Source organism: Marmota marmota, unplaced genomic scaffold, assembly GCF_001458135.2.
Source record: "Marmota marmota marmota unplaced genomic scaffold, marMar, whole genome shotgun sequence".
NCBI lineage: Eukaryota > Metazoa > Chordata > Mammalia > Rodentia > Sciuridae > Marmota > Marmota marmota.
This window is the reverse complement of record NW_026000108.1, coordinates 18,797,267-18,865,329: the sequence shown is the minus strand read 5'-3', so window position 1 is coordinate 18,865,329 and position 68,063 is coordinate 18,797,267. Positions and strand designations below refer to the sequence as shown.

The 68,063-nt window shown below is 41.5% G+C and overlaps 1 protein-coding gene, 1 long non-coding RNA gene and 1 pseudogene across 2 annotated transcripts in view; all 3 read left to right on the top strand.

Annotated features, from left to right (window-relative positions):
• Positions 1–15,736: 15,736 nt before the first annotated feature.
• Positions 15,737–62,436, top strand: LOC125610944. The gene is made up of 4 exons (XR_007341048.1): positions 15,737–22,307; positions 23,857–23,953; positions 60,735–60,794; positions 61,487–62,436. It is a non-coding gene; the product is annotated as an uncharacterized LOC125610944 (long non-coding RNA).
• LOC125611020 lies at positions 46,842–46,993 on the top strand (annotated as a pseudogene).
• A 5,428-nt stretch (positions 62,437–67,864) lies between the features above and the next one.
• The window catches only part of Sepsecs (Sep (O-phosphoserine) tRNA:Sec (selenocysteine) tRNA synthase), a 38,873-nt gene continuing 38,674 nt past the window's right edge, over positions 67,865–68,063 (top strand). Inside the window, exon 1 of the mRNA XM_015482002.2 lies at positions 67,865–68,063. This exon is cut by the window's right edge and continues 2 nt beyond it. Coding sequence (XP_015337488.1) covers positions 67,993–68,063 — 71 coding nt within the window. The 5' untranslated portion in view covers positions 67,865–67,992.

Here is a 68,063-nt window from a genome sequence, read left to right as displayed (position 1 = left end):
GCCGGTGGGGCAGCCACCTGCCAGCCAAGGCCAGGAAAGCGCTGGTGGAGGATGCTGTTCCCCTTACACAGTGCGGACAGCAGTTATTTCCGTGGAGGTCCGCCTCACTTCAAACTGAATAGGCTTCTCCTCCTACTACAGAATTTTCACTTAAAGTTTACCACAGCTTTTGTGATATATGAATTTATCTGAATGGCTGATATTTGTTTCCTCTATTAAAAGCCCATTAAGGGGGCTGTGGCTATATATTTATCTGTACTGGGACAATCCTGATAGCAGAGTTTGTATTTTCCTGTTTTCCGAGTAATCTAGCTAGAAGTTTATCAATGTTTAAATTCTTTTCAAAAAGCCATCTTTCAATTCCATTCATTTTCCGTTTTTGAGTTCATCGACTTATACTCTTCTGCAGTAGGGGTTTGATTTTCTAGTTGTTTAGAGAAGATTATAGTATTGGTTGAAGACCTTTCTGCTTTTTAAATATGCATTTAAAGCTATGAGTTGTCCTCTAAGCATTGCTTTAGTTGCATTCTGCTGTTTTTGATGTGTTGTGCTTTCATTTTCATTCTGATGAAATTTTTAATTTCTCCTTATGATTTCTTCTTTGACCTATTTCTTTTGAGTATGTTGTTTAATTTCCAAGTGTTTAAAGGTTTTCCTAATTAGTGTTATTTCTAATTTAAATTTGTTGTAGACAAAGATTCTTTGGCATTTCATTCTTGTGAAATGTGTTAAGACTTATTTAGCCTGATATAGTATATACCCAGGTGAACATTACATGGTCATTTTTAAAAGAAGATGAATTCTGCATTTGAATAGTTTTGAATTGAACTACTAATTGAATCTATAAATATAAATTTAGTTAAGTCACCTATATCCTAAAAGTTTTTCTTTAGCTAGTTCTATTTCTTACTAAGAAGATTATTATGATTGCTATTTATTATTATTATGGATTTGACTATTTTTTCTTTTAGTTTCATGAGTTTTGCTTCCTGTATTTTGAAGATGTATTACTAGGTGTGTGCATAAGAGTTTCATGTCTTCCTAATGACTTTTTTGAAAGTTTTAAAAATTAAACTTTAAACAATTTAGTATTATGGACTGTTCTTCTTATCTCTATTAATGTTCTTGGCTTGAAGTTCATTTTGAGGGATAATATTATAACTATTCTAGACTTTTTAGGCTGTTTACCTTAGGTAAATCTTTTTCTACTCTTTTTAATCTATTTGTGTCTTTATACTTAAAGTGTGTTGATATCCCTGTAGATAGTTTACCACTGGTTCTTGATTTTTTAAAAAAATCAAGTCTGATAATCTCTATTCTTTAATTGGGATTTTTAATCCTTTTACATTTATTGTAATAATGATGTGGTTGGATTTAGATCTCTCACTTTTCAATTCCTGTACTGTTTGTTTCATCCTTTTACCCCCTGTTTCTCCTTTTCTGCTTTCTTTAGGATTAATTCAGTATGTCTAGTTAGTGCATATTAATTTCATTGGCTTTCTGCTGTATCATTTTAATTTTTAGTGGTTATGCTAGGACTTACAGTATGCATCTTTAAATTATTTCGATGTATTGAGAACTTTTATTATACTATTTGACATAAAATGCAAGCATCTTGCAAAAATGTAGTTCCATTTATCCTCCACCCTTTATATTATTGTTGCCATGTATATTAAACCTACATGTTTTAATACAGTGAATGATTTTTAGCTTAAGCAATCATATCTTTTAAAGAAATTAAGAAAATAATTTATGGTATTTTATATCCACCCACATTTTTAGTATTTCTTATGTTCTTTGCTCCTTCCTGTAGATCTGAGTTTCTATCTAGTATCATTCCACTTCCTTATGAAGAATTGTTTTAAAAATTCTTTATAATGCAGAATCTGCTGGTGATAAGTTCTAAGTTCTTTTTTTTTAAATATGGTTTTTAGTTGTCGATGGACACAATATCTTTATTTATTTTATGTGGTGCTGAGGATCGAACCCAGTGCCTCATACGTGTGAGGCGGGAGCTCTACCAGTGAACTACAGCCCCAGCCCTCCAAGTTCTTATTTATTTGAATTTATCATTATTTTACCATCATTTAAAAAATATTTTCTCCAGACTCCCCTTACTCAACCATGTTCAATTCTAAAAATGTCATTTCGTTGTTCTGTGTCCTTCATTGTCTCTGAATCAAGTCCAGCTACCTAACTGTCTAATCTGCATCATGTCCATTTCTCTAGCTGCCTTGAAGATTTCCTCTGTATCTTTGGTTTCCAGTGGCTTGAACATGATGTCTTTGGAATTATTTTCTTTATGTCTATCCTATGTGGATTTTGTTGAGTTTCTTTAATCTGTAGACTTATGTTTTCTATGAAATTTGGAAGGATCTCAGTTATTTCTTTGAATTTTTTTATCTGTCCCATTATCTCTTTCCTTTCCTTCTGAGATTCCTGTTACATGTATGTTTTACTCTTACATATTGTCCCGAAGATCAGTATGGCTCTACTACCTATTTATTTTTCAATAGTTTTTATCTCTGTTCTTCATATTTGATAACTTCTCTTAATCAGTTTTAAATTCAGTGAGACTTTGACTATTTACAAACAGGTATGAAACCCACCAGTGAAGAGTTTTAAAATTTCAAGTTCCATCGCTTTTAGCTCTAAAGTTTCTGTTAATTTATTATGACCATATATTTTATTAAGTGTGTGTGTGTGTGTGTGTGTGTGTGTGTGTATTGACTGGAGTCAACATCTACCTGATATTTTTCTTTCAACAGTCCAACTGTTGCTTTCTTCTGGGCTCCTTGAAGTCTCCCCCATGCAACACAGTTCAGATGTTAGGCAAGGATCTGAGCAGAATGTATGTGCAGATTTAGGGGCCCTCTACCCCCCTGACTTATTCCATTTCAGGATTTCTCTCTTCCATTTCCAGCTGCTCTGGGAGCCCCAGATTTCATCCTCTACTCCTTAAGCCACGGAGGTGTGACTTTTTATTGAGTCCCAGCTGTCTTGCACAGTGCCTACTAGGACCCCAAGGTAAAACGTATGGACATAAATCTCACTCATTATATGTCCATCCTTTGAAGAGTAGCCGTCTTTTCAGTTTCTGCCCACCAGCTTTTGATTACTTTCCAGTGTCTTCAAATCACTGTTCTTATATTTTTTCCCAAAGTGTATAATTTTTATCTTTAGATGGTTAGTTTGATATAATCTCCTGTGACATATTTTATTGCAAATGCATCTTTTAGTGAAATGAATAGTGCTATATTTTCTCAGTTTATGGGTTGATGGAGGAATATTTCTTGTATCTAGATGAGAGAATATTTAGCATAAATTCTATTTATAGTTTTTAGTTTTTATAGATTTAAATACTGAGAAAATTTGTCCAAATAAATAGATGCATATGGGAACCATTTTGCAACGGCAAAAAAAAAAAAATATCACTCAAATGGTTCATTTCCTTCCAAGGTATATGCTAAAGATTGAATAATGCTTTACAATCAAAAATTAATTTTTACAATTTATCCTGAGACATCATTTAGGTCCTCCTTTGTTTTGAGTTATTCAATTTCTGGAATATATACCAAAATGACTTTTATAAGCCATCAAAAATACCAATAATAGGGATTGTTAAAGTATTAATAATTATACCTTAGTTCTTTCACCTCAAGGCATCATTTTTTCTTTCTTTTTTCTTTTGATTAAAAAGGAAAAAGAAGGCTTATTCCTTTTTTAACAAAGGAGAAAAACTGGGGACTCCTGTCCCAGAAGCTGTGATTCTGCTTATCAGTAGGAACAGGGGACTTTTAAAGAAGTGACTCAGAGGCTGTTGAAACTGTAATTCATTTGTTAATCTGGGAGACAGTCATTTCTGAGATCTTTTGGTACCATCCCCAAAGTCTGGATTAGTTCATTCCTACGGTGGGTGTACTCAGGGACAGATATATCTTCCTAAAATGAGGAAGAAAGGTAATCCTGTTTCCCTGAGATTAGGATGGGGGAGTGAGTAGAGGGGAGTGGGGAGACAGGAAGAGAAAGAAACATGTCCATTTTAAAAATTAAGTTGCAGGGGCAGAGCAGCACAGGCTATGTTCAAAGCATAAAGGGACCACTGTTCTATTTCCCAATTTCTATGGAAAATGGGTGATGACATCTTCAAGTTGCTTTCTGCTGAAAGAGGGCAAAGTTGGGGGAAGTAACCCAAAGTTCTTGTTCTCTATCAGGTGGGGTGTGGACATTTAGGGTATTCAGCATCAGAATAGTCCAGTGGTCCACGGTGGCAGATGGCAGGTCACTAGACAAGGCATACATAGGGCAGGGATCATACTAAACCAACAATAAACAAGACAGCAAAACATACTTTTTTGTAAACAATTATACAAAAGTAATACGTATTTTTTATGGGTAGGGGGACTGGGGATTGAACTTACTGAGCCACATCCCCAGACCTATTTTGTATTTTATTTAGAGACAGGGTCTCATTGAGTTGCTTAGTGCCTCACTTTTTGCTGAGGCTGGCTATGAACTCGTGATCCTCCTGCCTTAGCCTCTGGAGCCCCTGGGATTACAGGCATGCACCTCCACGCCCAGAAAACGCAAAAACTATTTCAGTCAGTCTCTGAAAACCACAAAGACAGTAACTCATATCAGTGAAAAACAGGTTGAGATTAGCAATGCAGGAAGTTAGGAAGATTTGTAGGTCTATGAGATCAGGTTCAAATTAACTCAAGACAAATTTGTGATCATTGTTATTGGGCATTCCCACACAAGAACCCCTCCTTTATAGCCTCCAGCTGTACTTAACTTTTGGTAGGGCTGACACAAGTGTACATCTTAAGTTATATTAAAAGAAACATTTTTTTTTAAATGTCCAGGTAAGACTTTGTTTAGGCTTTACTCTCCTGCCAGTTGTTAAGACCAAGTTGGTCAAAACTGACCTTGTTCCTATCTACTCTTTTAAGAGTCACCTGAGATTCCTGTTGGGGACATGTGTGAAGTCTCTTGGCTTGTTTAGCTTTCCTCTACCAGTGGTGCCATTTTCCAGGGCGGGTCAAGGTCTTATTGACCATAGTGGCTTCTCTTGGAAATATCAGGGACATTTCCATCTCCATCGCCCCTCCTCTTTGCAGAATGTGCACTTGTTGGCTTCCTGTTCTCTAGGGTCCTCTCGATATCCCTCATGGACAGATTGGGACTCACCAGAGTTGCAGGGCCCAGAGAGGGATCCCAACATTTGCTGCGTCCTGGCTGAACATAGAGGGCAAAGGCCAAAACATTGGCTGCTTTTTTCTTTTACTTACTTGGCTTTGTTCTCCAAGTTTTGGGTTTTAAACATCCAGCAAGTCAGTTTCACCAGTCGAGTAACAGGTTATAACTTCAATATCTATAATATTACAGATTTGTGGGTTAGTATTAGTACTGGAAGTCGGCACTATATACCGTCTGTCCTGTAAGTGATGGCTTCTTATCTCAAATTAACTCAAGTTGTTTTATTAGAAGCAGTACCTCTGCAAAACACTAATAGGCAACAGTCATAAAGTTTACAAGGAAAATACAAAATGAAGTTAACAAAGCAAAAATATATCCAATTTGTATAGTAACTATGAATCAAGAAAAATGATTTTTATAATCTCACACCTTTACTTAGTTATATATTATATCCCCTGTTTATTTTGGGATCACAATAGTCTTTACAACAAAAATTGATCTTTTGAACACAACTTTAAATGAGCTGAAGTCTAGCCTATTTTGGAGTCATTCTAACATGGAGTAAGGTGAAAGCCAGAGCCTTATCTCAGGTAGGGCGGGACTCTTGACAAATAAAGGCACCTTATTTTTAACTCAGTGCTGAGAAAATAGAAATATCAATGTTTCTACAGGTCTCTTGTTGATAACATTTTTTTTTCTAAAATGCTTTTATCTCCTTATGAGCTTTAAGTATATTTTTTGTCAGAACCTTGGAAGTCTGATAAGTGGATGCTGATCCATAATGAGGAGTGGGGAGGCATGGGAAAAATGGAGGAACTATGATAGGGCAAAGGGTAGGGAGGGTGGGGAGGGTGCATGGGGGCAGGAAGGATGGTAGAATGAGATGGACATCATTACCCTAATTACATGTATGACTGCATGTATGGTGTGACGCTACATTGTGTACAACCACTGAAAAAGTTGTGCTGCAATTGTGTACAATGAATCAAAATGCATTCTGCTATCATATGTACCTAATTAAAATAAATAAATTAAAAAAGAATACAGATAATAATAAATGCTGGAGACAACGTGGAGGGAAAGACACATTTATATACTGTTGGTACGACTGTATATTAGTATAAATACAATGGAAATAAGCATGGGGTTTCCTCAGAAGACTAGGAGTGAAATTGCCATGCGACCGAAGTATACCAATTCTTGGTATTTGTCAAAAAGAATCAAAGTCATCATACTATGAGGATAAATGCATAGCCATATTTACAGCAGCATCATTTACAGTAGTTGAGTTATGGAACCAGCTTGTGTCTGTCAATAGATGAGTGGATAAAGAAAATGCCATATATGTCTGTAATTGAGTTTTATTCAATCATAAATAAATCATGTCATTTGCATGAAAATGGATGAAACTAGAGAACATTGTGTTAAGTCCCAGTCAGACAACCACAGGCTGTATGTTTTTTCTCACATGTGGCAACTAGAGAGAAAAAGGGGAGGAAAGAGGCCTCATGAAAACAGAAGGAAACCAGTGAAGTACAGGAAGGCGGTTAAGGGGAGGGAGTAGGGGAGGTGCTGGAGAATGAAATAGACCCAATTATGTTACGTGCAGGTGTGAATATATCACAATGAAGCCCACTGTTGTGTTTAATTATAATGCACCAATAACAATTTTTAAAAAACCTTGGAACTTCAGTTTTTCTCATTCAGTGAACGAAAAACATCTAACTTATAAGTTAATCAGCAATGCTGGTTTTGTCAGTTTTCATTTTTGGGCCAACCAGCCAAAACAAGATTTTTTTTTCAATTTACATGAACAGGTTAAAATATATCCCTATGTTGGTCTAGAAATGTACGCCAGAGGCAAAGCACTTGCTTAGCAGGAGTGAGGCCCTAGGTTGGATCTCCAGCACACATCCCTCCCCAAAACACCCAAAACATGCACATAAACGTGGTGTGTGTGTGTATCAGGTAGGCACCCTCTCCCTGGCATGAACCAAAATTCCAGACCCTAAGAAACAAAGCAAGTGTTCAGCATAAATGATATGGTTTGCACAAACAGTTTTGACCCAGTGAGCCATCCTTATCAGGACTCTGGGAACATCCTGATATCCAACCACAATAAACTATATATATATGCACATACACACACAAACACCCACACACCCCTCAGTTTGGAACTCAAACATTTTGCTCCCTCCAATAGTTCTAATACTTTGTATATTTTGTTCCCTTGGGGATGCATTCTTTGATATGAAACTTGTCATTATTCCCCAACCCCCACACTATAATACATAGGAATTCTGAACATTTCAATCTAGGCCTAAATGCACCACATCCAATGCCACCATCATCCTTTAACAAGAAAAGGCAAGAAATGCTGCTGCTATTTCATGGTGCCGTTGTCAAAGAAGACTTTGCTGACACCTGTATTTCAAATTCATCCTTTGTTGGGAGCCTCAGGATTGCTTAGGCTTTGGAACAGAATCTTGGGAAGATTCAGGATAGGTCTTCTTGTGTGCCACCATTCAGCTCTGGCACTGACCATCGAGAGTGAGGGCAGACCCCACCAGTTAAGGGCTCAGCCTTCCACAGGACTGCTGTCACTTCAGATGCCAGCCACACTTCAGAGGTCCCTCACAACTGACTGGGGGATTGAAGTATGTGCCTGCCAGAGTCTTAGTGAGTCCACTAGTAAAGGCATGTTTGAAAGAGTTCTATAAGAAGTGTTATAGTGAAAGCCACCAACCTTCCACTTTTCTTTGCCCATATTGATATTTTCTCCTTTAATATCAATAAGACAATCTGGTTAGAGGTCCCCAAGATCACCCCCTGTTTTGATGAGTCACCAGGAGGACTCACATTCATATTCGTATCTGTGACTTGTTATAGTGAAAGGCTACAAAGAAAATCAGCAAAGGGAAAGGCACTGAGCTAAGTCCGGAGGGAACCAGGAGCCTGCTTCTAGGAGTCCTGTGGAGTCACACAGGACACTCTTCTTTCACCAATCTGTATGTTGTGACAACACATGTGAAATGCCTGTGTACCAGGGAAGGCCATTAGAGACTCAGTGCGCGGAGATGTTTTAAGGCTGATTAGGTAAACAGTCTCTCCCTGGCATGAACCAAAATTCCAAACCCCAAGAAACAAAGCAAGTGTTCAGCATAAATGATATGTTTTGCACAAGCAGTTTTAACCCAGTGAGCCATCCCTATCAGGACTCTGGGAACACTCCTGATATCCAACTGCCCACATATCAGCCATGAACCCACCTTACAAGTAGGACTTTCTACGGATAGCCGTCTCAGGCTGCCATATTAACTCTTTTTGCATACAACCTATCAACAAGACAAAGCTGAGTTTATTGCCTACTGTGATAAGGAAGACCAGTGTCTCAAATGTGGCTACATCCTCAAGGGTAAGGGCAAGTTTAGAACATTTTGAGATTGAAAGTTTGGTTTAAGGATTTGCAGGGCCCAGATTAGGATTGAATTAGGATTAGTAGAAAAAGCAGAGCAAGAATTTTTGAAACAAGAGATTCAAAGAACTCTGTGACCCAAACTGCCTTCTGATGCTTGATTAACTTCTCAGGCAGTCCCTGTAATGAACATCCAGTTATTTGTATGGATAGGAGTCAGATAGATTATGCTAATGAAGATGTTGGACAGTAAAATCAGTACTGACAGATGTGGGTAGACAAGGGGTTTCCTCTCAGTAAATATGAACTTTTAAAAAATGTGGAATATTTTAATTAGAAAGTAGTTTGAAAGTGAAAGTCAAAGTTCACTCATGCCTGAAGTTTCTAAGGAAAATGACTAGCAATAATTCAGTGTACTCCCTAATTGGGGGGAAATTGCACTGATTTTTTCCCCCCAGAGATTTGACCTCTAATGCATCATCACAATCTGAGACTGACCTCCAAAAACAAAGCAAACATGCTTGATGTGAAGGGTGGTTTGAGGGAAGGGAAGAAATGATGGGCAACCACACACACCAAGCATCCACAGAGCACCTGCTACGAAACAGTCACGTGCCCTGCTCGTATCACCTCTGTCTTCACGTCACCCCTGAGAGGTTTTACCGACTGTTTCATAGATGAGCAACCTGAGATTCAGAGAAGCTAATGTAACTTATCCATGTTCCCACAGCTAGTCAGTAAAATTGTGACTTGAACACAAGTTTCTTGTCCTCAGAGCCCAAGTTATAGGTTACATCTTATCAAATGACTTTAATAATTTTAATTTTCATTGATACTTATTTCGGGGGGCAATGTTTAAAAATCTGTGACTTTTCTCCACCCTCAGATTGTTCTCTGCACCCAAAAAAATCCATCTGCCCTCTGTTCAACAAATTAATCTATTGTACTATATGAAAGGCTACCAAGATGCTAAAAGGAAGATTTTCATTCCAGTTAATTAATATGTTTTGGTCATGCACTCTACATCAGGGACTTTGCCAAGGAAGACCCTGGTCTGGCATGGGAATGGGTTCAAGTTCAAGGTTGTGGCAATGGTTAAAAAATATATATGTATTTAGGCCAGGCTTGGTGGTGCATGCTGGTGATACCAAAAGTTCAGTCCTTGTCCCCATTCTGAGCCAAGATTTAAAAAAGAAAAGAAAAAAGTTTATTGATTTGCTATCAAAGGAGAAAGGCAAGGGACTCAGTCACAGAGGCTGTCATTCTAACTGCCATGGGAAAGACACAGTTTTATAAAGGGGATCAAGGGGCTGGGGTTGTAGCTCAGTAGCGCTTGTCTAGCAAGTGTGAGGCACTGGGTTTGATTCTCAGCACCACATATAAATAAATAAGTAATATAAAGGTCCATTGACAACTAAAAAATATTTTTTTAAAAATGAGGAGGGGCATCAAGGGCTGTTTTCCAAGTATATCAGTACATGTAATTAATGCCCAACTCGTATCCTTGGGAGAGTGTATCTCCTGTTCCCAGGTCTGGAGTTTCTTTATTCTCATGGGCAGTGAGTGCAAGGACAGATCATTCAGCTGACGACAAGAAGACTATTCATCTTATTCCCCCTGTTGTTAGGGAAGAGAAGAGAGAGAAAAGGGCAAGGGGAAAAAATAAGTTTTAGAATAAGCTGCCCAGTGGTCAAGCAGCAAGGTTTATATGCAAAGCATGAAATGGACTCCATCACAGGAAAGGGACCCTTCTGTCACACTTGTAGTTGTAGCTACTCAGGAGGCTGAGGTGGGAGGCCAGGAATTGAGCCCAGGAATTTAAGACCAGCCTGGGCAACATAGTGAGACGCTATCTCTAATTAATTAATTAGTTAACATATATACTTCATTAAAATGCACTGATACTTCTAATTTGTGCTGATTGCCTTATTTTTAAGAAAAAAGTTTAGTGCTGTAAGCAGACCATTCAATTTTTCCTTTTCTTTCCTTCTTTTTTGAACCCAGGACACAACCGCTGAGCCATATCTCTAGCCCTTTTTTATTTTTTTTAAGTTTGAGGCAGGGTCTCATTAAGTTGCTTAGGGCCTTGCTAAGTTGGTCTCAAACTTGTGATCCTCCTGCCTCAGCCTCCTGAGTCACTGGGATTACAGGTGTACACTACCACTCCTGGCCTCTTCCTTTTTTAAAGACAGGTTCTTCTAATATTCCCTAGGCTGGTCTGGAACACCCGGGCTCACGGGATCCTCCTGCCTCAAACTCCTGAGTGCTGGGACTATAAGTGTGCACCAACGTGCCCAACTCGTTTTTCATTTTAATGAAAGAAAACTAAATATCTAAGTGCAAATACAATTCCAGTTGCTAGATAAACCCAGCAACTAGAGTGCAGGGACTGAGGTTTCACAAGTTTTATACACTTTGAAATTTCCCCAGATTCTTCTTTATGTGGTGCTGATCTGTAATAATTAGTTTAAAGGGGGGGGAAAAAAGCAATTAAACAAAGAAAAGGCCATCAGCTTGTCAGCAGGAACACGGGGAGCTGGAAAAACCATGTGCCACTCCTGCTGGTGTCGGGGAAGAGGAGGTAAGTGTTGGCAGGTGCTGAAAGAAGTGGAAAATAGGCCAAATGCCTAGGCCCCAGGCAAAGAGAGAAACAGGGCGAACAGGTCAGGCCCTACAGAGGCCTGGGGCTTAGTCCTGAATTGTTTCCTGGGGCTGTCATAACAAACTGGGTGGCTTTAAACAACAGAGATTTATTCTCTCACAGTCCTGGGGTCTGGAACTAGCTCAGAATCTAGGTATTGGCAGAACAATGCTCCCTCTGAAAGTCCTGGAGGAGAGCTGCTCCTTGGCTCCTCCCAGCCTCTGGGGGCTCCTCCATGTTTCTCGGCTGGTAGACATGACGTTGCAATCTCTGCTCCATTGTCACATGGCCTTCCCCTCTCTGTGTATCTCCTCTTCTTATAAGGACAATTGCCCCTGAAGTTAGGGTCCTCCCCAATCCAGTATGAACGCACCTTAACTAATTATATCTGCAAAGACCCTATTTTCAAGTAAGGTCACAGGCTGAGGTTTTCTGTGGACATGAATTTTTTTGTGTGTGTGGTGGGGAGGGTGGCTATTCAACCTATTCCAAAACCTATCACAGTAATTTAGAAGGACACCCCCAGAGCCTCTGTGGTCTAATAGTATAGCTTTCCTAGCCAGAACCTGCAACTAGGAAAAGGAACCCGCTGAGAAACCTAAGCATGGTCCCAGTGAAAAGGGAGCCCTCGAGGACACCCCTTCCTGTGTGTGACCAGATTCATGCTGTTCCGTGGATGAAAAGTCCATGATTCCAAGTTTCTGACAACAAAGGTCCGTGTTGAAAACCTGCCCAAAGCACCTGCCCAAACATGCCTTTACTCGTGGACTTACTTGTTCACTTATGTCTAAGACTCCAGCAAGCACACCCTTCCCTCCCCCAGTCAGTCGTGAGGGACCTCTGAAGTGTGGCTGGCATCTGAAGTGACAGCAGTCCTGTGGAAGACTGAGTCCTTAACTGGTGGGGTCTGCCCTCACTCTCGATGGTCAGTACCAGAGCTGAATGGCGGCACACAAGAAGACCTATCCCGTGCTGAACGTGTTCCATTAACTGCTCAGGACGTCTGGAGTGTCCCCCGAGCTTCACCAGTAGAGTCTCCCTACCTCACTGGGTATGATAGGCCCAGCTAGAGAAGACTAGGAGAGGATAAGATGTGCCAACTTAGGGAAAGACAGGACGTACCAGCTGTCCAGACCTGTCTTCACTAAAGGGATCTCGTACCAACTTAGACACACGTCCAGACCCATCTATGCTGAAGTGATCTTGGACAACTTCCTTCTGGAAGGTGCTTTTCTGGGCTTTGTCATCAAGCTGGCTTCAAGGTAAAGGAAACTGACTTATCCAAGGAAGCTCTGGCCATTGGTTGTCACTCTTGGCACCGAGGAAGCACTCAGGAGTAGCTGCCCAGGAGTTTCAAGTTCCTGAATTAGACTCTTGACTTCTGCATATAATAATAAAAAGTAAACAACCTCACATGCCTGTACTGTTTTTAACTTCTGATCTCGGAGTCATCACTCTGGGTAATACATTAGATGTAAAAGAAAATCAAAGACATAGTCCCAATCATTCCTGCTTGATAAGAAAATTTTCAAATGGCATGTTAAGCTATTAAGTCATTGTCCACGTGTACAGAACTCTCCTAATGATTTCATCTGGGCCTCCTCCCATCCCTCCATCCTTCCCTGTTCATTCTTTACTGAAAGGTCTCCTGAATCCCCTACCTTCCTTCTTTCTCCTACTACTACCATAGCCCAAACTGTCCCTTTCCCTAAACATCATTTACTCCCCCTGTGAAAGCACCTGCAGCCCCCTACCATGAAGAAGACATTGAAATCTTACACATCTGGTCTTTCATTCAAGTTTCATATCTTGCATGGCTCTCAAGTACATGAGCACATTAAAAAATGTGCATACCCTTTCCCTTTTCCCTGGTCATTGTTGATTTGGTTCAGCAGACTCCACTTCCAAACCTTCAGAGGGAAAGTTTGAATTTCCTTATACTTCCTTGGGATTACGAGACCCTGTGAGCTCTGAACCCTGACCACCTCAATAATTGTAAGCCAGTCCTGGCTTCCTCTTTATTCTAGGACTTGACTATATGCCTGCACCCAGACCATATCAGTTAAGCTTCTACAAAGAAGCAGAACCAATGAGATACACAAAATTTATTTTTAAGGAATGACTCACATGATTGTGGGGCCTGGCAAGTTCAAAGTTTGCAGGCATTAGCCCTGTGGTTGCAAGGAGGATTTCCTCCCTCAGTTCTGTGCTGACCTGTTTACCTGTCTGTATTGCCAATGAGAACACGTGAACCAAAAACCCATGCTCAGTTCACTTGATGCCCAACATAGAACTTGCCACATACTTGGCACTCGGTAAATAATCACCAAATGAACGCTTCTCCTCCGACTCCATTGCTATGGTTGAAGAAGTGAGGTTAGAGACCCTGAATCTGTGATGTCACCACAAACAGGACTGGAGCTGGACTACAGCTCCTGGCTCCTGCCTGTAAATTTGGGCTCCTCGACACTTGGCTGCTCCTGTTTGTGCTGAAAAGCCCCAGATGTGTGAGGGTTAGCTTTAGCTTTTAGAGGTTCGTGTGTGTGTGTGTGTGTGTGTGTGTGTGTGTGTGTGTAGTTCTTCTGTATTAAAAAAGGCACACGCAGGCTCCCTAAGTGATCGGTCTTGTTCTTGTTATTCCTTAAGTAGGACCAGGGTGGTAAGGATAATAAGAAGCTCATGTGGCAGAAACTGCCATCTAGCTGGGCTGCGGGAAACCTGCCCAGGAACTGAGCCCAAAGCAGCATGAAGTTGCCAGTCCCCTGTCACCGTGTGGCCCAGCTCTTGGCTACTGTTCTGTCCTTCCTGCCGGAGCCCTGCGATGACCTGCCCGCAGTCCTGCCTTCCTGAGCCTGTGGCTGCTGCTTCATTGCAGGGGGGCTCCTCGGGTCTTCCCTTTGCAAGTTCTGAGCGTCTCTGCTACGCAGGGCTCTCCTCGGCTTCTTTCATCACTCTTTCTTGTTTGGGTTGAGCTTTTCACACCCGGCGTGTCACAGGTTAGCCAGAAACTGGCTGTTTTTATAGTCAAGTGGCTATGATGGGGGAGGGCAGGAGGCCAGGAGGCCAGGAGATCACCTGGAAGAGAACATCTTTTCTTTTTTTAAAAATACTTTTTATTTATTTATTTATTTATTTATTTATTTATTTAATGCAGTGCTGAGGATCGAACCCAGTGCCTCACACATGTTAGGCAGATGCTCTACCACTGAGCCACATCCCCAGCCCTAGAATATATTTTCTCTACAAAGACTGTAGGGAAGAATTTTTATTTATTTTTTCTCATTACTAAAAGTGAGGCAGGCAAAGTCATTGACCTGTCTGGTACAGCATAAAACAGTAGCCACAGTCTTAGTCTGTTTTCTGTTGCTATAACAGATTGTCCCAGACTGGACAATTTGTAAAGAATAGGGGTTTATTTATGTTTTGGTCATCTTTTTTTGCTGCTGTAATGAAAGGACTGACCAGAACAACTATAGAGCAGGAAAAGTTTATTTGAGGACTCAGGATTTTTACAGGTCCCAATCCACAGACAGCAGGTTCCCTTGAGGTGAGGCAGAACATCACGGCAGAAGATTGTGGTGGAGAAAAGCAGCTCACATGATGGGCACGAAGCAGAGAGAATCTACTTGCCAGATACAAATACACACCCCAAAGCCGCAGCCCCAATGCCCCACCTCCTCTAGCCACACTCCACCTGCCTCAATTACCACTCAATTAACCCCCCCCAGGGACTAATTCACTGATTAGGTTAAGGCTCTCACAAAGTAATCATTCCCCCTCTGAACCCTCTCGCATTGTCTCATCCATGAGCTTCTGGGGGACACCTCACATACAAGCCATAACAATTTAGCTCATGGTTCTGGATACTAGAAAGTCTAAGATCCTGGTGTGGGCAGCCAGTGAGGGCCTTATGGCCGAATTATAACATGGTGGAGGGTGTCATGGCCAGACAGAGCAAGTCGGCCAGCTCAGGTCTCTTTTTCTATTGTTGTAAAAGTCTCTGATGCCATCATGGGGCTCCATTTGCATGACTTTGTTTAATCCCAATTACTTTCCAAAGGTCCCATCTCCAAGTAACATTCAGATGTGAATTTCACATGAACTTTCCAGCACGTGAACTTTGGAAGGACATATTTGAACCACAGCACAGTCCAAAGTATTATTGTATAGCAAGATATAGTAATATTTTTAAAAGGCTCCAGCTCCCTCCTTTCTACCTTATATATGGTGGCTCTCACTTTTCCTTTTCATGTTAAAGATCTGGGCAGGGGGCAAGCTGTGCTGGGAGCGCTAAGACAACAGGAAACACGGAAAGTGGTGGGAAGTCAAATAACCTGGGATTGCAGCATGATCTGACAGGGACAGTGATACATGTATTTAAATGAGCCTAGTTCTGAAAAGCGATGTCCATGAAAACAGACAACCAAGTTTTATTCTGCTTTCTTTCTTTTTAAAAAGAAGATTTTAATCTAATCTGGTAGAGTAGAAGAAAATAACTCAATGTTCTGAAAATAAATTTCCCAGAGGAGGCCATTAAGGCGGCCCTTTTGTTTCCTGTCATACTCTGAATCAGTTACAAGGACAAACTCTATTTGTTTGGGTACATTAATTTTGCTCAATGGCCTTTCTATAAAATGAGCATCAAATTGATGGGACTGGACCTCAGTAAAGAAGAAGTTCCAATTTTCTCTGGATGGATTGTTCTGGACGTGCAGTGGAAAATTATTATTAATAGCAATTCATGTTTACTATCCAGTGAGCACGAGAGAGAGAGAGGGAGAGAGAGATGGAGTTTAGAATTGCAGCTGTATCCAGCTAAGCACTGAGCACCACAGGACAAGCTATGGAGTAATGACCTGATCTGAGTCTCTGTGGCTCGTCTGCGGGGCCATACTTGATGTATTGGAGCACACAGGTTTTTTTCTGTGTCTTAGTTTAGAAATTTCAGTGGGAGTAAGACAGGTTTTGAATACGATCTGAGTTATCTTCTTGTAAGTACCGTGGGATGTGGATGAACTAGAGGCATCCTTGTGTTTATTTCAATCATTCACTGAACCACGGGGAGGGGCCAAACAAGCACGTTTCCTTCCCTCATGGAGTTCAGATTCTAGAGATGAAACCTGGCCCCCACATCTTCCTGATTCTGATTGGGCCTTCAAGGTTCAAACCAAAATAGAGGTATATGGTGGCTCTAGGTTTTGCTTCTCAGGTAAAGGGATTGAGAGCCCAGTGCTCTGGAAGAGGCTATGAAGAAGGAAATGGAAAGAGGTAAATAAAAACTTCATCTTCCTAGGGCTCAGTCAGAACCCAGCTAGTCCCCAGGGACAGTGGGGTACAGAGTTGCTGTGACCCTCATTTCTCAACAATGTGTATGAGTCTGTTGTTTGTGTTCTGTGCGTTAAGACTCATTCCTGATTCCATTTCTCCTTCCCTCCTGTGGACATGAACAAAGACCAACCAAATGAGAACAGGCAAAAGCCCTCGGCTCAGAGCTGCCCAGTGAGGGAGTCCGTCACCATCACATGGTGGAGGAGGTGCCTCATGGTGGAGGAGGGTGAGAACCAGCAGGAAGCTGCAGGCGGCTGGGCAGAAGCAGGTGACCTGTGTGGTCTGTTCAGGGAACATCAGTGGCTGTCTAGTCAGTCCTGAGGCGGAAGCAGGAACAAAGGTCGGGGAAGCTGTCAGTCATTAATCAAGACCTGACTGTGCTGCGGTCAGGTTGTTATTTGGCTTCCTAGGCTGTTTGCTCCAGATAATGGGTGATTGCTAGAGACTGTGGGTCAGAGTTTTATTTTTTATATGGTCTGGGCCATAGTTGATTTGCATATTTAGTCTCTTGCTTCTTATTTTACCTGGGTTGCTTCATCAATTCTAACTTTAAAATTTTCCATGTTGCGATATATGGCGAGGCACACCTATAATCCCAGAGATTTGGGAGGCTGAGGCCGAAAGATCTCAAGTTCAAGGCCAACCTGGGCAACTTAACAAGATCCCGTCTCAAAAAATACAAAAAGGGCTGAGGATGTACCTCAGAGGTAGAGTGCCCTGTGTTCCCCAGTACTGGGGAGAAAAATCCTCTGTTTTATACATATTTCTGCAGCCTTTATGGCACATCTACAAAAACCCTTTAATTACAAAAATAATGAATGTTTTAAAAAGAGACAAGCAAAAGGAATAAAATTTTATAAATTCCCACCAACCATGTCCCTGCTAACAAATTTCTCTACATTGTCTGTGCATCTATGCTAATACAATCCCATAGTATTTTGTACATTCATAATTCCTTATAAATAGTTGCTGGTGTGTTTTCCATTGAGAGTTTGCAGAGTTGGGGAAGATTTTTTTTATTCAACCCTTACCCTCCAAGCCTCACATGGTGCAGGGAACATGGTAGCCTGTTCCATCTTTATTAACTGAATATTTTATATTGAATTACACAAAGTTGCCTTTTTTGTAAGTCCAAAGTGATCAAATAATGGGCAATTTCTCATGGTTGGATAGATGGGTGGATGGATGGATGGACAGATGAATTGAATGCCCTTAACCATTATCTGTTCTATTCTATGTAACTAATGATTTAAGCATCATAGTTCTGAATAAACGGGCTGTGGCCTTTTGACAGGAGGGAGACATCTCTGTTTTCTACTTTCCATTTCTTGTTATTTGTTGTTATTTCTTCTATTTGTCTATCCCTGTTATTTAGCCAATTACCAAATGGTTGTGTTGATCCTTTTCATCCGCCTGTGCATTCAACTTCTTTATAAAACCACAATCTCCCTGTCATGAGTAGATGGATCATTTTCATTTTTCAATTATTTGAGCCTCCAGCTTAGGACTTTGGTTAATGGTTTGGTTTTGCAAGACATTGATTAGAAATGTCTTTCTTCTTCTTTTTTTCTTGATTACAGCATGCATATCTTTTCCCTAGCTATCTTTTATTTGTATCTGGTAATTTAGATCTAAATATATGACTATGGTCATCTGCCATGTACTATATTATGTAAATTTTTTAGGAAGCAAATTTTTTTTTCTTTAAATCATTTCAAAGCTTGTCATTAATCAGAGTAAGGATTTTGGAAGAAAATCTTGGCAAAATAAATTGTTTTGAATAAAATACTATAATAATAGCAAAATCATTGTTGCTAACTCCTGTTCGATACTCTTCCTATGATCCTGTCCATGTGTAGTATCTAGAGAGGAGTCACCACATAAATTATCTCTGAGACTGTGGACCGCACAGCTTGGTATTTAAAAAGCTGCAGTTAGTAGTCAAGTTTGGAGGAGAGGAATGGAGTCGGCCGTTCTGAGTCCCCTTTTCTTCTAGCTGTCTCTTGCAAATTCTGTGATCTTGGCTGTGTTCACTTTCCAGTTGGAGTCTGAGTTCTCTGCTCTGTAAAGTAGAGATAATTTTGTCTTGTAGAAAATATTCATTGTTTCATTGAACACACCCTGACTTGAGCCTCCAGGCCCTCCTCTTGGCCATCCTGTTGGGTGACACACCTCCATTCAGGACCTTCCTGTTGCTCTCGAGGCTCTGGGGTTGCAGCGGGGAGAGAGGCAGGCAGGGCTTCCTAGACTCTTCTGTGGTCAGGACATCACTGGCCACTCCAAGGGGTTGGTGACTCACCTCCTGATGCTGGCATGCTGTGGTTGGAGGTAAGAGTATTTAAGTTCAAGTCTGCAGTAATTTGATTTGGGAAAACTCTGAATTTTTCCTTCTCAATTCCTTCTGCAGGAAAATGTCAATTAAGATTGGGGACATGTTCTGCAAAATGCATCACTAGGTGATTTTGTCATTGTGCCAATGTCATTGAGTGTTCTACACTAACCTAGATGGCACCTAGGCTATCAGGTACGTGTATGGCACAGCCTATTGCTATAAGCCACGATGACCAAACACACGAGGGGAATTCCACGACAAGATAAAATGTGGTCGAGAGACACAGCAGATGTGGGGTGAACGAGGCCACTGAAGAGGGACATGGCTTGCTATTTTACTTTTTTGTTATTAAGTAGGAGAACCCTCTAAAATGATGATAAAAAGTATAGGATAGTAAATACTAAACCAGTTACATAGCTGTTAACTATTATTAGCAACTTTGCTGTTATGTTAATTATCATTAACAAGTATTAAGTATACTGCGTAGGCAGGTGTGTTAGACTTCTTTGGGACTAGCAGCCCGTAGTTCTGCTTACACATCATCACCATAAGCCGGCAAGTTGTGCATTGTGCATAATGTGCCAACCACGCTGTCACTTTGTGGTAGTGGTTTTTCAGCTCCATTATGAGCTATGGGACCACTGCCAGACACGTGGCCTCATTCACCTAAACGTTGCTATGCAGGTATGACTGTTGTGTTTTCTGCTTCCATAATGGTCTGGGCTGTTACACCTGCTCACGGTTTATGGGCTTTATCTTCATTAAATGAGATCACCAAGCCTGGTGCTGCAGTGCACGCCTGTAATCCCAGCAACTCAGGAGGCTGAGGCAGGAGGATGGCAAGCTCGAGGCCAGCCTCAGCCACTTCTCAAGACCCTCTCTCAAAATAAAAATTTTAAAATGGCTGGTGGTAGAGCACCCCTGGGTTCAATTTGCAGTAACACATGCACCTGTGCACACACAAGGAAGAGCATCGAAACACAATATCTCCTGAGCACCCTTTGTAAACTGTAAATATATAATAATTGGTGATTAAAAATCTTACTTTTTAATTTTTTATATTTAGGTTGGTTTGAGGAAAGCAATGTGACAGTATGTTTCTTGATTAGAGTTAATTGTTTCCAGAGAAGTTTCTGAGCTCTTCCTGCCGCTGGCCCACAGAGTTTATCAACAGGCTCACCCGAAGGCCTCACCCTTCACTCAGTGTTAACTGGGAAACATTTAAAAATACCCACCCACGGGGCCTCCTGTGAAGCAACTTGGCTCGTAACCTCCAGAGGTTGGGCAATAAAACAACTCGCCCGGAAACTGAGGTGCAGCCGAGGGTGGAGCCAGGGCCCCTCTAGCCTTGACTCCTGAAGTCTTTCCAGGAAACCTTCCGCATCCACCCGGCCTTCCTCCCACTTTCTGGAAGGTAAAACTGAGGGCCTGGGCAGCTGCGTACAGAATCTGCCCTCTGCCACTGCAAAATGGCACGGCAGCATTTCATGTGTTTTATAGTCATCACAAAATTGCTTTTTATAATTGAGTGCTTCACAGATCACAGAGCACTTTCAAAAGCACCATCTCCTTGAAATACGTTTAGTTTTTAAATTTAGATACAAAGAAACATGTGCTCATTATAGGAATCTTAGGAAGTGTAGAGAAGCCGAAAGAAGACTTAAAGATCTCCCAGGCTAGTTGTGGTGCTGTGCACCTGTCCCAGCTACTCCAGAGGCTGATGTGGGAGGACAGGTTGAGTCCAGCAGTTTGAACTTCTTTTCTTTTTATATTTTATTTAAACACGCGGTCTTGCTAAGTTGCTTAGGGCTTCACTAAGTTGATGAAGCAGGCTTGGAACTCTCCATCCTCCTGTCTCAGCCTTCCAAGCCACTGGGATTACAGGAGTGTGCCACCATGGCCAACTGAGCCCAATAGTTTGAGACTAGCCAGGGTGACATAGCAAGACCCATCTCTTTAAACAAAACAAAACAAAACAAAACAAAACAAAAAACTCCTAAATCTTATTGTCCAAAGGCAGCCATTGTTAATATTTTATAAATTTCCTTCCAATTGTTTCTAATCAATTAGTTAAAATTTTTATCATAACATTATGTATTCATGGCAAATCAAATACAAAGCTTATAAAGCAAAACATAAGAGACCCTCTCCTCCTCCTGTCTCCTCCCCTACCCTCACCTCTCTCTTCTTTGCCAAATTTCATTATCCAGAAACAGACATTGTTAACAGTCTTTGCATTCGGACCCTTTCAGATTTTTATTTTCTATGTGCACAATTTTAAAAAGTATTGCTTTTTATGTTGTATTCTTAAAGTAGGTGCAATTTCTATCATTGTATCATATTTCTTGAGTACTGTTTTTAATGGCTGCACAATATTCTATCATGTTTATAATTTTTCTTAATAATTTATATAATTGGCTTAATTATATGATGTTGAATAATTGGGTTGTTTCTAGTGTTTTGCTATTATAAATTCTTCAGCAAGTCTCTTTGCTCACACAGCCCTTTCTGTTCTCCTGAAGCAATTTTTGTTCATAAATTCACACTCCAGGAGAGCATTCCCGGGTCATATCAATAGCCCTTTGGCTATGCAGGTACCCACTTCACCTGTTTTATGGTGACACAGAGAAAGGAGCATGGGTTTTGGGGGTCGGATAAACTTGTATTCAGATCCCGGCTTTGCTGCTAACTGGCTGCGTGACTTTGGATGGTCACTGACCCTCTTGGTCATACTTTGCATTTGTTGTATAGAACTAATAATGGCTACTTAAGAATATTTTTAATGAACATTATTTTGCAAGGCTCTCAAGGTTACTCCCTCCCTGAATAGGCACTGGGTCAAAGATGTGTCCCATACCTTGAAATAACAATTTCTTTTGGCCTTTTAAAAGTTTGAGGTGTGTCTTATACTCAGTAAAGTGCACACATTTTAAGTGTCTGGCTCAATTTTTTTTACATATATAAACAATTCAGATCAAGACATGTAACAGTCCCATCACCCCAGAAGATTCCCTGGTGTCCTTTCCCAGTCAATAGCCAGCCCTTCCCCAGAGGTAAGTGCTGACTTCTATCAACATGGATTAGTTTTTGTTTTTCCTGTTTTAAATTTTATTTTAAGAAATCAAACCACCTGTGTTTTTGTATTTATGGGGTCTTCTCTCAATAATCGTGTCCGTATGATCTACATGATGTCGTATTAACAGTTTGTCCGTTTATATTGAGTCCTTTTCCAGGTTGTGACTGTCCCAGCGTTCATCTCCCCTCCTGCTGGTGGCTCCTGAGTTGCCCCTAGCTCGCAGCCCTTACGAGCCCTTTCCACACGTCTCTAGTGGACACCCCACACTGATATCTCTGCACAGACCTAGGAACGAAACCGCAGGCTCGCGGGGCAGGTGCGTGGTTAGCTTCAGGAGGCATTTCCTTGATCTTTGAGGAAGTCAGGTTTTGGAAAGATCAAGTCCCCGCTGTGATCTGCAGGTGATGTGCTCCCCAGGGGCTCTGTGCTGGAAGCCTGGTCCTCACGGTGGCAGTGTGGGCCAGTGGTGGATCCTTGGGAAGGTGGGCTCAGGGGGAGATTAATCTCTCAAGAGATTGAAGTTCTGCTCTCTCAGAACCCTGGTTAGTTCCCAAGAGAGGGGATTATTCCAAAGAGAGCAACTGGCCCTGAATCCCCATGTGATCTCACCCTCTCACATACGCTCCTGCCTTGGTGCCACCTGCCCTGTTGTGACGAAGCCAAGGGGGACCTCGCCAATGGGCAAACAGTTGTGCTGCCCAGTGTTGAACTTTCAGCCTCCAAAACTGTGAGTTAAATAGACCTCTTTCCTTTATAAATGACCTGGCTTCAGATATTTTGATGTAGCAATAGAAAATACATTTATACTCTCATTTATTTATTAATTCAGTAAATGTGAAGTATTGCAGGCATTGTCCTAAGTCCTGAGTTGGAAGGACTCCAGAGTTAGTTAAATGAGAGAATCAATTCAAGAAGGATCACTTTTCCTTTTTATCATGCTGAATGTAACTCGGAGCACTGAGCTTTGTCTTCGAATCTGTACCCTCATGGTCCCAAGATGGCTGCTGCCTCCAAGTATTGTATGATTACAAGACATCATCCAAAAACAAAAAGAAGGGAGAGTGGGAAAGGGTTCTCCTGTGTGTGCCTGTGTTCTGTTTGTTTTTTAATCTGGGAGAAATTCGTAAATCTTCCTTCAGGCTTTCTCTCTGGTCCATTCTCTAGGTTGGGTGATGTGCTCAAGCCCTAGTAATAAAGAGATCGGAGATAAAAAGTGGCCAGCATTTCAAACTTCCTCAATGAGAAGCATGTTCAGCCAGTAAGGAAGGAGGAAGTAGTTATAGACAAGCAACGAACAGTATCACTATTTTAGAGCAGTTTAAACTTGGGTAAACAGCTTACTCTCATTGAGGCTAAAGGAAAAATGGCAATTAAAGCAGTAACACTTACTTTAAAGATTGAGGTCAGAATTAAATGAAATAAAATAATGTGATGTAGTGGACACATAATAGGTGTCCTTTATTTTACTCCCATGACACTCGGCACTGGTGGAGATTTCAAGGAGTGTTTAGATGGAAGACCAGGTGAGCAAAGCAAAGAATAAAAATAGAATGCATTTCACGTTGTGATAGAAGTCCACATACTTTGCAAATGGCGTGGCTAGAGAAATCGTAGCTTATTACTTCAAAGATGCAGAAGAGAATGTGGAGATCTGAACCAGTTGTGGGAGATGTACTGTGGTCGACCAGATTGTGTTGCTTCCCAAATATGTGAAAAAATATGCACATGCAAAGGTTATTGGGTACCGAGTGGGCTTTATTTTTCACTGTTTGTTTTAATAGCTCATGAAAATATGGTGGTGCTTTTTTATGGCTGTAATGAATTTTAGGAATATGAGACTTAATTGTGGCTTCCTTTCTTTTCAGAGGAGAGAGGAGAGACTTAGTATGCTGCTGTCTCTCCATGTGAGCCGGTGGCCAATGCCTCTTCCTGTGGCTGTTCATGTTTTCCTAAAAATTGCAGGTGAGTGTGGAGAGAAGAAGTGACGATTTCAAGAGTTGATGCCTAGACAACTTGGTGTCATCTCTCCTGAGCTTCATTTGCCTTCCTCAGATTGATTCTCATTTTTAAAATACACATCTTTATGTATAGGATGGATTTTTTGGCATTAAAAATTTAGAAAGGGAAACAATATAGAATGTGTCAGACTCTTTGATTTCAATATCAGAAGCACATCTTAAGTTATTTTTTTTAAATTATTTTTTTAGTTGTAGTTGGATACAATACATGTATTTTATTTATTTTTTTATGTGGTACTGAGGATTGAACCCAGGTCCTCGCATGTACCGCTGAGCCACAACCCCAGCCCACATCTTAACTTCTTAACCATACAAAGAGAATTAATTGACTCACACAATTAAAAAGTCTAGATCACACTGACTCAGGCTTGACGGGATCTAGGAGTTCAAAATGCCACTTTTTTGGTATGCCTGTGTCCTGTCCTGCCTAAATTCCTCTAAAATGGTTTCATTCTCAGACAGGCCAGTCCCTAGCGGTGACAGCATCCCTCCCAGCATTTTGTCTTACTAGCAAACCCAGCAGGGGAAAACAAAACAAAACATGCATTCTTTTTTGCAATAGTTTCAGGAAAAAGTGTCCACTCTGAAGGGGAATGGTAAAGAGAGAGGTGGTGCTGACAGAGAGCTGCAATACAGGTGGAATCATAATTAATAACTGGCATCAGATTGGGCATCACCTATATTGTACCTTTTAAAACCTATTTTGAAGGAAAGAAAAATGTTGAATGATCCTCCCAATGGCTCTGTGTGTAGCCTTCACGTCTTTCATTCCTCTCCATTTTCATTTCCCCATCTCCTCTTTCTTTGCCTCTCCAGTGCCCCAGGAAGTGGTGGGTGACATCTGCTCTAGTTGGGGTGACAATGGTGACAGAGTTGTAGTGGTGGTGGCTGTGTTAGGAGTGGGGTCTCCTTAACCCAGCCCCATTTTCCCCACAAATCCCCAAGCCAAGAAGAAAGGAGGAAAAACCTCAGCTTCACTAGGCAAATGCCTGCTTCTCATTCCCCATTGGATTCCAGTGGCCTAGTCCCTGACCCTCAGAAGCATTCAACAAATATTATTTGAATGTAGGAAAGAAATTTGAAGAATTTAAGGAACCCCCCAACGCACACACACTCTCTTTAGTTGTCTTTATTTTTTATTTACTTGTTTGGTATCAGGGATTGAACCCAGGGGTGCTTAACCACTAAGGCACATCCTCAGTGGGGTCTCTCAAAGTTGCTGAGGTTGGCCTTGAACCTGTGGTCCTCCTGTCTCAGCCTCTCCTGAGCTGCTGGGATTACAGGTGTGCACCACTATACCAGGCTCTTTAATTAACCTCAAAGCATGGGCTATAGAGCTCTAGTTCCTGGGCTTAAGGTCAGGCATCTCAGCTCTGCCCTTACAAACTGTGTGTATTTGGGTGTCTTATCTAACCTCTCGGTGACTCAGTTTCCTTATAGAAAATGGAGATTATTACAAGATTTTTGAGGGAACTGAGAATTAATACATATAAAATATTTATGTGATAGAATGGATTTCTAATCATCTCTATAAACAGATATACACCTCCCCACCCCCTTGAAGATAGACTTGGCCTTGTGACTTGCTTTAGCCAATGAAATGTGAGAGAAAGCAGCATGTGCTAGCCCAATAGGACCGGGCCAGACACAAACTTCACGGATCATCTCAGCTTTTTTTTAGGAACAAGATTTCATGCAGGAACAGGTGATGCCTCTGATGGACCCACTTTCCTGGTGGAAAATGAGCCAAGGGGAAGCTTGTGCTCATAGGTCATATGGTGAGGTGACCTAATTATTGCCAGAGCATGTCTACTGGAGGGTCTGGGGTCAGCAGTCAGTGGGCCAGATGGAGGGTCTGGCGTCAGTGGTCAGTATTTATCTCTTTCCCTTCGGGGTCTCATTGACTGTCACTGAGAAAGGACTTGTTTGGGGAAGGGTGAATACTTTGCTTTCTTCCCAGAGACTGCCAGACTAGGCTTGGATGGATATTTCCTCCCCAGGGCCTGTCTTGTCCCTGGGAAAGAATGTACTGGGAAAGGATCAATGCTATCAATGTATGGCTTTGTTTTACTCCCCTTTTCCCAGGCCGCACTATGTGGGGTTTTTCATTTCCATATCCAACAGTGTCTATCACTTCTGAGTGGAAACGTTAGTAGCCTGTGTGTGTTGTGATCTATGCTGTGTAATAGAGAAGTTTGCCTTGTCCCCCAAAACGACTGGCCTTTGCCCCCACCTTCTGTATCACACCTGATAGGAACATCCTTGGTTAGGGCAGGGGCTAGCCACATGCAGTAAGTCATGTGGTTTAGGGTCTGTCCTTTGGGTCACCTGGTGTCAGCCGACCTGGATACTGGCCAGTGGCCTGTATCATGCCTCTGGGACGAAGCTCCAGTAACAACTCTGGACACGGAAGCCCAGCTGAAACACCTGGGTGACCAGTACCCTGTGTGCCTTGTCATGGGTCGATGCCAGGAGACGGTGTCCTGAGGACACCGTAGCTTTGTGTTTGGAACCTTCCCAGATCCTGCCCTGTCTTCCTTTCACTGTCCTACACTGGAATTGTGCGTGTAGCAGTTTTCAGTGAGCTTCGTGAGTCTTTCAAGAGACTTGTGGAAACTGAGGGCTGTTTGGAGATGTTCAGCTTGTGTCCAGTGGCTAGTGTCAGGAGTGAGGCTGTCTTGGAGACTGTGCCCCCAAATCTTGTACTTTCACACCACAAAGAAAAGTAGCTCAAAATAGAACAACCACCAACACGTAAGGGCTGAAACTATAAGATGCTTAGAAGAAAACAGATGGTGGAAGAATTCACAGGAGGGTAAATCTTTGTGAATTTGAACTAGACAATGATTTTTCAGATATGATACCTAAAGCTTAGCAACTAAAGAAACAATGGATGAATTGGTCATTATCAAAATTAAAACTTTAAAACTTCCTAAGACACTATCAAAAAAGTAAAACAAAAACAAAAACAAAAAAACCCAACCATAAAATGGTGGGAAATGTTTTCTTTCTTCTTTCATTTGTTTGTTTGTTTATGTTTTGAGACAGGGCCTCTAAGTTGATGAGGCTGTCCTCACCTTGATCCTGTCTCAGCCTCCTGAGTCCCTGGGATTACAGGTGTGCACCACTATGCTCAGTAGAAGAAAATATTCTCAAGGCATATTTTTGATAAGGGTCTAGTGTCCAAAATATATAAAGAGATTTATAACTCAACAATAAACAATGAACAGGCAACTCATTTAAAAAGTTGAATAAGAAGTTTCCTACAAGAAGATACACAGTGGCCAATAAGTGTACGAAAAGGTAGTCAATATCATTAGCCATCAGAGAAAGGCAAATCAAGGTCACAATGAGAGGAGGAGGTGGTGGCGGACTGGTGGTGTGTCTTTCATTGGTTGGTGATCTGGGATTCAAGCACTGGGAATACTGCTTCTCTGAAGGTGGGTGAAAGAGGGATTTCACTAAAACTGAATATTGGACACTTAGACTACCTTAGAGACTTAGAAATTTTTTGGTACATTAAACAAGGAAAAGGGACAAAATTGGAGCTCAGCTGCTTGAGGGAAAAGCAGCATTAGCACACAAGGACTGAGAAAGTTGAGAAATACTGCAGACAGTCTCAGCATGGAAAATCCAGAGACCAAAGGGGCAGCCTGCCCTAGGCAGATATAATAAACTGGCACACCACAGGTGACCTGAGTTACCCAACTGTCCATGAAGAGCCCAGGCAGGAGCCACCTTGAGGTGACTGTGCTGTGGCAGCACCAATAGGAACCAAGAACTGGGATCCCCTAGATCCAGCTGGGTCTAATACAAAGTCCTGACATACACCAGCCTCGTGATCTAGACTGTGCCTAGCAAATCCTGAGGATATCAGGTTTGAAGAGTATTTTTCCAGGGGGAAATACAAGTTGGCGAGGCTGGGAGAAATGTGCTCCTTCCCCCCTGTAAGTCCTATGTCCTGTAGGACCAGCTGCAGCTGGTTGGGAATTTGAATGGGCAGGTGTGACTGCCTTTACTTGGGGACTGAGCTCAGGAGGCTGGGAAGGGTGGTATCTGCAGGCAACAGAAGCTTGAAGGACTAGCTCCCCCATCCCATGAGTGAAACCCTGGGGTGACTCCTGGGGTACAGTTTCCAAGTGTAGATTGGCGACTGTCAGGCTCTGGAGGTGCATTGTTTAATGTCTCCAGACTATTTGCCAAGAGATAAATCAAGCCCCACTAGACCTAAGCCCTCTCCTGGAAGCTCCACCTCCAGGAACTCTTCTCACAGAACCCAGCAGTGACTCACCCTGGGAGTGGAGCTGACAGCATTTCCCAGCCCACCACACCTCCTACTGCCAAGAAGGGAAGCTGAGAAGTTTTGAACTCCAACTGACATCTCAGTGAGCAACACACCAAATGGAAGGGTTTGACAGCCCGTGCCTCTCCTCTCTCACTTAGTGCACACCTGATTTAGTCAGCTTTCTGCTGTGACTAAAAGATCGGACAGAACAATTTTAAGGGAGGAAGTTTATTTGGAGCTCACAGTTTCATAGGTCTCAGTCCATAGACAGCAGGCGCCATCCCTTGGGACTCAAGGTGAGGCTGGACATTACGGCAGAAGAGTGTGGCGGAGGGAAGCAGCTTACATGGTGATCAGAAATCAGAGAGACAGGTTCCACTCTCCAGATACGAATAAATACCCCAAAGCCATGCCCCCATGCCTACCTCCTTCAGCCATACCTCTGCAGCCTTCAATTACAGTTAATCCCACCAGGGGATTGATTCACTGATTGGATTAAGATTCTCACAACCCAATCATTTCTCCTCTGCACTTTCTTGCATTGTCTTACACGTGAGCTTTTAGGGGATACCTTACACCCAAACCATAACAATTCCTCAAGAAGAATCAGAAAGAGAGACAGACAGCAAACTTATATTCTCATTGACTGTTTTTTCCACCACAGTGAAAACAATTCCTTATTTTCTCATCAAAATTCTCCATTTTTTTTTTAGTGTGTGCAGAATGATTCATGGACATCTATACATATATGTATTTGTTTTTGTTTTCTCATTTCTAGCATTTTTATATGTATTTTTAGTTGCTGATGGGCTTTATTTTATTCATTTATTTATATGCAGTGCTGAGAATCAAACCCAGTGCCTCACACATGCTAGGCAAGCACTTTAACACTGAGCTACAACCCGAGCCCCACATTTCTAACATTTTTTGAAGATAGTATTTTTCCTTGCTTTGTCTTTTCAGGGTTATGGTTTTTGATTAGTATATTTTGAGTTTATTTTGTATTTTTTCACTATTTGGTTTCCTTTATTTCTCTTTCTCTTGTTGGCCAAATTTTATTCTTCTCTTTCACTCTTTGATTTTTTACTTGTTTTTCTCCTCCTTTCTCATAACCATCACATCCTACATTTCTTCTGCATTTTCCCTGTACATGTTTTGAAATTGCACACACTTCTCTACCATCTATTGCTTTTTCTTTCCTCTTAATTAACTTTATTCTTAACATCTTTTAGCACTAATTGGTTTATATAATGCCACCTCCTACCACTAATGCTGTAGCAACTATTGATGCTGCAGAAGTCAGAGAACACCTAATGTTTGATTCTATGCTAGACATAATACATGATTACTTACTGTTTTTACTGGTGGAAATTGCTGATAGTGCACTTTCTGTTTATTTTACCAATTAGCATTGTAGATGTCATAGTAGGACCCAAGTATTTAGTTTAATGCTAAATATTGTTTGCATAGGTTGTTGCTATTATTTGGCTTCCCCTAATCTGTGAGGCATTGGAAATGGAGAGGGACACTATAAGTTGATAGGGTGGAAACTCTGCTGCTTCAGATTCATTTGGATTAATGAGTAGACACACAAACAATATGGAAAAAAAAAAGGGAACAAACCATCCCAAACAACCCAGATTGCCTCAACATCACTGCACTGACACCACAGTGGAGGAAATATCAGACAAGGAATTTAGAAAGTTCATAGTCAAACTGCTCTATGAGGTAAAATATGATGCAAGAGAGAAAATACGATTGAAAAATCAATTCTATAAGAAGATATTGATTCTGAAGAAGAATTAATTGGAAATTCTTGAAATGAAGGAATCAATAAATCAATTAAAAATTCAATGGAAAGCATCACCAATAGACTAGACCACTTGGAAGACAGAGTCGCAGGCAACAAAGACAAAGTACATAATCTTAAAATAAAGTTGATCCTGGAGAAAAGATGTTAAAAGACAATGACCAGAATTTTCAAGAAATGTGGGATAACATCAAAAGGTCAAATCTGATTCATTGGGATAGATGAAGGCTCTGAAGTACCAACTAAACGAATGCACAATTTTTTCAATGAAATAATATCAGAAATTTTCCTAAACCTTAAGAATGAAGTGGAAAAATCAAACACAGGAGACATATAGGACTACAAATGTACAAAATTACAACAGACTCACACATTATTATGAAAATTCCTAACATACAGAATATGGATAGAATTTTAAAAGCTTCTTGAGAAAAATGACTGGTCACATTTAAACCAATCCAGATCTCACCCAATTTCTCAACTCAGACCCTAAAATACCAAGTTGTGACAGGAATGGATGCCAACCAAGAATCCTATATCCAGCAAAATTAAGCTTCAGAATTGAAGATTAAGTAAAAACATTCCACAATAAAAAAGAATTCACAACTAGAAAGCCTGCACTACAAAACATACTCAATAAAATATTTCATCAAGTAAAAATGGAGAATAAAAATTAATACCTGCTGACTGTGGAATGTGATAGACATTAATATCCAAAGTACATGTATGAAGACAAAAATTGGTGTGAATATACTTTGTATACAACCAGAGATATGAAAAGCTGTACTCTATATGTGTGATATGAATTGTAATGTATTCCACTATCATATATTAAAAACAGATTTAAAAAAAATACCTGCTGAGAGAAGAACTATAGTAAAAAAATAGACAATCAAACGAAAATCTAATTCAACTTAAAAACTAAAAATAAGTCAAGAAATCAGGAAATAAAAATAATCTCTCCATAATAATAGTGAATATAAATGGTCTAAACTCATCAATCAAAAGACATAGACTGGTAGACTGGGTTAAAAAACAAGACCCAACAATATGCTGTCTCCAGGAGACTCAACTCATAGATCATTCACTTGGATCTTATAAACAAGCAGGATTTCTATTCTCATATCAGATAAAGTGGACTTTAAGCCAAAATTAATCAGAATAAAGAAAGAAGGTAATTTTATATTGCTTAAGAAAATCATACATCAAGAAATAACAACAATAAATATTTATGCCCCAAACAATGGAACATCTACATATATCAAACAAACCCTTCTCAATATCAAGAATGAAACAGACCAAAACACAATAATATTAGATGATTTTAACATGCCTCTCTCTTTACTAGGGAGATCTTCCAAACAAAAACTAAATAAAGAAGTTACAGAACAAAAAAAAATCACAATTAATAATTTAGACTTAACAGATGTATATAGAATATTTAATCCATCAATGACTGAATATGCTTTCTTCTCAGAAGCACATGGTACATTTTTTAAAATAGAGAATGTTTTAGGCCACAAAGCAATTCTCATCAAATGCAAAAAAAAAAAAAAAAAGATAATACCCTGCATTCCATCAAATCATAATAGAATAAAATTAAAAATTAATGATGAAATAAAAAATAGTAATCACTCTAACACCTGGAGATTAAAGCATATGTTATTGAATGGTGAGTGGATAGCAGACGAAATCAGGGGTGAAATAGAAACTATTTAGAGGTAAAAGAGTATAAAATGTATTAAAATATTGAGGACACTATGAAGGTGGTTCATAGAGAAAAGTTCATAGCATTGAGTTCATAGATTAAAAGAAAAGAAAGAAGCTAGGTTGGTGCAGTGGCACATGCCTGTAATCCCAGCAGCTTGGATTGTGAGTTCAAAGCCAGCCTCAGCAACTTAATGAGGCACTTAGCAACTCAGTGAGACCCGGTCTCTAATAAATATAAAAAGGGGCTAGAGATGTGCCTCAGTGGTTAAGTACCCTGAGTGCAATTCTTGGTATAATAATAATAATAATAATAATAATAATAATAATAATCAGAGATGAAATTGAAACAAAAAAATTCAAAAAATCAACAAGATAAAAAGTTGATTTTTTGAAAGAATAGACAAAATTGATTAATATCACCACAAACACTATTGAAATACAGAGGGTAATCAATATTTTGAAAATTGATACTCCAATAAGCTAGAAAATCTTGAAGACATCAACAAATTCCTAGAGACAAATGACCTCCCCAAATTGAACCAGGAGGATATAAAACAAATTAAACAGATCAATTTCAAGTAATGAAGTTTAAGAAACCATTTTAAAAGCCTATGAGCAAAGAAAATCCCAGGACCAGATGGATTCTCAACTGAGTTCTACCAAACCTTTAAAGAACAATTGATACTAATCCTTAAATTATTTCATGAAATAGAAAAGGAGGGAAAGTCTTCCAAATTCATTCTATGAAGCTAGTATCACCCTGGTACCAAAACCAGACACAGACACATCAAGGAAAGAAAACTTCAGACGAATATCTTTGATGAGCATAGATGCAAAAATTCTTAATGAAATTCTGGCAAATCATATACAAAACCATATTAAAAAGATAGTGCATCATGATCAAGTGGGATTCATCCCATGGATGCAAGTTTGGTTCAACATATAGAAATCAATAAAGCTAATTCACTACATCAGTAGACTTAAAGGCAAGAATCACATGATTATCTCAATAGATGCAGAAAAAGCATTTGACAAAATACAGTATCCATTCATATTTAAAGCACTAGAAAAAAATAGGGATAAAAGGAACATAACTCAACATTATAAAAGCTAAATACAATAAGCCCAAGGCCAACATCATTCTAAATGGAGAAAAATTGAAAGTATTCCCTCTAAAAACAGTAACAAGACAGGGATGCCCTCTGTCACTGCTCCTATTCAACACAGTCCTTGAAACTCTAGCCAAAGCAGTTAGGTGAAAGAAAGAAATTAAGGGAATACAAATAGGAAAAGAGAGCTCAAACTGTCTATTTGTGGATGACAAGATCTTATATTTAGAAGACCCAAAATACTCCACCAGAAAACTTCTAGAACTTATAAATGAATTTAGCAAAGAAACAAGTTATAAAATTAACACTTGTAAATCAATTGTGTTTCTATACACCAATGATGAATCAGTCCAAAGAGAAATTAGGAAACTATCCAAGTCACAATAGCTTAAAACCAAATCAAAGCAAACAAACAAAAACTTGGGAATCAATCTATCAAAAGAGGTGAAGGACCTCTACAATGAAAACTACACAACACTAAAGAAAAAAAAATTGAGGAAGACCTTAGAAGATGGAAAGATCTCCCATATTCTGGGATAGGCAGAATTAATATTGTCAAAATGGCCATACTACCAAAATTGCTATACAGATCCAATGCAATTCCCATTAAATTCCAATGATGTTCTTTATAGAAACATAAAAAGCAGTCATGAAATTCATTTGGAAAAATAAGAGACCCACAAGAGCCAAAGCAATCCTTTGTGAGTAAAGTGAAACAGGAGGCATCACAAAACTAGACCTTAAATTATACTATGGAGCTACAGTAACAAAACCAGCATGGTATTGGAACCTCAACAGGCATGAAGACCAGAGGAACAGAACAGAAAACAGAGACAAACCCACATAAATATTTCGTACTAAATAAAGGTATCAAAACTTACATTGGAGAAAAAAATAGCCTCTTCAACAAATGGTGCTAGGAAGACTGGAAATCCATATGTAGCAAAATGAAATTTAACCCCTACCTCTCACCCTGCACAAAACCCAACTCAAAGTGGATCAAAGACCTAGGAATTAGACCAGAAACCCTGTCCCTACTAGGAGAAATTATAGGTCCAATACTCCAACATATTGGCTCAGCCACTTTTACTTCTTTAACAAGACATCAAAAGTGCAGGTAGTAAAATAAAAAAATCAATAAATGAAAAGGCATCAAACTACAAAGCTTCTTCACAGCAAAGGAAATGATCAAGAGCATGAAGAGAGCTTACAGATAGGAGAAAATCTTTGCCACCTGCACCTCGGATAGGGCTTTATTTTCCAGGATATACAAAAACTCAAAAAACTTAACCAAAAACCAAATAACCCCATCAATAAGTTGGCAAAGGAACTGAACAGACATTTCTTAAAAGAAGAAATATGAATGGCCCACAGATATATGAAAACAATCAACATCTCTAGCAATTAGAAAAATGCAAATTAAAACTACACTGAGATTCCATCTCACTCCAGTCAGAATGGCAATTATCAAGAATACAAATAACAATAAATGTTGGCAAGGATGTGGGGAAAAAGGTTTCCTCACATTGTTGGTGGGACTGCAAATTGGTGCAACCACTCTGGAAAACAGTACAGAGATTCCTTAGAAAACTTGGAATGGAACCACCATTTGACCCAGTTATCCCATTCTTTGGCTTATTCCCAAAGAACTTAAAATCATCATACTACAGCGATGCAGCCACATCAATGTTTATAGCAGCACAATTCACAATAGCTAATTATGAAGCCATCCTAGGTGCCCTTCAACAAATGAATGGATAAAGAAACATTTGTGTATATAAACAATGGAGTATTACTCAGCCATAAAGAAGAATGAATTTATGATACTTGCCATTAAACGAATGGATGTGGAGACTATCATGCTAAGTGAAATAAATCAATCCCCACCAAAACCCTAAGGTTGAATGTTTTCTATGATATGTGGATGCTAATTCACAATAAGGGTAGGGAATGACAGAATAGAAGTTCATTAGATTAGACAAAAGGAAATAAATGGAAGAGAAGGAGGATAGGAAAAGGAAAGAGAGTGGAATGAATCTGATGTAATTTTCCTATGTATGTACGTTAATATACCACAGTAAATCTTACCATCATGTCATCCACAAGAATGGAGCCCTAATTAGAATAAGCTATATTCCATGCCTGTATAATCATATCAAAATGGAAGCCAGGCGCGGTGGCACAGGCCTGTAATCCCAGAGGCTCAGGAGGCTGAACCAGGAGGATCGTGAGTTCAAAGCCAACCTCCACAAAAGCAAGGCACTAGGCAGCTCAGTGAGACCCTGTCTCTAAATAAAATGCAAAGTAGGGCTGGGGATGTGGCTCAGTGGTCGAGTGCCCCTGAGTTCAATCCCAGGTACAAAAAAAAAAAAAAATTCTACTGTCACGTATAACTAAAAAGCACCAAGAAAAAATCACAGTGAGATAACACAGCACATTGCTGTATCTGAAAGGGCAACAAGTGAAAAAAATTGGAAACCTCAGACATTTTTGATGGGATATAAAATGGCACAATTGCTCTGGAAAATGGTCTGGAAGTTACTCTAGAAGTTAAATGTATGCTCAACAGACGCCCTATTAACTTTACTCCTAGAAGCAGCATAGACCCCAGGATATTGAAATGATATGAACTGACGGAACATTTCTGGGGAGCTGATTAGAAGTCGTTGCTGTCGCTCTAAGTGTGCGTATCCTTCACCCATAAATCTCACCTCTGGGAATAGATCCTAATGAGATATATTAAGGCAAGAGTGAAGAAATGTATAGATGAGATGGCTCTGAAGTGCTATATAGTAAATCTGGAAACAACCTAAAATATCTGTCAATAGGAGCAAAGTTATGATACAGTTTTTATTAGGAATACCTAGTTCTTGTTTTTCTTTTATAATGTTTTTTAGTTGTAGATGGACACCATACCTTTATTTTATTTATTTTTATGTGGGGCTGAGGATCGAACCCTTTGCCTCACACATTCGAGATGAGATTCTCCCACTAAGCCCCAACCCCAGTCCCTTTCTTTTTAAAGGAAAACTCAGCTCTTCTTTATAAGATGTTGGTGCTGGCGCATGACCCCTTTGTCCTCTAGTTCTGTCCTTTCTTTGTGTTGGAATCTACAGTCTGGGACAAGCATCTCTTTTTCCTTCTCACTTGTGGGCACAATTCCCAGCAGATGAAACGCAGATTTGAAAGAACAGAGCAGGACGTGCAACTTTGTAAATCCTTTCCTGACAGTTCCTGCTCCTTGGCGGCTATGCTGGGCTGCTCCTGTGTTTCTCCCCTGGAGAACTGGGCAGAAAGATGCCTCTCGGTGTCCTCAAGGGGAGAAGAACTGGTGATTGGGAGTGACCGAGATTTCAGCCTGAAGGAAAGTCAATAAGAGCTCCCCCTGGCTACCCCTGAGGTCTACAGACACACGGCAGGAGTCCAGGGCCCGCCAGGCCCTCTCCACTCACTGAGAAGGCCTCCCTGACTGGGGCTCAGAGCCCTTTGGCAATCTAAGCCCCCTACATGTAGGCAGAAGGTTGGAGGCAGTATGGCTAATGGCCGGGCTCTGTTTGGAACTGAGTGGTCTTTGTATCTTTGATCCTGACCTTTCTACCACACTGCAGTGAATGTTCGCAAATCCTGGCCTGAGAGTTGGTGTGGAGGTGGCGAGCCTGAATCTAAACATGCCCTAATATATGTATGCTGGGGTTTGAATATGGTTTGTCCCTGAGGGTCCTTGTGTTGGAAGCTTAGTCGATGTTGAGGTGGTGACATCTTTAACATTGTGTCCTTGTGGCAGGTAACCATGTCACAGGGACCCCAACTTCAAGAATGGGATAGTGCTCTCTCATGGGAATTGGTCAGCTCTCTTAGGTCTGGATTAGTTCTGGAGAGAATGGGTTGTTACAAGTGAACCTGGCATCTCCCCGAACTCCTCTTCCTACCTGTGTTCCTGCTATGTGATGCCATTTGCCACGAGGCCCTCACGAGAACCAAGCAACTATCAGCTAGGCTCTTGATCCTCCAGAATTATGAGATTAAACCTCCTTTCTTTACCAATTACCCAGCCTCTGCTAGTTTTTTATAGCAACACAAAACAGATTAAGATGATCTATTCATTGAAAGATGTTCATGATATATTAAGTAGAAAAAATGTTAAATATATTAGGAGATGGATATATTAATTGCTTGATGTAGCAATAATTTCACTGTGTATATTTATATCAAAACATCATGTGCATATCTTAAACATGCACAACTTAAAAGACTGAAAATGGTATATATTGTGATTCTATTGTTTATATTAGAAGAGTTTGCATAGAAAAAACATTTTGATGAATATAAATCCAGTGTGGTAACCGTAGCTATCATGAGAGGTGTGTTTTTGGAAATGATACATATTTCCTTTATATATTTTACAAGTGTTGGATGTTTTTACTTTTAACAAGCATATATTACTTTTATAACAGAAAACAAAACCTATTTTTCAAAACATGGCAATGTGAGAGGATCAGGTGGGTATTATTGTCTCGGTGGGTGGCTTCGGGCCTGGCAGATGAGTGAAAAAGCACAGAGCACAAAGGTGATTCCAGTCTGCTGGCCAGAGGGTGCTCACTGCCCACCTGCCTCAGCTTGCTAGATGTTGGTGGCCACATTTCCTCCTTTGTTATTCGGAAGTTAGAGGGTGTCAGAGACTGCTGGGCTCAATGGGGGCTGTGACAGACTGAATTGTATCCCCAAATTCATATTTTGAAGTCCTCACCCCCAGTTCTGTATAAAGGGACTGTACTTTAGGACTTTAAAGAGGTGTTTAAGATGAGGCCATCTGCACGGCCCCTAACCAATCTGACTGGTGCGTTTTTAGGGGAAAGTTTGGATACACAAGATAGGCCACGTGAGGACACAGGAGAAAGATTGCCCATCCGCAAGCCAGGGAGCTCTCTGGACTCAGAGGAAACCAAACCTATTGACACCTTGACCTTGTACTTCCAAGCTCTGGAACTGTGAGAAATAAATTCTGTTGCCAAAGTCACTCAAGGGGATGTTTGGTTATGATAGCTCCAGGAAACGAACTCAAGGATATTCACAACTTTAAGCTTTTGCACGTTGAGATGGGCAAATATTTCAGCCCAAACATTTCACAGATGCTGTCTTTTTTGCCTTTCTTCAGAATACCTCCCTCCAGCAAGTATTTCATAAGCAAAACTTCATCAAATAAGTTGTCTCTATTTATGATTCCACATAATTATAGGCCTCCTCAATTTCATTTCATTCCAGTACAGAACATAAATTTATCCAATTAAAAATAGGTGCTTCAGCAAATGATTCATCCTGCAAGTTGAGATATTCTCAAATGCAATTATAGAATTGCAACATTAATATTGTATATCATTTGAGGCATCATTGTTTAACTTGTTCACTACCTCCAGTGCCTAGGAAAGGATAAATTTTAAGTTTCCTTGCTTGGAAAATCATGTTTTTACTAACTGCATTTTGGCACTTTATTTCATAAATACTTAATTGAAATTTTTCATGATCACATGAAAAACTTTGTTATTCATCAGAAAAAAAATATCGATTAAAAGTTACTTGAGAGATCACTGCACACTAGAATGGATAAAGCCATGAAGAGTCACAATCCTAAGTGTTGGGAAAGATATGGTGCAATTGGAGCTCTCATTCATTGCTGGTGGGGATGCACAATGTATATAGTAACTGGTAATTACAATATGGCATTACCTTACACAGTTAGATTCTACTTCCAAGCATTACCCAAGGGAAATGGGTTCAAACAAAAACAGGTATGTGAATGTTCACAGGAGTATTATTCATAACAGGCCCAACTGAAAACAATCCAAGTGTCCATCACTATTGAATGAAAAAAAAAAAAAAAACAGATGACAGTATATCCATACCATGGAGAATTACTCACCAATAAAAAGAAAGGAAACATTGGTAAAGATAATGACATGGTTACATCTCAAAAGTATTATGCTAACAGAAGCAAATCACAAGAGACTCCATACCATAAGTCCACTTACATGAAATTCTATAATATGTAAATGGTGAGAACATCGAGTTAGTCAGCTTTTTGACACTGTAACAAATACATGAGATAAATCAACTTAAAAAGAGGAGAAGTATATTTTGGCTCATGGTTTGGGAGGTTTTGGTCTATGATTGATTGGCCCTTTTGCTTTGGGCCTCTGGCAAGGCAGCCCATCATGGCAGAGAGTATGTGGGGGAAAGAAAGAGAGAAGAGGAACATGGGTGTCCCATCATGCCCTGTGGGGACATGCTCCCAGTGACCTAAAATATCTTGGTACACATCATCTCTTAAAGGTTCTCCACCTCCCAGTAGGGTCTCCAGCAGGGATGGGGGGACACCAGTCACTTAACCCATGGGCCTTTGGGTGACATTCCAGATTCAATGTATTGCAGACATATACAGACACGAGGAAACTTTCTGGTTTGAGCAATTGTTCTGTTTCTTGATTGTGTTGATGGTTAAATGATGGTATACAATCTCTGAAATTTACTTGGACACGAAAAGGTAGTATAAATAATACTTTGATGAACAACAACAAAAAAGGACACCGTTTCCAATTAATTTTAAACAACATGCAACCAAAATTTAGAGGACTTGTTTACAAAAGCTAAATACAACGTGGAATCCTTACATTGGTTTGCAGAATAGATATTCAGAAGCTCGGGCATTTTTAAACATCAGATTGATGACAGGCAGCAAAAAAGAAAACATGCAGCTCTATATTGAAATACGGTTGGACACTCAGTGTCAGCATTGTGACAAGATTTTGTAATTCAGTCGTTCTGTGCACATGTTAACATATTTGTAAGTCTAGGCAATTACAGATTATTTTTTGGTAGCTGAAAAAATATTTTTTAGCACTAGAGATTGAAGTCAGGTCCTTACACATTGCTAGGCAAGTGCTGTACAACTGAACTACAACCTAGCACTAAAATAATCATTGTTGGACAGTTTGAATGTGATTATAAATTACACGTGCACCATATTCAACTGCAAGCAGATCTCTTACTTTGGTTAAAAAACACCAAATTTATCAAAAATTTGTGTTCATATTATCACCACAAAATGAGTCACTTTCTTCACTGCTGAATTTGTAATTGATTGTGGAATAACACTCAGAATAATTCTATATCTCTAACCTTCAAGAGGACTCATTTCAAAAAGCTTCACTTTGATTCTATGGAACAGGGGGGAAAACATTGAATGATCATTGGGTTGAACTGTTTTCCCATTTCAAGCAGCTGAAGGCAGTGAAGCAATGACACCACTCCCCATGTGAGATTTTTCTTCTTCACATTTACTTCTGTCACTTTTTTTTATAGACACAGGGGAAAAAACAGGGGGCCGGGGAGGAGCAAAGGTATGAATGTTGTTTTGATCTAAGGGAAAAGCCACGCATCATAGAGTGAGAGCTAAATCACCTTCTGCAGTTACACAGGTTCAATGGACAACTTTAGGCATAAACTTCTTAAAATAATTCCTAACTTTATAAGTAGGTAATGATGTTTCTCCAAAAATTTATACTTACTCATATGATCAGAGAAATCATTAAGGCCCTGACAACTGTGGTAAAGTTAACAAATACTATGTGGATATATCTTATCATTTACTTTCCTGGGAAACAGACATTCAGAACTCAGTTTTTCACTTAAACACACTTTGTAATTCTTGAAAGGGTCAGGAAAAGACACATGGATTATTTACCAGTCATTCTAGAATGCTCCGTGCTGTATATGCATCTCCTGACTACTAGATAAGATCATGGAAGAAATTAGTACAACATGGAGGTCTTCCAAACTCATCCCAATTTATATCTCTTAGTGAAGTAAACTTTGCATATAGTGAAAAGCATAGATTCTAAATGTGTACTTCATAGGGTTTTAACAAATGTTACCCCTGCCCAAATAAAGTATAGAATGTTCCCATCACTGCAGGAAGCTCCTCCACTTCCCTTCCTGGCTAATTCCTAGCCCCACAGGAGACCTGTTTTCAAATTTCCATTTCCATGGGTTCATTTTTTAGCTTCTATAAATGGAATCACTCAGCATGAATTTTTTGGAGTTTGGCTTCTTTACCTAAAGTGAGATTCATCTACTTTGATACATGACTAATTCATTCTTTTGTCATTTAAAAAATTGCTGAGTAGTCTTCTATTCCATGGATTTACCACAGTTTATTTATCCATCTTCCTACTGAAAGACATATGGATTTTTTTTTTTTTGCTATTATAAAGGAAGCTGCAATTGATGTTTCTGTACAGGACTGTTGTAGATGTATACTTCCTTTGCTCTTGGGTGGGTATGTAGTCATAGAGCTACTGGATCTGAACTTAAGTATAACTTAACAACTGCTGACAGATGGTCTCAAGCAAGACTAGCATTTTACACTTGGGCTCACAAATGAACTCAGCAATATATGAAAGCAACATATAAAAATGTCATTTACTCTGCAGTCTCACCAATGTCTGAGTTATCACCCTTTTTAATTTTAGCTATTTTAGTGGGTGTGAAATGATATTCGTTGTGGTTTTAGTTTGCATTTTCCTGAGGAACACCTTACAAAGAATAACTCCTTAGTGAAGTGTCTGTTTGAGTTTTTGCTCACCTTTTGGCTTAGCTTTTGGTAATTTTTATTATTGATATATAGAAGGTCAACCCATATTGTGGATATAAGTTCTGAGCTACATCTATGTCTTCTGAATTTTTCTCCACTTGCTTTTTCACTTTCTTATTTGTGTCTTTTAAGGCATAACAAGTACAGTATATTGATGAAATCTAATATATCAGGTTTTCTTTTACAGTTAATGGGTTTTTTTTGTATTCTGTCTAAAAAGGATCAGTTTCTTAAAAGTATTATTTGATGAACAGAAGTTTTACATTTTGATGGAGTCTAGTGCGTCAACTTTTTTCTTTACGAGTTAGTGCTTCTGCGTTTGTTCTAAGAAATCTTTGCCTAACCCAAGGTTTCAAAGGAATTGCTCTTATTTCCCAGAAGCATTATAGTTCTATCTTTTATGTTGAGTATATGATTTATATAAAATTTCAGTATCTGAGTAATGTGATGGAGGGATCAGAGTGGTTACTTTTTATGCATATTAGTCAATTTTTAACTTCTCTGAGTCTCATTGACCATCTGCAAAGTAATTAAAGCCTGCCCCAGAGATGTTGAGATAAATAAGTATTTAGGACATAGTAGGTGTTGAACAATGTAGCTCATTCAAGACCATCCGAAAATTTTGTAGGTCCTTCCACAGATCCATCTCGGCCTAAGTCCCTCAATTAATCTGTATTTGGGGTAAAAATGGGAGTTCATAACCCACTTGAATATAATGTATGAAATATGATATGTCAAGAGCTTTGTAATGTTTTGAACAACCAATAAAAAAAATATTAACACAGATGCTCTTAACAATCATTTGAGAACCACCATGAATCTGGTGCTTCTTATACCTGATGCCAACTCTTGGAGGAAGTGTTCATTCTGATGCCAGAGGTGGTTGAGAGAACAAGAGTTTCTTGCCCAGGGAAACAGTGACTCTGATATTCCAGCTGAGGCCAGGATACAAGCCCATATCCCATCCACTACATGCTTTTGACTTCTCAGTTGGACCTGTCTGTCATGAATAACAAGGTCTTCTGGAGTCCTTTGAGTGTGTTGTGAGTAGCACCTGGAGACACACCCCAGTTTTAGCTGATGGAGGTGCTGTTTCCTCGTGCATCTACCTCCAGCCTATCAGTGGTCTCCAGATGAGCCTCTGGGGTTCCCCTTGACATCCTGGGCGGCTCCTTCTGCGTCACCTCTCACATTCGCCTCTGCTATCCATCAGTGGCCCACGCCCAGGGAAGCACAGTCTTCCAGGGATCATTTGAAGTGTGTGCATTGGCTGGGGTGGGTTTGGTACCTTGGCCCTAATGGCCCTTGGTGGTGGCCAGGATTCAGGGATGCTGAATATCATGCCATGAACGAACCAACGAATGAATGACTCCACCCTCAGTGCCAGTAGCACTCCCTCCAACGCGTCAGCTACACCCAAACCAAGCCCCAATCCAAGCCATCTCCTCTGCGATGGCTTTCTCTACCCGCCAGGCCGCGTCATCTCTCCCTGTTGACTGACTCCCTGCCATTACCTCCTCCATCGCTTCTCTGTAGATGGTCCTCCTGCGCTCCCTGCTTCTCTTCTCTTCTTGGTGTGTGAGTCTGTCTGTCAAAGCATGCTGGAGGTGCTTTGGCTCCAGGAAGTGAGTCTGCTCTTTTGTATCCATGAACACTGCACCTCCTGAGCTAAGCCACTCGGTCAAAAATGATTTAAAAAGGTTTCAGTCGATAGTACCCTAAGAATTTCTTTAGAGGTTGTAGCAAGAGAGACACGAACAGTGGCCTTTGTGAAGAATGAGTATAAACATGTATGCTACAGCGTCCTGTGAGAGACCTGGGGGCCGGGTGGGTGGGATGGGGAACCTCAACCCTGGCTGATCTTTGCCTGGGGCTCGGGCAGCTTCGGAACCAGGAGAGAGCTGTGCGAATAGTCAGCCCTGCCGTCAGCCCTCAATCCTGTGCGAATAGTCATCATGATTCATGCACCAGGCCATTAATCCAGCAAGAAGCTGCTAAACGGACAGATGAACAAAAACAGGAGGCCCTTCTGAGAGCCCTAAATTATGTCTCATAGCAGCTTTATGTACTTGAAAGTGAAGGGTATCCCGTGAACACCACGGAAGGTACCTGGAGCCTCTGTTTCTAATAGAAACTTGGGAAATTCAATCAAACTGCTAATAAATTGAGGATTTACGTTGTTCAGTGGTTGGGCTGGCACAGCGATGAAGAAAAGACCACACTTAATCTTTCAGGAGATTTCACTCACAAACGAGTGAGAATTTTTCTTGAGTACTGCTGTTCCTTTCCCTGCTCCCACACCCAGTGCTAAGAACGAGGCCCTGAATCCCGCTCTCTGGAATTCCTCCAGCTCTTCGTGCTTGTTTCCGAGGCCTCCTTTCCTAAGATCTGGGTGGCTGGCAGTGACAGCCTCCTACCTGGTTCACTGGCCTTGTGCACACTACCCAAGTGCTCCACCACTGAGCCACACCCCAGTGATTCCTGCCCATTCTCATCCAGCATCACACACCAACAGATTCACCATCCTTCAAAACAACACGGTCCTCTCACACAATGATTGATGTGAAGTCCTTTAATAGCTCCTCTAAAAAAAAGTTAGTTTTGGATGGACACAATACCTTTGTTTTATTTTATTTATTTTTATGTGGTGCTGAAGATCAAACCCAGTTGCTCACAAGTGCTAGGCAAGCGGTCTACCACTGAGCTAAAACCCAAACCCCAGCTCCCTTTTTTTTTTAAGGATAAATTCAGACCTCTTCCTTACCAAGATTCTTCACCATCATGGTCCTGTTTGCTTCTCCAGCCTTTGCACAGTATAGTCTTCTAATTTGGACTCCTAATCCTTTGGTTAGTTGCCAGATCTCTATGTTCTCCCTGTACAATGTGACCAAGCCCCTAACCTCCTGACTGTGCTTTCAATATTCATCCCCTTATTTCTTCCTCCTTGCCCTGAGTGAGGGGCACCTCTTATTTGGGCCTCCACCACCCATGAGCTTGTTCACCCATCACACGCACCATACCTGTTTTGTACGTCTCTTTTCATTGACTTTGAGAGTCTCAACCAAAATGCAAGGACTATATCTGATGTGTCATTGTTCAACATCTACTAGAGCACCTGGCACCCACTAGATGCAGGGTTTGCCACCTGTATTTGAATGAATGCCTGTGCAAGGTCATAATAAGTAAGACAAGAAGGCTTATTCAGGGACAACTGTAACGTGCATTTATCTCCATGTAATCTCTGCTTTGCTTCTAATGCTGCACTTGGAAAAATTTTCATGGACAATTGAATACCTCATTGTTCCTGAATGATGTATGAGAGTGGTACGATCTTAGGAAAGAGACAAGGTTCAGTATCTCTGGGGAAATCAAAACACACGTCTCCAGTGTACTTCTCTCAAATGATATGAGCATTCATGTTCGATTGATCTATGGATGGAAGAGCTATGTTTTAGTAGATTGAACATTTTGGTTAAATACCTGAGTTTGAAACTTCATGGCTTTATTAAACAATCTTGCTTTGCTTTTAATTCAGTTTTATTTATTTGAACTTTGTGGACTGTGCATCAGTTTCCTAGGGCTACTGTAACAAATGACCCTGGGGAGCCCTAAAGAAAACGAACTTCTCCCACAGTTCTGGAAGCATAAGCCCACAGTCCAAGTGTTGGCAAGCTGCACTCCCCCGGAAGCTCTGGGGGAGAACCTTCCTGGCCTCTTCCAGATTCTGGGGCTCCAGGCATCCCTTGGCTTGTGACTGCTTCACTCCAGTCTCGGGCTCTGACATTACAGGACCTTCTCTTCTGCTCTTTCAAAAACACATGGATTTAGGTAATTATCCGGCTAATCCTGAATGACCTCATCTTGGGCTGCTTAGCTTAATTATACCTGCAAAGACTGTTTTTCCAAAGAAGGTCACATTCACAGCCTCTGGGGATTACCATGTGGACAGCTTGGAAGTGGGAGGGCACGATTCACCCCTCTACCCGCAGCCAATAGTCATTTTAAATACATTTGTAAAAAGCCACTGGGGTACAATTCCAAGTTTCATGGATATTTTACCTTAATTATAAATTACTGTTTTAAAGTGCTTGAAATATATTAAATATAAAATATATATAATATATTAAATATATAAATATATATAATAATATTAATATTAAATGGAGACGCCACCTACTGGTGGCTCAGATTCACAGTTGGCAGTGTGGGGAGAGAACACTGAATGCAGAAACCTGCAGTTGCACAGATGACCCACTGGTGTGTGTTGCACCTGTTGACACACCTGGCTATTCAGATACGGCTCCTTTTCCACTCTGTGCCTCAGTTTCTTTACCTGTGAAGGGGAGGATTCATTCGATCATTCCTTGTTTATTGAAACACTATTATTAGGACAATCACTAGGTAGCAGGGATGTAGTGATGAATAGCGTGAACAAAGTCCCTTACAGACAATAATTCCACACACAGGATTGTTGTATGGTCTAAATGGAATAATTCAAATAAAGATGGTACAGCAGTTATTGGTATTGTTATTCTTACCTTTAAATTCTATTTTTTTTTTTTTTTTTGGTACCGGGTATTGAACCCGGGGTGCTTAACCACTGAGCCACATCCACAGCCCTTTTTATTTATGTGGCTATTTTCACTAAGTTGCTTAGGGCCTTGCTAAGTTACTGAGGCTGGCTTTGAACTTGTGATCCTCCTGCCTCAGCCTCCTGAGCTGCTGGGATTACAGTCGTGCACCACTGCACCTGGTTACATTCTGTTTGATTCAAATGCTTATTTAGAGTTGCCTGCCCTGGCATTATTTGTTGAAGATTGCCAGACTTTGGGGGAATACCTGTTGGTTCTTGCTCTCTGCAGTTTTCTCTGCCTCTTCCTGTCTGGCTAGCTCTTTAGATTTAAACAAATTATGAGGTACTTGGAATTACAAGCCAAGAAAAAGAAAGGGACCTGGAGACACACTTTTCTTTCCCTCTTTCCCCTCCATTCCAGGTTCCCCTTGGTTCGTGCATTCTAGAAGAGACCCTTCATTCTTTTGATATTACTGAATATCTTTCACATGTTGGATAATGCACTCAATGTCGAATATACAAAAACAATGAACTATGGTCTTACAGAAGCCAAGAAAGTTCCAAATTCAAATTCTAAAAATGAGCTGAGTAGACATTGGTGTTTCCAAAGTGTAAGAAGAAAGATGTCCTCCTCCAGGGAGAATTTGGGACAGTGTCGTCAAACCCCAGGCCTCATGATTTTTATAAATTCAAATGCAATAGCTTCTCAATCTTTTGGCTAAGATCAAGTGCAGTATACCTTTAAGTTTAATGTCTAATATGTCCTCTATCCAAGGACAATATTTTTGAGAAGACAGAAATGCTGACCCTGCTTTGAACATTACACAATGTTTTTATGCATCTAATATATAATAAGCTTTGCATAGGCACAGTTTTTTATGTGTTAAAAAAATAAATAAAACATTTGAATGCCACACCATGTCACATGGGCATGGGATTTTCCTTGATGTCTTCATCCTCTGCCTTTGTCTGTGTTCACTTGTTCAACTGGACTTCTCTTAACATCCTGAGAAAGAAATGTTTCTAAGCCCTAAAGAACTTGGAGTGTAGTTTTCAAATGTACATTTTCCAACATTCACAGAATTTCAAGAAGTGCGCCATTTGCCTAGGAGCAGATGATTTCAACACTCTCTCTTGTGATAAGTTGGTGATTGGGAAGCTGATACATGAGTCTAAGGCATTACTATTCTACATTGATGCTTCCGAGGAGGAAGTTAGTCAGGGGAATTTTTTCCTCCCTCACGTTTTATCCCTGCTGAAATAAGTCAAAATACCCTCCGTTCTTTGTATTCAAAGGTGACACGGGTACCAGCACAACCGTCAGCGGCTGTCAATCCCCAGCTTTTGGAAGCCATGTCACGGTGCTTTCCCTTGCTTTTTAGTTTGCTCAGCATGCCTTTGAAGCATCGCTCAACTCATCTCTTCCACAGCTCACTGTTAGGCCAAATTGCACTGTTTCAGCAGGAAGTCAGCTAAATACCTAAAAGCGAGTGGGCAGGGCGTCTCCTTGCTCTGGACTTCAGTGTGTGCTTTTTAAGGAGCAGCCTTCAGAGAGGCAGCATCTGTACCCCCTGGACCCCCTGAACCTGTGCACCCTACACCACAGATTCCTGGATCTCATCCCCAGACCAACAGATTCAGAAATTCTGGGAACAGATTAGATAATCTCCGTGTGTGTGTGTGTGTGTGTGTGTGTGTGTGTGTTCTGCTGGGGACCTCACACATGCTGGACAAATGCTCTACCATGAAGCCACTTCTCCAGTCTGCAATCTGCATTTCAAACAAATGAGCCTTAGGATTCCTATGCGCTGGTATTAAAATCTCTGAATCGAGGGCTTCTGCAGTCACCATCCACGCCTTTGTAGAGCTTTGTGTCTTCATTTCCACAAGGGGTCATCAACCATCTGCAGAAGCTCATTCCCAGAAACATACCTGAGTATCTCCACAAAGGGGAGGCACATTCCTATGATTCAAATCTTCCCAGAAAAACCTCCAACCTTAAATATATTACGGGTCATATTTGGAAAATGTCCCACTTGGCAATTGAGTGATACCATCCTAAATGACGAGGTAGATCCTGAACAAAGAAGACAAATCAAGTTCAAAATGTTAACATACATTGAAAGAAGAGGAGTTTGAATAGTGGGAGAAGAATTCTGTATAACCTTCAACAGAAAGGAAAAAAAAAAGCCCTCAGCTCAGCTGATAGACAGGCAAGAACATTTTCTGCTTTATATTAATAAAATGAAAACGAGGGCACTACCTGGAGCCTTCTTCCTAGACAGGTGGACTCCCAGGGCTGCTCAGGGCAGTCTATATCTCTGGCTGCTGAGATGCCGTCCCAATGGCCCAGAGCTCCATTTACATCTGTATCATTCCTCCAACCACAGACAGCATTTCTGCTTAAGTCTTTTTTTTTTAAACTTGTGATTTTGAAATAATTATAGATGTGCAAGAAATTGCAAAAAAAATCAAAAACACAAAAATTGTGTATACAGAGGTCCCTTACACCCTGCAACCCAGATTCCTCAATGGTAACATCTGTCACAACTATAGTACAACATCAAAACCAGGAAATTGACAGTTGTCATTGGAACAATCCACAGGGCTTATCCAGATTTCACCTATTTTACAGGCACTGCGGGTGTGTGTGTGTGTGTGTGTGTGTGTGTGTGTGTGTGTTATTCCTTGTGATTTTATTACATGTGTACATTAGTATGACCACAAAACTAAGCTGCAGCTCTGGTCTATTACTACAGGGACCCTTCGTAGCTGTGCCCAGCCCCTGTCATCCCCACTCCTGGCTCTAGCAGTGACTAATCTATTCTGTCTCTTCAATTTCACAAAATCATTTTTAATAGTGTTTTACTAGCCTTGAGGCAACCTCCAATCATGCTGAGCTTCCTGCTTAGATTGTCCAAGTTGTCTCTCAAGATACCAATTACTGTTTTTGTTAGCACTCGAGTTACAAAGTTGCATAAATTTTTAGTGGTTTGACTATAATCCTAAAATTCCTAAATGCATTCTTTTTAATGTATAATTTTGCTGAGTGTGTGGTTTTCAGCAATATCTGTTCTGTATCATAAGAGAAATATTTGTATAATGGCTGAAACATAATAGAAGTTTATTATTTTACTCACAGAAGAGTCCAAGAAACATTTTCTGTCTGGCAAGCATTTTGTGGGGGCTGGTGTGAGGGGTGGCACTCATTGTTTCTGTTCATGAACTTTTGAACATGTTCTTTGTTATTGGCTCAGTCCATTTCCTATTAGTATAGCACAATACCCAAGACTGGGGTACTTTATAAATGAGAAAGGTTGATTTCAGATAATGGTTCTGGAGGCTGGGAGGTTCAAGGTCTTGGGGCCATATGTCTTCTTGCTTTTGGGGATTCACTGCACAGTCTGGAGGAGGTAGACAAATTAGTTCCACAAGAGATCTACTCTCAAGATAACCCATTTATCCTGAAATGGATTAATCCATTCATGACATCAGAATTCACGTAATCACTTCTTAGAGGTCCCACTTGGTCCCACCTCTTAATAGCTCACAGCAAGGATTCAATTTCAAAGAGTTTTTTTTTAAATGGGGACTTTTAAGCTGTAGCAATTATCCTTAATTATGAATCTCAACTCTAATCTCATTTTCAAAATAATCATAAATTAAAATATGCATGTTTTCATTTTAACCAAAGATAATACCATTTGTCAGACATCACTAAAGAACATTGCTAAAGAATTTGGTTCTTGGGGCTGGGGTTGTGGCTCAGCAGTAGAGCACTTGTCTAGCACGTGCGAGGCACTGGGTTCACTCAGCACCACTTAAAAATAAATAAATAAATGTCCAACTACAACAAATATATATATATATATATATATAAGCATTTGGTTCTTAAGTTACTTCTGAACAACTGTGATGGTCAAGTTTTGTGAACCAGCCCCCCTGCCCCCCAAGCCTTCTTCCATCCTGTCCTCTCCTCCTCTCCTGTAGCAGCAACTCTCCCAGCTCCTGCCAGCCCCTCATCTGCTTCCATCTCTCCACACAGCCAGGCCTTTCCGCTTCCTTTCTTTAGAGAAGGCAGCTGCCCTGCCAGTGGGAGGGGGAGGCTGCCCTGGGTCAGCCCTGATCACAGGTGTGTCTGGCCAGTTCTAGACACCGCAAGGGGAGCTCATTTGGCAACATCTCTAATGTAGACTTTATCAGTGATAAAGATGATATCTTGGGCTCTATGTATCTTACTTCTTAATTGGTTCAAAACCTGCATGGGCAAAACACTTGCATTTATTGGGCCTCACTCAAAGTGCCTAAGAAAATACATAGACAGACAGACAGACAGATAGACACACACACACACACACACACACACACAGCTTTTGTTTTTTATAATGAAACTTCAAAGGATGAAGATGACTGTTTTGTTTGTTTGTCTCTGGTAGGGAACAGGTAGAGGGGAAGGGATATTGAAGCAACTAAAGAAGTGAGGAAATCTGATCAAAATATGAGGATGAGGTAAGGTGAGTGGGCCACGTGGATTCTGCTTCTATTGGGGAGATGGGATATTGCTGCTCAAAGCTTTAATAGTGTTGAAGAAGAGCCTGACATTGGAATTCTTATCAGGAGCCTTAGATCTGAATGGAGTAGGGCATGACTTCCATATTCCTGAAAGCTTCAGGTGATACTGATGACCCTGGTCCCCAGACATCTCTAGTGTCAAGCCTGTATGAGATCGGAAATTACTACCCTTTGCTCTCAATAATCACTCATCAATCTATTTATTTTGAAGCAAATTTATGCTAACAGTTGTTTTGATTAATTTTATATTTCTGATGTATGTACAATTCTCTAAGTATACCCCCACCTGGACAGGTTGCTCATGTGACTCACATGCCCCTACCTTCCAATGACCCCATTATCAACAAGCTTTGGAGTCTTTGACAGGCCACTCTAAAGTGCAATGGTTTAAAACCACCACCATTTATTTTGGTCATAGTCCTGGACTGGGTTCCACTGGGCCACATTACCAATCTTTACAGGGCTTACCTGTGCATCTGGCCATCTGTGAGGAGCTGGAGAGCTGTTCCTCAGGTGGTGCTGGCATTGACTGGAACATTGCAGGGGACTGAGTCACACATTTCCCATCCTCCAACTTCCCAGAGTGGGTTTGTACCTATGGTGGCAGAAATACATTAGGGTGAGCCCAAGGTGAAAACTCTTTCCTACACATTTGGTTGTGCTCATTGCTGGCGCAGCACTGAAGGAGGCAAGCTGCACACATCTAAATCACATCTACTACCTTCTATCCCATTGATCCAAGTGACTGGCAGCATCCACTCCAGGGTGGAACAGAATTGCCCAAAGGTGTGGACACTGGGAGGGGAAGCATTTGTGATTGCTTTTGAAATTGGACTATTCAAGTTCAAGTTGACCTTTAAGGCCAATCCCAGAAAGGCCTTGTTGGCTTATTTTTATCCCACAGGATTGCTCTTTCACTTCTTTCTTACTGGAATCTTCTTTCTATTTATCTTTGGATACAGCCCCAGTTCATTTTCAATAACTAGCTCCTTTGTAAGCTTGATATCTAAATTGGATGAGGTTGTTAGTTACAAAACACATTTAATTCAAACAATTATAGTTACTGGTGTGTAGCATGCATCCTCTGTTCCATCAGATATTTCTGAAGGGCTGTGTTCATTTTTGCATTCCTCTATCATGCAACAAATATCAATTGCTATTACTTATTTATACCAATTACTTTATATATTTTATTTTTATTTTATTTATTCATTTATTTATTTTTTATTTTTTATTGTGGGTTGTTCAAAACATTACAAATTTCTTGACATATCATATTCGACACTTTGATTCAAGTGGGTTATGAACTCCCACCTTCACCCCATACACAGATTGCAGAATCACATCAGTTACACATCCATCGATTTACAAATTGCCATCCTAGTGTCTGTTGTGCTCCGCTGCCTTTCCCATCCTCCACCCTCCCCCCTCCCCACCTCTCCCCTCCCCTCCCCTCCTCTCTCTCTACCCCCTCCACTGTATAACCCTGAGGGTCTCCTTCCATTACCATGCAATTTCCCTTCTCTCTCCCTTTCCCTCCCACCTCTCATCCCTGTTAAATGTTAATCTTCTTCTCCTGCTCTTCGTCCCTACTCTGTTCTTAGTTACTCTCCTTATATCAAAGAAGACATTTGGCATTTGTTTTTTAGGGATTGGCTAGCTTCACTTAGCATAATCTGCTCTAATGCCATCCATTTCCCTGTAAATTCTATGATTTTGTCATTTTTTAATGCAGAGTAATACTCCATTGTGTATAAATGCCACATTTTTTTTATCCATTCGTCTATTGAAGGGCATCTAGGTTGGTTCCACAGTCTTGCTATTGTGAATTGTGCTGCTATGAACATCGATGTAGCAGTGTCCCTGTAGCATGCTCTTTTTAGGTCTTTAGGGAATAGACCAAGAAGGGGAATAGCTGGGTCAAATGGTGGCTCCATTCCCAGCTTTCCAAGAAATCTCCATACTGCTTTCCAAATTGGCTGCACCAATTTGCAGTCCCACCAGCAATGTACAAGTGTACCCTTTTCCCCACATCCTCGCCAGCACTTGTTGTTGTTTGACTTCATAATGGCTGCCAATCTTACTGGAGTGAGATGGTATCTTAGGGTGGTTTTGATTTGCATTTCTCTGACAGCTAGAGATGGTGAGCATTTTTTCATGTACTTGTTGATTGACTGTATGTCCTCCTCTGAGAAGTGTCTGTTCAGGTCCTTGGCCCATTTGTTGATTGGGTTGTTTGTTCTCTTATTGTCTAATTTTTTGAGTTCTTTGTATACTCTGGATATTAGGGCTCTATCTGAAGTGTGAGGAGTAAAGATTTGTTCCCAGGGTGTAGGCTCCCTATTTACCTCTCTTATTGTTTCTTTTGCTGAGAAAAAACTTTTTAGTTTGAGTAAGTCCCATTTGTTGATTCTAGTTATTAACTTTTGTGCTATGGGTGTCCTATTGAGGAATTTGGAGCCCGACCCCACAGTATGTAGATCGTAGCCAACTTTTTCTTCTATCAGACGGCGTGTCTCTGATTTGATATCAAGCTCCTTGATCCATTTTGAATTAACTTTTGTGCATGGCGAGAGAAAGGGATTCAGTTTCATTTTGTTGCATATGGATTTCCAGTTTTCCCAGCACCATTTGTTGAAGATGCTATCCTTCCTCCATTGCATGCTTTTAGCCCCTTTATCAAATATAAGATAGTTGTAGTTTTGTGGATTGGTTTCTGTGTCCTCTATTCTGTACCATTGGTCCACCCGCCTGTTTTGGTACCAGTACCATGCTGTTTTTGTTACTATTGCTCTGTAGTATAGTTTGAAGTCTGGTATCGCTATACCGCCTGATTCACACTTCCTGCTTAGCATTGTTTTTGCTATTCTGGGTCTTTTATTTTTCCATATGAATTTCATGATTGCTTTCTCTATTTCTACAAGAAATGCCGTTGGGATTTTGATTGGCATTGCATTAAACCTATAGAGAACTTTTGGTAATATCGCCATTTTGATGATGTTAGTTCTGCCTATCCATGAACAGGGTATATTTTTCCATCTTCTAAGATCTTCTTCTATTTCTCTCTTTAGGGTTCTGTAGTTTTCATTGTATAAGTCTTTCACCTCTTTTGTTAGGTTGATTCCCAAGTATTTTATTTTTTTTGAAGATATTGTGAATGGAGTGGTTGTCCTCATTTCCATTTCAGAGGATTTGTCGCTGATATACAGGAATGCCTTTGATTTATGCGTGTTGATTTTATATCCTGCCACTTTGCTGAATTCATTTATTAGCTCTAATAGTTTCTTTGTAGAGCCTTTTGGGTCTGCTAGGTATAGAATCATATCATCTGCAAATAGTGATAATTTAAGTTCTTCTTTTCCTATTTTGATGCCTTTAATTTCTTTCGTCTGTCTAATTGCTCTGGCCAGTGTTTCGAGAACTATGTTGAACAGAAGTGGAGAGAGAGGGCATCCCTGTCTTGTTCCAGATTTTAGAGGGAATGCCTTCAGTTTTTCTCCATTCAGAATGATGCTAGCCTGAGGCTTAGCATAGATTGCTTTTACAATATTGAGGTATGTTCCTGTTATCCCTAGTTTTTCTAGAGTTTTGAACATAAAGGGATGCTGTACTTTGTCGAATGCTTTTTCCGCATCTATCGAGATGATCATATGGTTCTTATTTTTAAGTCTATTGATGTGGTGAATAACATTTATTGATTTCCGTATATTGAACCAGCCTTGCATCCCAGGGATGAATCCTACTTGATCATGGTGTACAATTTTTTTGATATGTTTTTGTATCCGATTCGCCAGAATTTTATTGAGGATTTTTGCATCTAGGTTCATTAGAGATATTGGTCTGTAGTTTTCTTTCTTTGAAGTGTCTTTGTCTGGTTTAGGTATCAGGGTGATGTTGGCCTCGTAGAATGAATTTGGAAGTTCTCCCTCTTTTTCTATTTCCTGAAGTAGCTTGAAAAGTATTGGTATTAGTTCCTCTTTAAAGGTTTTGTAAAACTCTGCTGTATACCCATCCGGTCCTGGGCTTTTCTTAGTTGGTAGTCTTTTGATGGTTTCTTCTATTTCCTCAATTGATATTGGTCTGTTTAGGTTGTCTATATCCTCCTGACTCAATCTGGGCAGATCATATGACTTAAGAAATTTATCTATGCCTTCACTATCTTCTAATTTATTGGAGTATAAGGATTCAAAATAGTTTTTGATTATCTTCTGTATTTCTGAAGTGTCTGTTGTGATATTGCCTTTTTCATCCCGTATGCTAGTAATTTGAGTTCTCTCTCTTCTTCTCTTCGCTAGCATCGCTAAGGGTCTGTCGATTTTGTTTATTTTTTCAAAGAACCAACTTTTAGTTTTGTCAATTTTTTCAATTGTTTCTTTTGTTTCGATTTCATTAATTTCAGCTCTGATTTTCATTATTTCTTGCCTTCTACTTCTTTTGCTGTTGTTTTGCTCTTCTTTTTCAAGGATTTTGAGATGAAGTATGAGATCATTTATTTGTTGGTTTTTTCTTTTTTTAAGGAATGAACTCCAAGCAATGAATTTTCCTCTTAGAACTGCTTTCAATGTGTCCCATAGATTCCGATATGTTGTGTCTGTGTTTTCATTTATCTCTAAGAATTTTTTAATTTCCTCCTTGATGTCTTCTATAACCCATTGATCATTCAGTAACCTATTGTTCATTCTCCAAGTGATGTATGCTTTTTCCTTCCTTCTTTTATCGTTGATTTTCAGTTTCATTCCATTATGATCAGATAAGATGCATGGTATTATCTCTACTCCTTTATATTGTCTAAGAGTTGCCCTGTGACATAATATATGATCTATTTTTGAGAAGGATCCATGTGCTGCTGAGAAAAAAGTGTAACTGCTTGATGTTGGGTGGTATACTCTATATATGTCAATTAGGTCTAGGTTATTAATAGTGTTATTGAGTTCTATAGTTTCCTTATTCAACTTTTGTTTGGAAGATCTGTCCAGTGGCGAGAGAGGTGTGTTGAAGTCTCCCATGATTATGGTATGGTGGTCTATTAGACTCTTGAACTTGAGAAGAGTTTGTTTGACGAACATAGCTGCACCATTGTTTGGGGCATAAATATTTATGATTGTTATGTCTTGTTGGTGTATGGTTCCCTTAAGCAGTATGTAGTGTCCCTCTTTATCCCTTTTGATTAACTTTGGCTTGAAATCTATTTTATTTGATATGAGTATGGACACTCCTGCTTGTTTCCGAAGTCCATATGAGTGATATGATTTTTCCCAACCTTTCACCTTCAGCCTATGTATGTCTTTTCCTATCAAATGCGTCTCCTGTAGGCAGCATATTGTTGGGTCTTGTTTTGTGATCCATTCTACTAGCCTGTGTCTCTTAATTGGTGAGTTTAAGCCATTAACATTTAGGGTTATTATTGAGATATGGGTTGTTCTTCCAGCCATATTTGTTTATTTCTGTTACTAAACATGGTTTGTTTTCCTCTTTGATTATTTCCCCCCCCTTTACTGTCCTACCTCCCACTGTTGGTTTTCATTGTTATTTTCCATTTCCTCTTCCTGTAATGCTTTGGCGAGGATGTTTTGAAGAGATGGTTTTCTAGCTGCGAATTCTTTAAACTTTTGTTTATCGTGGAAGGTTTTAATTTCATCTTCCATCCTGAAGCTTAATTTCGCTGGATACACAATTCTTGGTTGGAACCCATTTTCTTTCAGTGTTTGAAATATGTTATTCCAGGATCTTCTAGCTTTCAGAGTCTGTGTTGAAAGATCAGCTGTTATCCTGATTGGCTTACCCCTAAATGTAATCTGCTTCCTTTCTCTTGTAGCTTTTAAAATTCTCTCCTTATTCTGTATGTTGGGCATCTTCATTATAATGTGTCTAGGTGTGGATCTCTTATGATTTTGCACATTCGGCGTCCTGTAGGCTTCTAGGATTTGGGATTCTGTCTCATTCTTCAAGTCTGGGAAGTTTTCTCGTATTATTTCATTGAATAGACTGCTCATTCCTTTGGTTTGGAGCTCTGTACCTTCCTGTATCCCAATGACTCTTAAGTTTGGTCTCTTAATGTTATCCCATATTTCTTGGATGTTCTGCTCATGGTTTCTTAACAGTCTTGCTGAGCTGTCTATGTTCTTTTCCAGTTGAAATACTTTGTCTTCATTGTCTGATGTTCTATCTTCTAAGTGTTCTACTCTGCTGGTAGTATTCTCCATTGAGTTTTTAAGTTGGTTTATTGCTTCCTGCATTTCTAGGATTTCTGATTGTTTGTTTTTTATAACCTCTATCTCCCTGTATAGTTGATCCTTTGCTTCCTGGATTTGTTTGCGTAATTCGTTGTCGAAGTGATCTTTCATTGTCTGATTTTGCTGTTTAATGTCTTCCTTGATACTCCAGATCATCTGAAGCATGTATATCCTGAATTCTTTATCTGACATTCCATCTGCTGCAGCTGTTACCTCTTCTAAAGTTGCGTTGACCTGCATTGCTTGTGGTCCTTTCTTTCCTTGTCTTTTCATACTGCTTGCGTATCTTTCCTGCAGGTGCGGGCGGCGGCTCTGCTCTCTCCTTATTCCAATTGGGGTGTCGTGGCTACCACGCCGGCAGGTCACTGTGCCTGTTCTGGGAGCTGGCGGCGGCTCTGTTCTGCCCCTACTCCAATTGGGGTGAGGAGTGTACCACGCCGGCAGGCCACCGGTTCTGATCCGCCAGTCGGTTGCAGGTTTGCCTACCCTGCAGACACGGGCGGCGGTTCTACTCTGCCCCTATTCCAAATGGGGTGTCGTGACTACCCCGCCTGCAGGACGCTGGGCCTGTTCCTGGCACGGGCGGCGACTCTGCTCTGCCACTACTCCAATTAGGGTGGTGTTTGTACCACGCCGGCAGGCTCCTGGGCCTGATCCGCCGGTCTGTTGTAGGTCTGCCTACCTTGGAGGCGCGGGCGGCGGATCTGCCCTGCCCCTCCTACCACGCCTGCGGACCCCTGGGTCTGATCTGCAGTTTGATCACTGGTCTGCTCACCCTGCGGGCACGGGTGGCGGTTCCGCTCCGCCCCCACTCCAATTGGGGTCACGTGACCACCACACCGGCAGGGCCTGATCCGGGCGTGGGAGAAGGATCTGCTCTGCCCCTACTCCAGTTGGGGTGACATGTGTACCACACTGGCAGGCCACTGGGCCTGACCCGCCAGGCTGTCACAGGTCTGTTTACCTTGCAAGCGCGAACGGCGGCTCTGCCCTGCCCCTCCTACCACGCCCATGTACCACTGGGTCGCGGGTCTGCCCACCTTGCGGGTGCGGGTGGCGGCTCCGCTCCGCCCCCTCTCCAATTGGGGTCACGCGGTCACCACGCTGGCGAGCCGCTGGGCCTGCTCCGGGCGCTGGCGGCGGCCCGGCTTCTCCCCTCTGGCTCAACGACAAATTGAGGAGACTCGGGTGACTGTGCCTCACCCCCCCTACCAGGAGACCAACTGCTTATGTCACCGCTGGTATTGATGAAGTTCTCTCCTCCGCCGCTTTCTGCTGACATCAGATCTCTGCCATGTTGGTATCCTATGCGAATGGCAGCATTTCGTTCCCCTTGCCGGGCAACCAAAGCAACGGGTGAGTCCTGACCGGCCCTCAGCAGGACCCGGACCGAGAAGCAGTTTCCGCGGGCTCCTAGCCCCGGTCCAGGGAAGTTCCGGGAGCCGGAACTCGGCCGCCCCGCGCTCGGTGTTCTCTCCGATAAGCTCAGGTTCTAAGAAGCACCCAGGCGCTGAACCCTAGCAATCTGTCTGCAAGCCGCAGGCGAATTGCAGCCTGAAATTACCTGTTCTATGGCTGAATGAGCTGCGGTCCGTCGAAAACAGGGAAGGTGACGTCAGTTTACCAACATGGTGGCTGCTGGCCTCCTCTGTGGTCTGACCGGTGTGGAGAACCGAGATGGACCGCTTCCTTCCCCCGTCTCGAACCCAGAATTCAGCCCTGAGTATGGTGCTTGCGCGGCTGGCAGAAACTGCAGCGCTGTAACCCTGCGTCTCTATCCCAGCGCGCGCTACAGACTCTAGCCGCGGGGCGATTTGCTGAATAAGCAGTTTTACCCTCCGTGCGACAAACCTCTCGCGTTTGAGTCCCCGTAGCCGATCCTCGTGCGATGGAAATCCTTCCTCCAGGTTCCGGAGCACCCCACTGTTGCTGGAAATTCCTAACAAGATATCCTTTAGCCGTCCTGACTTGTCATACTCCCACACAGTGAAGCAGCACACGGGGGTAATGCACTCCCCTCGCCGCCATCTTCCTTCTCTCACTTTATATATTTTAAATCCCATAAAAATATAGGCAGTCTTAGTGATTCCTTTTTACAGAATAGGAAACTAAAGCACAAGAGAACTAAAGTTACTTGACCAAGATCATAGAGCTAGGAAGCCTCAGAGCCAGGATTTTAACTCCTGTCTCTTAAACTCGGGATCCTGTCCTTTTCCACTCATCTCCTAATAGAATGGAAAGTAGTGCTCATGAATAAGCCACATGCAGATATTAAGAAGTGACCAGGATGGATGTGATCGTGCACTTGTTAGACTGTAAGTGTCAGGCTCTGGGGATAGAAGACATCAAGGTTAATGAGTTTCTCTTCTCAGCTTCAGATTTTGGACTTAGATCTATAGATTCACAAATTATTCTCAGTTCTCTTAGAGATCAACAGTCTTTGTTGAACTGAACCATTATAACCCATGTCACGAGATACTTAGGGTCTGTGGAGATAGAGAAGGGACTCCCACATCAGCACAATTGTCGGATGGCCACAACCATCTTTAATCAATAGGGAAACTGAGGGAAGATGAGAAGGTTGCAGGGTGAGGTTACTTCCTGCTCCTTCCAAAAGGGATTTGAGACCGTTGCACAGGGAGCTGTTATTTTTAAGGAACACGGTCCCCAATGAGTCCTGTGAGTCACTCTTGATGAAAGGCTTACTCTGCCAAGCCAACAAGAGACTCATGGTGAGTCACCAAGGCTCCAACTCTCTTGGATATTGCTGGAAAAATTCTTCTCCCTCAACTTTCCATTCTGGATATTCCATAAAAACATCAATATTGGGCTTCACTTTATTGGTTTGGGATTGTGGCATCTGTTCTTCCCTTCCTGGCATTGCTGTTGTAGTGTGGGCAGCCTGGTCTCCGGAGAGGTCAATGACTTCAGCTTAGTTACCTACACATGGGGTGGCTGGTCAGTCTTTCTCTTGACGTCAATAATGCAGGGAAAATAATAACACAACCAGGTGTGGTGAATGATTCCTTTTCTAAAAAAAATATTTTCACGTATGAAAAATATGGTCCTCAGTTGAGACTGTGAGTAGGAGCAGTGCACACACTCAGTGGAAGGGTCAGGATTGAGTGCAGGAAACAGGCACAATCTTAGATACTTGAACTTTGAACTCTAATGCAGGGGATGGGGAATTTTAAAAGTTGTCGGAAGGTCTTGTGCTGTGGGCTCTAGGCCGGGTGGCTAGAAAGACTCCTAGGGCACTATAGGAACACCTCCCTGGGGAGCTCTACCTTGGAGGCCACCTCTAGGGCTGCTGGTTTCAAGAGCCCTCTGCTGAGACCGGGTTGTCAGGAAGCCACACTGCCAACTCACACTGCCTGTGGACACTCAGAAGGCTGTAGAACATTCGCCCAAAGGCCCAAAGCCTATGTGTCTGCTACCTTGTTTGCCAACAACAAGAAAAGGTTGAATGGACTGTCCTCTGCTGGAGCTGCCTCCCAGGCTCAGGTGATACAGTTGTCTCCAAAAGCACTGGATCCAGGACCCTTGTGGATACCAAAGTCCTTGGTGCCCGTTGCCTTATGTAAAATGGCATATTTGAATAAAACCCCCACACATCCTCCTTCCACTTTAGATCATCTCTGGGTGACTTATGATACCCAACACAACATCAATTCTATCTAAACAGCTGCTATATTGGACTCTTTAGGGAATAATGACAAGGAGAAGTCAGTACATGCTCACACAGACACAATTTCTATTCTGAATACTTTTGGTTCATCTTTGCAGATATGGGAAACTGACTGTACAGTCTGATTGGCCAAACTTAACCGGCTTCTGAGACACTAGGTAAGAGTGAGCCTGGAGAATGTATTTGTTGGTTTCCAGGCCCTGGAGGGAAGATCCAGGGAGGGGTCTGCTTTTCCATGCACCTAATATCAAGCAGCACAGTCACTATCCCGGGGACATGGCTGTCCCCTTCCCTGTTGTCATCACCCCCTTCCACAGAAGAGTGAACTAGAGGCCTTGGGTGATTTGCACACATATTTGTGAGGAGGGGAGTGGCACTGAACTCCATCTGCCTGATTGCAGAGACACACTCCCCAGCCGTCCTTGGCCACCGTACCCTGCTCTTCATCACTGCCTCGCCACCTGCCACCACGCTGAAGTCACAGGCTCCGAAACTCTCCCTCACTCTGTTTCAAGTGTCAGCAAGCCCCAGGCTCCGGGGCTGTTCACAGGCTCCTGACAGGTCTCCTGCGGCTTTTCTCTGGCTCCTGCTTTTATAGGGAACAGGACCCATCTCTGCAGTCTTAGTGCTCAGAGGAAGCTTTCTCTGCTAACTCTCTTCCCTCTGGAGAGAGGACTGCTTCAGTGATCCCAGGGAAGGTCTGAAATGGCCTCTGCTACAACCACTTCTGCTTTTTTCCATCCCTTTCCAACAGAAATAGGGAAGATGAAGGCAAGACCCTGCTTTACGGATTTTTCTCAGTCTCAGCAAAGTGTAATGGCTCCACTCTGTTTTCTTCCTGGAATCACAGGAGGCTTCTCCCGGCAGCCCAGCCGCCCATTCTTCCACTCCTCCTCTCCCTTCCAACTGTTCCTTGGAGCTTGGCCTTGGTGTGGACGTGGATTTGCTTCAAATTTTTAAGAGGCCTCATTAGTGAAGTTGGCAACTGACGGATCCTACCACGCCTCTTAAGAGAATCACCAGGTCCCCTCCCGCAAACATTTTAAAACGCTCCTGAACGGAATGGTAAAGCAGTGTGGCCATCGCTTGTCTATTTGCATCTGCCATTGGAAAACACCTCCTCAGTTTAAAATGCCCTCAGGACACAAGTTGTCCCCTATTTGTGCCCGGTCCCTGCTTGCTTTCCTCTCTCTACACCGGGGTTCATTCAGCAACCATTAAATGATAGGCCACCTTTGGGACCCATTCTTGCTCATTCATTCTAAAATATTTGTGAATCCTTTCCAGGCACTGTGCTAAGTGCTCAGAAGAGTTGGTGAATAAATAGTCCGTGTTTCCAGAAGCTTCCAATGCGGACATTACACAAGCAACCAATTACTCCAAACCAGGTTCCTACTTAAGTAGTCAGGGAAGGCTTCCCAAAGGCGGCAACATTTATGTCGAGTGGAAAGTAGGAGGCTGCCGTGTAGAATGAAGAAGGGGAAAACAGAGGAGAGCAGGTACAGCACGTGGGAAGGTGCCGAGTGAGGAAAGGAAAGCGTCTGCATTTCAGGATCTACAAGGAGTCCCCCTGGCCAGAGGCAGGAGCGGACTCAGGGTCCGTGGACCAGACCTTTAGGACCTGGTAGGGCGAGGTAAGAACTTGGGATTATGTGCGCAGTGTGACAGGAAAGGGTTCAAGGGGAGGGATGGGCTGCCCACTTGGAGTAATTGCCATGACTGAGTGGGGACTGGACTGGGACAAAGGGGAGAGGAGGAAATCGGAGGACAGCAGCTACTGAGGCTGCCCAGCATGGACTAGGCGAGGAAGAGTTGGAGAGAGGTGTGGGTGGGATGTGAGTGGTGGGGAGGTGGAGGGGTCACTGATGCTGAGTGTTTTTCTCCAGTGATGCTGGGGCTCAGTGTCATGGCATCCTGCACCAATATGGCGGAGGGGGCTTTTCTGGCCACGGAGGCTAACGGCCTTATGAATCTTGACAACCTATCCTCTCTCCCCTCTGGTCATGTCTTGTTAGTCCATCCACATTCCAGTGGATAGAACCCTGAGGCTGCACAGTTACCTGCCTACAGCCTGGACCATGGATGCCTCTGGGCTCTGACAGTACTGTGGTGGTTAAGGACACAGTCTCCAGAGCCAGGCAGCCTGGCTCAAACCCTGACTTGTTCTCTGGTCTAATGGTGCAAGTCCATCTGGCGTCTCTGCGGCTTGGCTTCTTCGGTTGTAAAATGGGGTGCAGATGTGGCTCGGGTTTCACTGAGTTGCTGGGAGGGCTGGATGAGCTGCTGCCGGTAAAGTCCTCAGAACGCGTCTGGCTCAGTGTTAGTCCTTAGCGGTGTGAATCAGTGGGGACCAGGTACCTCTGAGCCATCTGATTTCATTCTACACCCATCCTTACAGCAGGGTTTAGTGTCTCAAGGCATCTTCTAAGTAGATCCAACCCCACAAGTGGACTAATAAGAAAGGAGACTTTACCAAGTATCTCAGGGGGAGAAGGAGGATGAGGTTTCCTTGGGAGTGCTCAGTGCCCCAGCTCAAAATCCCTATTGAAAATCTGGCCCCTTTCCTGTTGGTACACCCTCTGCTGGGCCTCCCCAGTCCTGCAGTTTCCATGGCCTCTGGGACAGGGCCCCCCTCGCTCCTTCCTCTTAGTCTTTTCACAGAATCCCCTTCTGGTTTTGCTCATCTTCTGTTTTCTTCTGTAAACTGAATGTTTGTGTCCCTCTAAACCCCCCCCCCCCAAATAAGTTGAAATCTTGCCTCTCAAGGTCCTGGTGTTGGGGGTGTGTCTTTTGGGAGGTCCTGAGAGCAGAGCTTTCAGAAGGGCTTTCTGCCCTTGAGAAGCGACCTCCAGAGAGACCCATCACCCTTTCTGCCACATGAGGGTACAGCCAGAGCAGGCCACCCATCTATGAACCACAGAGCAGGCCCTCAGCAGGCACTGGATGTGCCAGGACCTTGATCTTGGACTTCTCAGCATCCAGAACTGTGAGCAATGAGTTGCTCTTGTTTTAAGCCATTTTGTGATATATTGTTATAGCAGCTCATAAGGGACTAAGCCATTTTCCATTTTCGTAATTTCTAGGCTTATATATTCAGTCTCTCAGTCCTTTTTTCTTTCTTTCTTTCTTTCTTTCTTTCTTTCTTTCTTTCTTTCTTTCTTTCTATCATTCTCTTTCTTGAAAGAGGTTGACCAATTTAGAGAAGGCTAGGGATCCGGATCCTTACCTCTTGGGGACTGTTCAGTTGTCTCCATGGTCCACTTTACTGTGACATCTTTTGGACATATATGTTATTTTATCATCACAGTGATAATCTGATGAGAGAATTGATGGTCAGAACTCCAAGGCCTGCTGGGCTGGGGTTCTGGCTCAGTGGTAGAACGCTCGCCTAGCACATGCAAGGCGCTGGGTTCGAGCCTCAGCACACATAAAAATAAATAAATAAAATAAAGGTATTGTGTCCAAGTTCAACTAAAAAAATATTTTAAAAAAGGAAGAATTCCAAGGGCTGGGGGTCTAACTCAGTGCAGGAGCACTCGCCTGGCATGCACAAGCCCAGGTTCAATCAGAATTTAAGTTTCTGGATGGAATGAAAATGACCAGCATCATTAAAATTACGACAAAACAAGATCAAGTAACAGTTTCTTTAGGAGGCTTAGGAACCAGGAACCAAACTGCCCAACTCAAGCCCAGAGAACAAATCTCACAGCTCATGAGAATCAACTTAAGACAGCCGAACAGCTTTCCCTTAAAGTCTCCATTAATGCCTTTTCTACCTGGCCTTTCTCATTGATCCACGTATAGCAAGGCATTTTAGCGATGGCACAGATGCCCCTGTGACTGGCCAAGAAGAAATTTAGAGCAATGTGATTGTCCATCACTGCTCATGCAGAGGAAGTGCAACTGATTTGTATTCCACTAAGTGCAGGGCGGCTTCGTTGCAACTTCTGCTTGAGCTAATGATGTCTCTTGCAGTCTTTGCTATCTGCATCACTCTCACCAGCATGAACAATGAATCAGTAATTCCCCCAGGGAGAGTGCTGGAATAATTATGACTGGCCTGGTTTTGGAGTTCATGTACGGTGGGGATTTCTAAAGTATGTGAGGCATTAGTCTGAGGCAAACAGGATTAGATGTCCTGGGCTGAAGGAAGTTGTATTCAGCAGGGACTCCTGGAGATATAGGAAAGAAGAGTTACTCATGACATGAGGTGAAAACCCAAGCTTTACATTAGCTGGGATACATATTTGGATTGCAATTAGCCTCATTTAGGAGGCAAGTATTTGGATCATCATCCTATTAGGGTTGTTGAATTTAAATTTAGAAATACACAGGGTCTGATCAATACTCTAATAATTGGTTCCTTTTCAAGGAGAGAGGGACACTAGCAAAGTTACAGGTTGATTCGCTTAAGATCATTTGTCCATGTAATTGCAAGCGGAAACATCATTGGTTGTGATTCCCTAAGGTCTTGTTTAATGAGATTGGAATTGTTCAGAGATTTTTATCATGGGGATATGGTGATGGATGATACATTCAGCAGTCAGTAAGACTGAGGGAAGTGGCTATTGTTGGGGATAACCCAAGAATGTCATTAGAATGAGTATGTTCCAGACTAACAATTATCTGGAATAAAAGGGAAAGAGGCCATTATGGAAAGACAAAAGCTAGAGGTCCCCATATAAAATAAGTAAGCAGATTAAACAACAACGAGAGTTAGGCAGGGATCTTAGCCTAAAGCCTTGGGAAAAAACTGTCCTATTTGAGGTCATTGGCTTGTTCTGAAGGTCTTGGATTGGCTGACAGCTTCAGAAGACTGGCTGTTTCTGGAAGGTATCTGAGAATCCTCAGTTTGAAGCACCTTGTTGGATTTGCTTTTCAGTTGTACAGAATTCAAAATTGCTTTTTTAGTTCTGGAATGTGAGCCCAGAGATTGGCTCCTCAGGATTTCACTGTTGTATTCATTGTTAATTGTACAGATAAGGCTCCTTGCAATGAAGTTCAAGAATAGTTCCTCTTGGATATCTCTTCCAATAGATAACATTTCCTTGTTGGAGATCATGAAGAGGCTGTTTAGGAGGATGTGGGACTAACAGCATAGTGATTTTGGTGTTAGGACTGAGTATAGTACATGAATCTCTTGCAATATTGTGACTTGTCTATGTGCAGTAGGACTGAGTCTGCTATCAGAGGTGGAAACTCTAAATGTCTGGGCCTTCCAAGACTGGATCACCTGGCCATAAAGGTTATTGGAATGGGAATATGTTCGATCAAGGAGACTCAAATGGTTCACAAGGTTTTGTTAATCTAAATGTAAATATGCCATTGATTCTTTCAACCTCTCCAGAAGATTTTGGGTCGTAAGGATGGTGTACTTTTGGAAGAAGATTATAGATTCTTTATAATAATTTCACAATTGAGAAAAGGGTAATGACTTAACAGTGTTCACATAAAATGTGTGCCTCGGTCACTTTATATAAAAGTTGTTTTTCCTCAGGTTGGAAACATAAAATCAAGTAGCTTTTAGAAACTGTAAGGGATGTAGCTTTTTGGCAAGGAAGTGCCATGGGCCACCCTGAAAATAGATACACAGTAAATAAAATACATTTTAAAAATTGGTTTGATAGTGGTTAAAACAAACAAACTCTTTAGTCTTGTTCCAGGCCCTACCTCCCTTTTACAGATTTTCCAGGGATATACTGTTGACAGGTAACACATGACTTCAAAATAACCTTACTGTCTTTTTTAAAGTTTCACAACTAATGCTGATTTGCGATAGTAACCAATTGGTTTACACTACGATGAGTATTTCCATGAAGAAATGTAATTTCATGCAGAACAATCAGATTTCCCTATTCTTTCTTTTCAAAATCAGGGACTAGACACTGTCAAGGTAGAAGGACCCAGTGCAAGAAAGGTGCTCAACTTATGGGAAGGTGAAGAAGCAGAGAGAGACAGGAGAGGGCAGGGCCAGCAGGTAAGGTGAACCCTCCCTGCGCATAGGCCAGTCACCACCTCCTTCAGTTTTGCCCCACCTGCCTACAGTTACCACTTAGTCAGTCCATTCAAACCAGGACACAACTTGCTTATGAATGGAGTGTCCTCTGGAACTCTATGAAATAATCCCTTTGTTGTGTACTTGTGGTTAGTAGTTTTTGCTGATTTCTGTGGTGTAAATGCTCTCACCGTGTCTAATTTCAAGGCACCAACTTTTGAATGGGAGTTGAAAAAGATATGCAAAAGTGCACCATTATTATTGTGTTTCCATCACACAGATACAATGGATGAAAGTAATCTGAGAAGCATAGATAACAAATATAGTAACATAACTAGAAAGTGGTGAATTTTGAGTATTTTGCTTTTAATGTCATTCTGTGTAAGCTCATATAATTTAATTTTAGGAGTATCTATTTAAAGACTAGCTCACAAAAATACTGAACTTTTAACAAGCAGCTTTCACAATCAAGTGTGAAACAGTGTAAATGGGCTCTAGTACACTACTGAGTGAGGACAATGCCAGGGATTACTATAGGCTTACCTAAGATGAAGATGAGGAGGAAACTGAAGGCAGGGATCCTTTTTATTTATGTCTTCAGCACTTGTAGGTTATTCAAGAGCCAAAGTAGTTCATTGATTTTTCCCCCCTCCTATATTCTGGGCATTGTTTTAGGTACTAGGGGGAGAAGGAGCACTGCAGCAAAAGTCAAGGCTCTGCCTTAAGAGCATTTACATTTATTGAGGGGCTACGTAGACACATGTCTGTGTGTCCGGTGATGGGGAAACAAACGTTATGGCTAAAAGTTCTGTAGTGCCAAAGAACAGGAGTGGAGCATTGCCATTTCATATGGGGTGGTCAGGCAGCTGTGAATGTCTTGGAACCTGACAGCGTTCATAAGGTTGATTCTGCGCAGATTTTAATCAACCAACAAGGTTGGAATACAATGGAACGCATTTTTTTTTTTTTTATGATGCCCATGCAATTGCACTTCTGTATGCTCAGCAGTTCACCCAAGTGCAAAGTCCTTTCTAATGTTCTAGTCTTGGTCTCAGAAACACTGGGGTTTAACTAGACCAATCAGATGCTCGCAGTCCGAATTTTAACACTGACTCCTCCCATCTCCGCCTGAAGCCGGCTAAATGTGAGGACTCCCTTGCGCATGCTCAAATACTCCAAAATCCTGGAGTTCCGGCTACAGGTTTGCGCATGCGCACGAGGGGGCGTTGCTGGTCGCTCTCTGTTTTTGTCCCAAGGTCCTGCCGTACCGTCCAGGCGGCGAGTTGCATTCTGTTTCCGTCGGTGGCCGGTGTGTGGGGGAACTGTACTTCAGTCTACCCGTCTCCGACGCCAAGGGCGTCATGAACCGCGAGACCTTCGCGGCGGGCGAGCGGCTGGTGTCACCGGCTTACGTGCGGCAGGGCTGTGAGGC